This window comes from Hesperophylax consimilis, chromosome 2 (genome assembly GCF_061612785.1).
Source record: "Hesperophylax consimilis isolate HC1 chromosome 2, BYU_Hcon_1.0, whole genome shotgun sequence".
Lineage (NCBI taxonomy): Eukaryota > Metazoa > Arthropoda > Insecta > Trichoptera > Limnephilidae > Hesperophylax > Hesperophylax consimilis.
This window is the reverse complement of record NC_142837.1, coordinates 17,838,772-17,899,719: the sequence shown is the minus strand read 5'-3', so window position 1 is coordinate 17,899,719 and position 60,948 is coordinate 17,838,772. Positions and strand designations below refer to the sequence as shown.

General features: G+C 35.2%; 1 protein-coding gene across 2 annotated transcripts; it reads right to left on the bottom strand.

Moving 5' to 3' along the window:
- Positions 1–649: 649 nt before the first annotated feature.
- Positions 650–41,027, bottom strand: LOC149425764 (myotubularin-related protein 10-B). 2 transcript variants are annotated; one of them, XM_089641649.1, is made up of 15 exons: positions 40,945–41,027; positions 40,573–40,603; positions 40,267–40,321; positions 34,435–34,562; positions 30,851–31,030; positions 29,533–29,753; positions 23,751–23,892; positions 22,469–22,699; positions 18,867–18,996; positions 18,280–18,415; positions 17,745–17,973; positions 14,969–15,086; positions 14,182–14,408; positions 12,465–12,721; positions 650–11,713 (listed from the first exon to the last, which is right to left on the bottom strand). In XM_089641649.1, the coding sequence occupies exons 4-14, from the start codon at positions 34,525–34,527 to the stop codon at positions 12,467–12,469; spliced, it is 1,962 nt and encodes a 653-aa protein (XP_089497775.1). In that variant the 5' UTR covers positions 34,528–34,562; positions 40,267–40,321; positions 40,573–40,603; positions 40,945–41,027; the 3' UTR covers positions 650–11,713; positions 12,465–12,466. The 2 variants fall into 2 exon arrangements, with proteins under 2 accessions (XP_089497775.1, XP_089497771.1); XM_089641645.1 differs by having other exon boundaries at positions 40,573–40,747; positions 40,945–40,984.
- Between the last annotated feature and the right edge of the window lie 19,921 nt (positions 41,028–60,948).

The window sequence follows — 60,948 nt, the reverse complement described above, 5'->3', positions numbered from 1 at the left end:
AATCTTCTCTGTAATACATTGGTAACTGTTTTATGGAGGCCGTAAAAAAAAATTAATATCTGTTATGTTTTCCTATAAATGTACAATTTCACTTTTCAAAACTGTGTTGAATTGGCACTGTTCTAAGTTGTCATGGAACCAATATTTATTTTAAAAGACTGGAAAATTTAGGACTCTTTAGGACTGGAGATTTTTTTATGAAATTACCTTTTTTTCCTATTCTTTATGTAAAGTTTTAAATATTACACTGAAAAAGCTTATAATCTAGTATGGCATAATAAAATAATTCTCATCATACATTCAGAATGGGATATTTTGTTAGTGTGGCATATGTAATAAAATAATTCTCATGATACATTCAGAATGGGATATTTTGTTAGGACGGATTGTTTCGGAGAATTTGAACAATTCATCAAATTTCAACGTTCATTTTAAAGTTCTGTTAAAGATATTTTCAAGTTCTGTTTTTATTTCAGTTTTGTCAAGCAACTAGCCTATAATAATATAATAACAGAACTTCAATAAAACTTTCACAGAGCCCGAAAACGAATGTTGAAATTTGATGAATTGTTCAAATTCTCCGAAACAACCTGTCCTTAGTGTGGCATAATAAAATCAATGCTTTTATTGAATGGTTATTAAGTTCATATTTTATTTTAAAGATTAATGTAATATAAATATTGTAACCTAATATAATATATATTATATTACAACTGGAAATGTACTTTTGAGACTAAAATTATAACATATTTGGTAAAATTTGAAAAGGGTGACACTACACACATAATATTATGTGCATCCATCCATGCATACTAGCATTCAATCATTTCATTAATATAATTTTTTTTCTTTAAGGCGATGCCATACGTAGTAATGCAAAATCATGTGTTTGTGGTTTGAAAATTTGGTCGCCTAGAAATGTTTCAGATGCTTTAATTAAATACTGCGAGTAGAATACATCTTGGCCTTTGAAATATTCAAGTGTTTTTTTGATAAGTCTTTTTATAAGCCCAGAAAAAAATAATGTAAATGCCTATGAAAACTGCTTTAAAGTTCAAAATCTCCTACTTACGAACCCATTTTCGGTTATGATTTTATTGTGTAATGTGGAAAATTAAGTTATTTATTAAATGATATAAAAAAAATTAAATATTTATGCCTGAACATCCACAAAATAAAATAAAAGGCACTTTTTGGCCATGTTTTTTTCTTGCATAAATCAAAACTGGCCGATGGTGTTATGCGGGAATTTAAACCTTATCGCCATCTACGTAAGGGTTGTTATTGATAGAGGCTCAATTTAAAATATTACACGACGTAGTGCATCGCCTTAAGATTAAAATGTGTAGCCTTACAAAACATTTATTTAATTTTATGGTAATTATTAGTGTTTTTAACATAATCAAAGAATTAATTGATTGGAACTACTTTTTTGGGGAATTTTTCCTAAATGCTTTTGTAAGTTCCATCAGTCGATATTTATAGAAAGTCAGGATTATTTGACTAATCTTAATATTTGTTTTTACAGTTGAACTAAGTTCTTTGTTTCCAAGAACAAATGGCGTCAGAAAACAATTGTTAATATTACTCCCCTTCCTCAGGTGTTGTGGCTTTTTAGGATTAAAATTATCTAAAGACAGATTTTTTCATTTAAAAGGTTGGATAATTTGCACCTCGCCCTCTCATGCTGCCTGTGACCATTAAATTAAAGAACTTCATATGTTCACACACACACAAATACTTAATGGTTTATTTATTACATTCCAACAGGGCATATAATTTGAAAACTTACGAAAATCTAAGGCACAAAATCAGTTTATTTTTCAGCAAAGCATCAAATATTTATTAATAACTAGTTGTACCTTGCCATGTGTTGCTGTGGCTCAGTATGACTGTGCAGATAGAGAAACAATAGTGCGTGTTGTTTATACGTCCAACACATGGCACTTTTTTTTTACAAAAAAGCATGTTTGTTTAACAGATGGCGCTGTTTTTAAAAAAAAACATGTTTTTACCTATCACAGGTGACATCTATATAATATAAATATATAAAAACACATGCGTATTCATATGCAACGTTGTGTCAAAATTTTAAAGCAATCGGTAAGAACTTTTGGGGATTTAAGATTTTGAACAAACGAACATTAACATTTTAATTTATATACAGTGTTTTCCAATAAGAGCTGTTATTTTGAATAGCCCGCTATTTCGGTAGATGTTACTTTTGAAGCTGTCATTTTTTGACATTAGACAAGTAGAAACTACGCCATTAATAAAAATGGAACGATACACGCTTCAACAACGCATTGAAATTATTAAAATTCACTTGAGTGAATCAAATGCAAATCATCTTGAGTGATGAGGCCCATTTCCACCTCGGTGGCTTCGTCAACAAGCAAAATTGTCGCATCTGGGGCTCGGAAAACCCAAGAGTTATTGTTGAAAAGCCTCTCTATCCTCAACATGTGACTGTTTGGTGCGATTTATGGTCCGGCGGAGTCATTGGACCTTACTTTTTCGAAAATGAGGCTGGAGCAACAGTTACGGTGAATGAATGGCTATCGAGAGATGATTAATGATTTTTATGGCCGGAATTGGATGGTATTGATCTGGACAACGTTTACTTTCAACAAGACGGCGCTACGTGCCACACAACCAACGAAACCATTGATATTTTACGATTGAATATCAAAATAACACCTCTTATTGGAAAACCCTGTAGATAGATAGATAGAAGAAGATAATAATGATTCAACAAACATTTTAATATTGTTAAATAATTTTTACAGAAACAGATATAGAATACACAAAATAACCCTTCTAAAAATTTAAAATATGTGAAAGAGATGCACACCTGCAACAACAAAAAACAATATTCAGTCAATCTGTCAAATTCTGGAATTAAAGCATAACCTCACTTCTGAATGTTCAATAAAATGTTTCGAGATCGGCTTTATTTGGTGCCGCCGTGGTAATTTAAAAGAAATGAATTGTTCCACTTTATTGAATTTCTATATTTTACTGTCAAACTAAACTTTTATACATCTTAAAGGAGATAATTTTAATGATGTTCAGGGTAGTCTTTCTATGAGCTTTAGGAATAAAAATGATTATATTAGGGAATATGATATAATAATCAATCATAATAATAATAAAAAATAAATATTCATTTTAACTCGCTTTTTTGTTTAGCTGTACTACATACAAACAAGATTTATTGAGATGCAAGCATTTGCAGCTTGGCATAGATAACTTTGCATTCAACCAAAAGTGGTAATAAAAACATTTTTTTAACAATATTTTCAAATGGGTTTCTTCAAGCTGTTTGGTTTTTGATTTTGCAAAGTTAAAGCGACCGTTTCCATAAATAATACCTCAAACATTAGAGTAACATGAGGGCGCGGTGGGTGTGGCTATAGACATTTTGTCATGATTTTATTTACCGCACAAGAGTCCCAACTGATCCCAACTGTATGGAGCCAGTGAGATTATGGCATTCCCAATTGGGGTTGTGTGGGGTTGTATGTTGTGAGGCTGAAGGAAGTGGGGAGAGGAAGTAGAATGTTTGTCGTAATGTTTGAAGTAATGTTGTGGAAACGGTCGCTGGAGACGCGACTTAAGCATGTCAAGCTGTAGATATTTGAAATTTAATTGCATGTTAAGAAGGAATGACAACGGGAACAGAATACTTGAAGTATGTTTAGAGTGGAACCTGTTAATACTTTCTTCGATCATAAAGGTATCCACCAATATATGTGGGAAAGAGGAAATGAGAGGTAAATTACTGATTTTGTAGTAATTGACTTTAGGTTGAGAGCCGTTACCGAGGACACAAGAGTTTTCAGAGGGGCTGAGGTTGAAACTGACCACTTTCTGGTAGTGTCGAGAGTAAACCTCTTTCGTGGTTGGCGCTCTAAAGTGAAAACGGTACTCTACGGACTCCAACAAGAGTCAAAATTGAAAAACTGCAAAACGATAATATGAGAAGTAAGTATGTGAATTGTGCAGAGATGACATTGAATGAGAAGTAAATGGACAGTCTAAGCATAGACAAACATGGAACCACATTATAGTGAGTCTTTGTGAATCTCCTAGAGAGGTTTTTGGAATAAGTATGCAAGGTAGGAAGAAAGGTGATGCATGGTGGGATGATGAGATTAAATCACTGGTCTCAGAGGAGACAAAAGCATAATTATGGTTGATAGCGGCTGGCAGTGCTTCCAGCGAAGAGAAGGATCGAGTGAAAGAAGTGTATAAGAGATGGAAGAAAAGAGCAAGAGTTGAAATGAAAGAACGAAAGAAACGCCTGGAAGAGGAAGAAGGAATCATAATGACAAACCACTCCAAGAAAACATTGAACTGTTTTGGAAGGAAGTCAAAAGGTCCTGGAGTGGTCCAGAAAACGGAAGCATGAAAGTGATAAAATCGAAAGATGGAAAAATGTTGACGAATGAAGAAGAAATAAAAGAGAGATGGATGAAGTATTTTAAGGAAGTCTTCGAAAGCGACCTAAGTGACAGTGATTCCAGCGGCGAATCCGATACGAATGATGATGGGGTGAATGTTACCGAAATTACCATGGATAAGATAACAAGATTGATTATGAAGAGTATGAAGAATGGTAAGGCTGTCGGTTTCAACAATATTGCTGCTGAATATTTTAAAGGAGGTAAACCGTATAATTCTCACATGGTTGTGCAATCTTTATAACCAATGTTTAAAGGAGAGTTACACACCTTTAGATTGGAGAAGGGCAGTGATCATGCCGCTATACAAAGGTAAAGGGTCACATATAGAATGTGGGAATCATAGGGCTATTAGTCTGCTAAACTCAGTTGGCAAGCTGTATTGCAGAATTTTGATTGAAAGGGTAAGAAAGGAAACAAGGCGCTTTTATGAGTGGAATGGACTAGATCTTCTCATTACGTATGCTCACTGAGAAGTTTCTGGCAAAAAACCAGAAACTTTTGTGTGCCTTTGTAGATCTACAAAAAGCATACAACCGAGTCGTCAGGAAAAACTATGGGAGGTGTTGTACAAGTATGGACTGAAAAAGAAACTCACAGGCAATTGCGTCTCTGTATGAGGGAAATGTTGCATGTGTTGCAAGGTGAATTGTGGTTTGATATCACAAAAGGTGTTAAACAAGGCTGCGTAATGTCACCATGGTTATTAAATCTATATATGGATAATTGTATGCAAGAATAGAAGGAGGTGGGATTGGGCGCGAATTTTAGTAATCTGAAGGTATGTTGCCTGTTGTATGCTGATGATGCGGTGCTGATTGCTAACAGTATGGAAGATCTACAGTCTCTCGTATCTACTATGAACGAAGAATGTATGAAGAATGAGTTAATGATAAACGTAAGTAAGTCTAAAGTAATGGTGTTTGAAAGAGAGAGTACGAAAACAGTGTGCAATATAGTTGTGAATGAGAAATACTCTGAGCAGGTGGATGAGTTTGTGTATTTAAGGAGTATGTTTACGAGGGATGGGAAGGCTGACAGAGATATTGAAAATAGGGTTAATGCAGGTAACTCCATTAATGGAGGGCTGAATGCAGTTGGCGCTAACAAAAAAAAAAGCAAAGCTAGCAGTCCACAATGGAGTGCTGAGAAATGTGGAGAGTAATGAGTAATATTATGAAAGGGACGCTTAGATGGTTTGGGCATGCGGAGCGAATGAGCGAAGAAAGCAGTGTAAGGAGAATATATGACGCCAATGTGAATGGTAGCAGAAGTCGGGGACGCCCGAGGAAGATATGGCACGATCAAGTGATTCAGATACTTGAGTCAGGCCATGTCAGGAGTCAGAATAATAGAAGAGTATGTATGAATGTGAATGAGGCAAGGAGTGTGTGTCAAGACCGAGCTGTTTGGTGGTCCGTCCTCTCTGCCTACCCCTGCAGAAGGCATAGTGGTTAGTTAGTTAGTTATGTTTCATAACCATAGATGTAAGAATGGATAGGATTTTGAAAAATAACTTTTGCCCTTTTTAAAGACAATTGTGACTGATATAAAAGTATGAAAAAGTAAACTTATAATTATTATTTTGTTGTTGCATTAAATATATTTTCAAACTAATCTCAATATGACAATACATAAAAGTATTGATTAATTATTTAGAAGTATCACAATCAAGTAAAGAAAATATTTAGAAGGAAATCGACAAACATAATTTACATACAAGTGCAGGAGGAAAACTTAACTAAAAGTGGTTTTTATTTAAATTAGATAAATTTCTTAGCTACATATTAGAATTAGAATTATTAAGGAGACAGCCTTTCTATAATTTAAATTTTACTATTATAACGTCATTTACAAAATTTAAAAGGCTGTACCTTTAAAATATTATCTATAGTATTGAATAGCGCTTATGTGTATCTTGTTTTTGGGTTGTTGAACCCTGTGTGCTTCTTCCTCCTTGATACTACATTCCAGACAGCCTTGCAGAATTCATCACCCATCCCATATTCATCGCCCATCCAAAAAGCTGAATCAAGAATCTCATTCACTGCAAAAATTTCTAGAGCTATTAGAGTTTGGAATATTTAATTTTATATGATCAATATATCAACCAGACCTGTGCAAAGTAGGTTACCTGTAAATCTGTTGCTTTATGGAACGAACTGCTTATTTGTCAGCAGTTAACGAGAAAATTAGGGAATTCCAAATGAAGAAATTCTGCAGCTTCTTTGCTAAAGTTCCTGAGATTCATGCTCCTCGTCTAGGAATATGATGAAATTATATATTTTTAATACCATTATCAAGCCAGCAGTCGCAAGCATTATACTGAACAATGAATCCAAACAGCTATAAGTCTTTGATGATGCTAAGCAGAAAAACAGACGACCAGTACAGCGCGTCGTATACAATGTGCCTAGTTTGGTAGGTCTCTAATATATAAGCCAGGAAAAAAGCAAATACTTTGTTGAACCCGTTGAACACTAGTAAAATAGTATGGTGGATATTCACGAGCGACGCGTATGCTACGCGCACAAAACTCTAGTTGCTTGTAAGTATCTCTGTTTTCAGGGTTCTTTAGTATAGTTACAGACTATCAACTTTACACAGGACTCTTCAATATGTATGTACATATCCATAATCAAATTAAATATAAAAATAACATACATAACACAAAACATATGACAGGGATTATGAAGAATCTATATTCTATCAACAAAAGTATGTATTATCATTCTTACAAGCTACTATGCATATTAATTTTATAATATTTTGGTGTATTTTCTGTGAACACTTCCCACATCTCTCTATAGTTCTAACATTAATTGGAACAAACACTTAATAATGTATTCTTAAATGATAAAAAGATGCACTAACCAAATTATAATAGCTACCAAATAAAATGTACAATGCTCACGAAGAATGAATTCTAAAAATAATTTAAAACAAAAATTTGATAATAATATAATAAGTATGTATGTAGAATAGTTTAATATAGAAGTTTCTGCTGTTATGCGACCAGATTTATAATTCTGAAAAGTGCTCGACATTATCGTCAGTTTTTCTTTCTTAAGGCCAGTTGTTTCACAGAAATTCAAATGTAACATTGTAATCAAATGGTACATCAGCATCATTTTGTTTTTATTTTTATTTGAAAGGGTAAACGCCGATTCTAAACCTGTTTCAGCTTCCTATGATATTGTGTTTTTTTGTACATTAACTCCACACAGGAGGCCTTAGGAGAATATTTTCCCTCAGGGCCTCATATTTGGGGATTCTGTATAGAGGGTCTCTGTGAGGAGAGGAAAGAGTGAATATGGATCTTGAAGAGATCCATGTAGTAGGAGAGAGGAAGCACAGAGGCCGGAAAATCTTCTCTATCTGGCGAGTCTTAGAAACAACTCGTTCTGATGTCACAAATGTTAACAGTGTACAGATGTTGGGCATGCATTTGGTGTATTTCCCAACTATGTCTATATCACCTGTGCCGAAGGGATCAATGACGCTAGTTCCTCAGAGTATCTTCCATTGAAGTAGCGGTAGAGGAATGACAACATTCCCACTCAGATTAGCTTAGCTGACAAGCATAATAAGATGAAAGTTGTGCTTTTCTACTGATCACAATTTGTTCAAAAGCTGAAACGAACCTGGAATCGGTATTTAATGGAGACCAAAAGGTGTCCGTTAAATGTTAATAAAGGGAGTCACACTTCTGTTTGAACTGGTTGGCTTAAACCCAAAATGAAATGTTGTATAAAAGGTAGGATTTTTTTAAACACACCATCATGGCGATAATCTTAAATGTAATTATTGTTAAAATGCAATCAAACATAATACTATAATCTATTACCAACATTGGACAGCTTCTCTTTGTACTAACCGAACTTGGAATTTTGTTTATCAAAATTTCAGCCTTGTAAAAAAAATACTGCACACCAAATCCTTGTATACACTAAAATTACATTGCATTATTTACTGGTTCATAATTATTTGTACTCTTGTATTTCATTTGATTCGAGTGTGATAGGTTCAACTAGGATATAACCTAGGTATTAGTGACATGTGTTTTGATTTATTATGTAGAAAAGTAAGTAGAATACAGACAGTAAGTAAGACAGACAGACAGACAGACATAAGTAGAATACATATGTAAATGATCTTTGTTCAGCTTGCAATATTTAAAAATGAATGGACCATACCACGAAACCTTTCGAAAATGGCTTTACAATTGTAGCAGACATATATATATAGAAATTAACCACAGTAGTATGTATACTAAAGTTATGTTGCAAATATGACAGATGTCCCAAAATGACTAAGTTGAAACTCAAAATAACAAAAGTCTAAATGATGTAAGTCAGAATAACTTAAGTATGTTGAAATGGCATAAGTCAAAATGACATAAGTAGCGAGCTGTGAGAATAAAACTACCAAGGTGTAGTAGTTTGAACTCCCGTTACATTCGTCAGAATTCGACGATCAGTGCCATTTTGAATTATTTGCATTTAAATAGTCTCCTGTAACTGTTGACTCTCGGACCGCCAGCTTTTGATAAAATTTTAATGACAATTATACTAGAAAAGCTAATTAAGGCGAAGCACCATGAAGTAATGCAAAATCATGCATGTTTGGTTTGAAAATTTTGACGGCTTAGAAATATTCTAGGAGCTTTAATTAAATACTGCGAGTAGAATGCACTTCTTAGCCTTTGAAATAATAGAGTTTTTTTTTTTTAAGGCTTTTTATAAACCCAGAAAAAATATGTATCCGGCCTGTACTGCTTTAAATTTCAAAATCTCCTGCTTATGAAACCATTTTCGGTTATAGTTTTACTGTATAATGATGCCGTTAACAGTCCGATTCCAAATGTTATACAACATGGTGCATCGCCTAAACGGCTGATCAAACAGCCCAACTTGCAATAATTGTTTATTGGGTTATATTCAAAATGGCACTCGATTTGTGACAGTGTCAAATGTGACACGAGTTTAAATACCTGAATCCAAGTTTTAATCAATCACTTCCTTACTCTTTTAACCCTAGATAGCTAACGTTTGTCAAAATGACGAGCATCAATCAAATCTACCTGACTCTTCTGAATGCTTTCACCGACAGTATAGCTGTCACTTGTCAACTTAGTAGTTGCTAGACTCGAGCGCATAGCAGTTGTGTTTAGTTGGTAATTCTTCTGTTTTTTAGATACCTACTGACTACTTATCATTTGGTCGAATGTAAGCTGTCCAACTTGCACCAAAAAAATATAAGTAATTCGATTATCATCATTGATTTAGGTTTACATCTTTTCTCTACAAAAAAGGGAATTTTTTCCAATGATAATTTTGTGTTGAATGGTAAAATTTATCTCAGAAAAGTAGTGCCATTTTAGATATGTGATTTAGTACTTAAAACTTGAATAAAGATACGTTTTTGATATAAAATTGTTTAATTTATACATAACCTCATCATGCCATATTTTGCTACATAAAATAAATATAATAAAAAAGGACTAAAAGTCGAATGGTTAGCTTATTGAATTACAATAACCTTAGAAAACGGAAATAATGTTTTTACATTTTTTACATTCTAATGTACAATACAAAATATTTGTTATTTGCACTGTCGCATTTTAAATATTACAAGATGAATGAAATCATGAGAAGCAAGAATATTCAAAATTGTTTGGATATACAAACTTATCTATGCCAGTGGCCAAAAGAGGAACTAACAAATAAACAATTTTTAAATTCGTGATATTTTTTGCACTCAAAATATTTACAGTGATGGTAGCTCCGATTGCACAAATAAGTTTGCAGAGTTTTTGCTATTAGAATAGGTTAAATAGTATTATAATGTGATGTTAAGAGCCTCTTTAAATAAACATACATAATATTACAGTTCATAACCGCTCCCAAGTGTGGAGCCAGTGAGACTATGGCATCCCCAATTGGGGTATATTCGTATATTGTGAGGCTGAAGGTACCTGACTATTCAGATCTAATCACCAAATCTGCCTAAAACAATGTCACATTTCAATTCTGAATGGTGGTCTTACACCAGGGCGATACTGAGAGTATCTTCCACTCTGGAATGTGCCACAAGTATACTATATATTATATAAAATGAACAAATTGTGAAATAACACAAATTCATCAAATAAAATTCACTTGCGCATGCCGGGATTCGAACCCGAGACTTTCGTGTTGCTAGTGTGAAGAATCTTACCCCTCGACCACGAGGCCATCAAATAATAATATGATAATACAGTGAAATAATGTTTTAAAACCACACATCTGTTAACAAGGGAAAATCGTATATTATGTGGGATAAACTGGGCCAATTTTAAAATTTCTTTCTTTAAGGAACCGGTAAAAACTTCTAAAGAATGAAAACTTTTTATGAGGGAACCTCATAAGAGGGTTTCATCGAAAAGAAATTACATTATGTCATACTTACATAAACTTCAATTATTCTGTATCTAGAACAATATTGTTGTAACTAACTGACGAACAATCAATAATTTCTTTAACCTTTTCCAAATAATTATATCTACATACAGAAGCCATCTTGCTGTCACAGTTGGATGCAAAAATATATGACATTCATACATTGCTGTCACAGTTGGATGCAAAAATATATGACATTCATACATTGCTGTCACAGTTGGATGCAAAGATATATGACATTCATACATTGCTGTCACAGTTGGATGCAAAAATATGACATTTATACATTTTTGCATCTGGCAGAACTTTCAGTTTCTTTCCATTAACATTATTTATAAACAGAATGTATAATAATATATTTTAATTTAAACTAATTTACAAACAATATAGGTTTCTCTTACAGAAAAAAGTCACTATGACACAAAAATTGTTACAGCAATAAACTTTTCAAAGCTATTCAACATTTTATAGATTTAAATATCTTTATAGTATAATATTTTGAACTTTAACCATAGTATTATAATTACAGTAGGTAAAATAAAATAATATGTTTCTACAACAAAATTAGTAGGTAGTCATACAAATCATTATTAAAACTTTAAAAACAGCCATTATCTCTGCAACTAATAATTTACGTTTAAAATAACATTGTTTGGTCTAATAGATTAAAAATGAAAGGATACTATAATATATACAAAAAACCTTCATAACGTAAAAATGCTTAATATATTTTGTATGGATTAATTATGAAATAAGAGTCTTTATTTCAAAGAAAGGAGCTGGTTTTGCGTCCAAGATTGTATTTATCTGCAAAATAATAAAAACATTATTTTACATTATTAATTTCCACAAAAATTCTGCATCTCAAAATGAAACAAATAATATTATTGCATATGGCCACCGAAAGAGTGCCATGATTAGCGTTCCTAGTTTTCGAGCAGGTTTTTTTTTTTTATAATAACTCCGCCGAGGATGCCCCGAGGGAAAGAATTTTCTTTTTAAGAAAAGGAAAGAGTGAATCCGGGTCTTGAAGTAGGAGGTCCATCCGGGTCCTGAAGTAGGAGGTCCATGTTATTGGAGGGAGGAAACACAGAGGCTGGAAAATAATTCCACAGCCAAGATGTTGAACAAAAGAACGAGTCGCAGAAGCGACCCGTGCGCATGTGACTCGTTCACATGTGCCAAATATCAACCGTGTATAAATGTTAGGTGCACATTTGGCATGTTTCATTTGGTGCCTAAAGGATCAATGACGCTAGTTCCATAATAACTCAACACACTTTTAAAAAGTGATATAAAGTCATTAGAAACGATGAAAAAAAAAAAATTTAAACCTAACCTAACCTACTTAAGCCAGTTAATAAAGTTTTTGTTACATCACTTTCCATGACTTTTTAAAGATGTGATGAATTATCATTGTGATGATTTATCCGGTCACCCTATTAAACAGAATGAGAGAGGTTTCTGCAGAGTAATGTTTTTTTTCGGGTATTTTGGAGCTCCAGACCAGAGGTGGCTGCCAAATTCAATAGTGGATCCTAATACAAGCATATCGCACCTTTAATCAGGCCCGTTCAGCATGGACTGTGAGTCCAGCTGCTGGTCGCACGGGCAGTCCAGTCCGTCGGTGGACGTCGCACCAGATGGGGGGGACACATGCTCGGTGGAGGGGACTCCGATGAAGGGGAAGAAGGCTCCCACGGCGGAGGGGTGCGGACACCAAAGCTCCTCTACCGCCACAGCCTCTTTGGCCCCGTTGGACTTGCGGAGTGAGTTCATGGAGTAAGTGCATAGTTTGTCCTGCAGGGAGTGTATCTGAAATTAGAAGAATTGAAAGATTTCAATTTTTTTCATTGCGAAGGGCCCATTGCATTTATTTCCAAATGGCTTAGATAATGACATGAAAAAATACTTAATAATAATATAATTTATTCAAGTAAAATTTTACACAGTCTTATTATACACGGTGTCCGGAAACTTGTAGTACAAGCGGAAAACTGGTGAATCTATATTACATTTGGAGTCGATTTTGTAGAATATTTTTTTTTCATTTGAGCTTTCGTTTTCGAGCAAGTCGAGTCAGAAGTTGATTTTTTTTTGGATCAAATTCTTATAAATTATTACTGAAGATCAAAGTATCCAACTAATTAAAACTATTTAAAAGTAAAACAAATAAAGAAACCCGGATTTAAAGCATTATTTTGAAATCACCCTTCATTTAATCCGGTGTAATCATAAAATATTTCTGCTCTGCAGGGTTAAAACATCTGTTCTTCTAATATTCATACCTATCTCTGACATATTCGCAAAATATAGCTTTCTCTAGTATGTTGGGTTCTATTAACATATGAAGGAAAGAGACGCACGATAGTTTTCAAATAGTGTACAGTATTTTAAGCAGATGTCTCTTTTCTGTTAAATCGTAAGTAGGTCAGTGTTGATTTATGGGTCGCCGCAGGTGGCCGTATTTATGGGATTGTTTATAGATTTTTTACACTGCATTTTGCTTTAAGAAGTTTTCTCATTAATTTAAACATAAAAGCGAATTGTGTGTTTTAAAATGCGTTATTATTGTTTTGATATTGATACTTTAAGATTTATCATCAATGCTTTCGACGTGTTTGAAAACAGTTGTACGTTTTTAATGTTTTGATTTTGAGACTTATCATCGATGCCTTCGACGAGGTAAAAATTGACTCCGACATGATTCAAAGAGTGCAATAATCAATCATCAGACGGACCCAACTGTGCTTGGAAGTTAACGGTGAACATTTTAAATAATTCTTGTGACTTGAGTGTTTGTGTTTTGAATTGGAGCTCATTGCTACATATTATGAGTACCTACCTATGCTAATAATAATTACTATCCGTTGCGTCGACGTCGTCACATCCAATAACGAAAAAATTTTAAAATTGGTTTTTGGTTTTTTATTTTTTTTTTGTGAAAATGCTCAAATCAAAAAACTTTATGTTTATTTGGGTTCCCCATGTGGTGTAGATTCTCCAGTTTCCCGCTTGTACTACGAGTTTCCGGACACCGTGTATACCATTTTGATATACCACCGTCAACAAAGCATAATAATAATATCCATTCTTATTATAATCCCAGATTTTGCCCACCCCTGTGTATACCACAAAATTAATATTTTGTTGAATGTGTATACTTGAATTTGTATACAACATAATTGTTTGCAAATTTTAATTTTAAAGGAGATTTGAAACCCTTGAGGCATAAAGAGAAGGAAAGACACTAAACAATAATATGGATGGCTCACCTCCTTGACAATGCGCATATTATGAAGAAGAAACTGCACATCACCCGAGGCAGGCAGGTGCAGGGGAGGCAGCCAGCGCATGTAGCAAGTCCGCCAGAGGTCTAGCGCCGGCACTGTTGTGTTGGGGCACAGACGCGTGGTCGGGGGCGTCAGGCCAAGGCAATCGGGGCCAGTGGGGCGCTGGGGACTCGCCAGCCCGGGAAGGCGGATCGCCGACGCAGGGATTACTGAAATCAAATACTATTTAGTAATCAATTTTGAAAATGTGAAAAAAAAACTACGGCATCCCCCAGAAAATCTGCGCCTACCTTAATAAAAAATATATTAAAAGTAAGACAACGAAATAAATTACAGTGTTTTTGCATGAATTAGAGGAGTTATTTTTAACATCCTAATAAAATGTTCCTACTTTTCAGTTGCAACCTACTCTAGTTCATACATAATACGCATCGCTCAAGGCACTCAGAAAGCAATCCTATATCTAACTATATAACATATAAAATGATAATTTAAAAATATTAGCTCAATAAATTCTTGACCCAATCTAAACACTACACACAGTTTATGTTTGGTTATAAAGCAACGAACGCCACTGGTGGATAGAGCGACGCACATTACGCGATAACCATGCACGTGGGCCACCTTATGTCGGGAGCCAGTAGGACTATGTCAACCCCTATAGCGGTATGTTGCAAGGCTTAAAGGGAGAGAGGGAAAGGAGAGGAGGCAGGTTGGGAAGTACCAGGCTATTCAGATCTGGTCACTAAACACGGCAAAAGTCACTAACCACATTTAGGCGGATGTGTTGCATGTGCAGGGGCGGTGTAAAGGGGGTTATAGAAGTACTGGATCTCTTCTTCCGAAAACTGCTCCTGCCAATCCCATACTGGCCGGAGATTTGCATACTGGAAGCACAAAATTTAACAATTGCAACAAATTATTACTTATGATGTCAATGTTCATCTTTTTCCAATGTTCAATTTAATTTGTTGACTGACTTTAAAATCAGAAATAGGAGCGAATGTGATGGAGTTATATACTTCAACCACAGACCAAGGACCAAACACGAATAGACACGTCTAACACAAAATCTGGATATCATTTCGACGAGCTGGAGGCACGGAGAAGTTTCAAACATGTCTCAAATAAACTATGACATCATTCGTACTTTGACCTCTAAAACCTGACTGCGCAGAAAAGCAAAGTTCGTTGAATTAAGGTAACAGTTTGCAGCGCACCTTATTATTCCAGTTATTGTTATTGTTGTTAAGGCGTTCTCTCTTATTTCACATGTTCGTTTTTACGGTGGTGAGTAAATTATAAAAAAACTGTAACAAAATATTCAGTTTAGGAAAAGAACCGATCCTTTGTTCGCCCGATTTGGGATTCTCAATTAGGTGTATTACGCAGCGAGCAATTTTTAGCGCCATTGTAGCACTAGTTATTTATAATCAGATTTATTTATAGACAAATCATTGAAAGGGACATCATGCTGACTCCACTTCCCTCGCTCCATGTAAGTCGGTTTGTTCCCTCGCCCTTATGGGCAGGTCTGTCTTTTCTTTGGTCTGTGACTTTAATACACAAGTAACGGAATTGAAAATAATAATTTTTTCATATGTTTATGCAAACAAAATGTCTGTTCCGACTTTAGCCAAGAATCAAACCAACGAAAATGCCACCTGTATCTGTATTGAGTAATTGAAATATCCGACAGATGTCTCCCCTAAGGGCAATAATTGTGATTATGTACCAATACATTCAAATGAATTAGTTTATAAATAGGCTTGCAAGCCCATTTTCTTTCTCTTCTCTCTCTAAATAACGGATCAATAACAACAATGAAATAATTACGGAATTCGAGGGTGGTCGTTTTTTGTTACCAGTGATGTGTGTTCTAAAGAATAAAACTTATCAATTATATTTCGTAGTATCATTAATTTAACGAGGCCATTATTGTAACAATGTCTTATTTTATGATATTGGAGATGGTAGTCTTAGATCTTTAACTCTTCAGGTCTCAGGCATATTCTGTCAGAAGATCAGAGTATTTCCGCTTTGCAATAAAATTCAAAGAAATTAAACATTTCTGAACGTATCCAAAAACTAAAATCTGATTAGAAATAAACATAATGAAGAATTTTTTTCATTCCCATCGATATTGCCATATGATCCGGACTCTTTTGGCTCCAGAAATGCAAAATCAGATTGGCTACAACTGCAACACATTTATTCAACAAGATGGAGCCACTTCCCACGTAACAACTCGTTAGCTGCTCTGCACGATTTATTCCCTGAAAGAGTAATTGATCGCAGAGAAGACATCAACGGTCGCCGATGAGTTCAGATTTAACGCTTGCTGACTTTTTCCTATGAAGCTACTTAAAAAAAGTTTTCAGTGAATAATCACAGACGAAATCAATGCAAATGTCAGAGCAATGCGAGTCATTAGAAAAATTTAGTTTCAGGCTAAATTGAGTGTGAAGAAACGAATGGTGCTCATTTACAAATGGTGTTTTTCATAAAAATAAAAAATCTAAAACTGCTCTGTAATACAGGGTTTTCCAATAAGAGGTGTTATTTTGATATTCAATCGTAAAAGATCAATCGTCTTGTTGAAAGTAAACGTTGTCCAGATCAATACCATCCAATTCCGGCCATAAAAAATCATTAATCATCTCTCGATAGCGCAATCTATTCACCTTAACTGTTGCTCCAGCCTCATTTTCAAAATAGTAAGGTCCAATGACTCCGCCGGACCATAAACCGCACCAAACAGTCACACGTTGAGGATAGAGAGGCTTTTCAACAATAACTCTTGGGTTTTCCGAGCCCCGGATGCGACAATTTTGCTTATTGACGAAGCCACCGAGGTGGAAATGGGCCTCATCACTCAAGATGATTTGCATTTGATTCACTCAAGTGAATTTTAATAATTTCAATGCGTTGTTGAAGCGTGTATCGTTCCATTTTTATTAATGGCGTAGTTTCTACTTGTCAAATGTCAAAAAATGACAGCTTCAAAAGTAACATCTACCGAAATAGCGGGCTATTCAAAATAACACCTCTTATTGGAAAACCCTGTATAAGAGTAATTAAAACGAGTTTGAACCCAGCATTGTGGTAATTTTTTAAATATATATATTTTGAATGCAAACATAAAAAAGTTACAAATGGCTCACCTTACATTTTTTCTAACTAAAATTACTGATGAACAAAAAAAAGCACAAATATTTTATTAGAAAAATTAATTAAAAACATTATTTTTACCTCACTTTTTTTCATTTCATGTAAAAATAATTAGTAAAAAATGATCAAAGTTCCATAATTATTTTTTTTCAAATATATTTTGTAATACCTGCATCAACTGTAAAGCGCCCCTGAGGTGATATCTCACAAACCAATAAATAATAATAATAATAATAACTATTCATATGAGCTATTCCCGAAAGCGAACAAATTAGCCTGAGGAGCTAAAGCAATGAGGCCAATTTCCAATACTTCACCCGTCGGTAAGTCACCCTTCTTTCCATCAATCCAGTGCAGTGGTAGTGGTGTCTCACCTTGCACATGGCGATATCCCGGTCCCTCGGGCTGTTGAACAGGAAGGTGTGGAAGAGCTGGTTATGCGCCGAGTCCCACAGTGTGGCCAGGTAGGTGTCAGTGAACTGGAAGGAGGCGGGGAACTGCTGCAGCAGCTGCCAGCAGCAGTCCAGGAACACCAAAAACACGGGAGACAACTCCCGGTCACCTTCCGTAGTGTCAGAATCATCCAGCGCTACATGGCCAAGTCTAAGAAAGAAAAAGAAATAAGAAGACATGAAGCAATAGTTAAAAAAATAACAGCATTCATTAGTTTCGTCCACACGACGCAAGGCAGGCATGCACGGCTTGCATTGCAATCATAGATAAAAGAAACAAAGGGACATATGGCGTGGAAGGGTGTCGACTGTTGCCGGGATATTATGTTGACTTTTAGCAATAATTTCAAGAAGGTAATATTTGTATAAGAATATGTACATAGGCAGAAAAGGGGGAAAGGTGAAATAGGCGCAACGTAAAACCAAAGTTTCAGTGGTGAATAGTTTGCTGGTTTACCTGTCACAAAAGGGGTGCCCCAAAGCGACCCATTCCTTCTGTATGAGTGACTGGAAGCCCTTGATGGTCCTGAAGTGGGTGTCCAACAAGAGTTGGGTCAGCGAGGAAACCACTGCGCAATAATCCATCCCATCACCTGAAATTTAACGCCAGATTAAAGGCTTATATTAAATTGTATGGTACCAAGAATTTGTAACCTATGAAAGATTGTAAATACTCCTGGCATTCGTTTTTCCAATCATCCATTCGACCTAAGATTCCCTTGTCACGACGCTTTCTTCATTCTCTCCGGATCTCCACATTTCAACACAACAGCCTCAGTGATCTCATTTCTACAGCATTCAGTCTATCATCATCCTTCCTCTGCCAGTTCGACGTCTCATGGTATGGCAGTGATGTGTATGTATGCATGAGGGTTGGTATCAGAACTCTGTTGTGGATTGCTGCTGGCACGCTCATTTGGACTTTTTAATAGCGACCACCGTGTTCAGACTCTATTAATGGAGTTAATAATCACTATTTTATTGATTTCGCAGTCAGTGACGAGGAAAACATTAATAATAATAATAATTGAACAGTGATAATACCTTCTTGTAACACAACAGTTATGTTTTCAGAGAGGCTGTCAGCAGCTTGTTGGGCCAGTGTTAGACATTCCGATATGTATCTCATCCATCGTGTGTTGTCGAGGGTTGAGTAGAATTTACCATCCTGCTCCTGAATACAAATTTTATAAAAATTTAAAACATGGGGCATTTTTTTTAAATAATTGCTTTATCTAAATTCACATACTGATAGTATGTGGAACGTGCCGCAAATCCAAATATGTAAAAATCACATGTCACTTTGTTCGTATACGCTAATCTACGAAACCGCCCAACAGATTTCAATGAATTTTTGTGAATGTGTATGATTGGTTCCAGCTTGAAATATAGGATAGTTTTGGACCCAGCAAATTATGTTGTTTTTTTTACTTTATCATGGAAAAATACATATAACCTCAAATTTTAACTTCTCTCACCCCCCCCCTCAATACTTTTTAATGCGATTTTAAGGATTTTTAATATTAAAAAAGGGTTGTAACTAATTTTTAAGTTGTGTAAGCTATATCTATTCATATTGGCAAAAGACAAATTGATAAAAAATATTATTCACCAAATTTTTTTTTTTTTTTTTTTTAAAGAAAGACAAACATTCCCAGGTTACGAATAACCCAACAATGTTTGAAAATCTCCTACTACCACCACAGAAAGCCGAAAATGTTGCTTGTGTTGTGATGGAGGACTTAGCCAGCCGAGGAATCGAACACGCGACGCTCGGGTGAGACCCAAGCGCTATGCCCACTCAACCACTGACCGGTCGTCAATGGCACTACATTCAATTAAAATTCATAACTATAATTTGAAACATTATAACCTCATTTTAATTTTTATCCATTATCAATTAAGATATTAATTTTATTTATTGCACTCGAATTTGAGATGAATAAAAAATGAAATAAAAAATGTATATCGAAAGTGTTTTCTATGGATTATATTCGTACGGCAATCTGTCACACTTTGTAAGACACATACTTCTAGGCAGTTTTAAGAGCATAGAACGGTACTGGTCGCATTTTTACTTATTTTCAATGGTACTGAACAATAATCACAATCTGAAATGATCGATATCAAATGAAATACGAGGCGTATCCAGAAAGTAAGTGTACTGAGGCTCTCACGACCGAATGAATTTTATTTTCGACATGTTGGCTACACTTACGTGTAGCCTGATTCTTCCCCTCCGCAACGAGACCGGTTCAAGGTCAGTACGTTGAAAAGTGTCGACGCGACAACACGTTTCGTGAAAAATGTCAATCCAATCTCCCGCCAAGTGCAAAATACGCGGCGTCATCCGTTATCTCGTTTGGAAGGGAAAACCTCCATTTGAGGTTTATGATGAGGTGAAAACTGCATATGGTGATGATGCTATGAATCGTACGAGTGTGTACAAGTGGTATTGTGAGTTTAAAAATGGTTGTACGTCTGTGCATGATGATCAGAGGAGCGGAAGACCTTCATTTGTGACTGACGAAATTGTGAAAAAAATCGAAAAAACACTCCGTGACGATCGCAGATTGACTGTGGAAGAACTTTCTGTGATGTTTCCGCAAATCTCCAGATCTCTACTACACGAAACCATCACAGAAACCATCGGATATCGGAAACTGTCCGCGAGGTGGGTCCCAAAACAGCTGACAGACCAACACAAGTTGATTCGAGTGGAAGCCGGACAAGAGTTTTTGAGGCGCTGCAAACTCCAAGGAGATGAATTTCTCCGCTCCATCGTTACTGGAGATGAAACTTGGGTTGCACACTACACGCCTAAAACCAAAAGGCAGTCTCAACAGTGGCGTCACACCTCTTCACCCTCCGCCAAAAAGTTCAAAACCACAATTTCAGCCAAGAAAATCATGGCATCCGTGTTTTGGGACTGTCAAGGCATAATTTTGATTGAATATCTGCCTCAAGGGGAGACCATCAACTCTGCAAGATACTGTGAGACCCTAAAAAAATTGCGGAAGGCGATTCAAAACAAGAGGAGAGGCATGCTGACAAAGGGAGTCAGCCTGCTACACAACAATGCCAGACTACAAACGGCCAACGCCACGAAGGAACTGCTTGCCTCGTTTAAATGGGATGTCCTGAACCACCCCGCGCATTCCCCTGACCTAGCACCTTCAGATTATTATCTCTTTACCTCCCTGAAGGTGTACATGGGTGGAAAAAGGTTTTCAACCAACGAGGAGGTAAAGGAGGAGGTGGAGAAGTCGACGAAGGGGTTGGCGGGAAACTACTTCGAGGAAGGCATCAAAAAGTTGATACCCAGCTTCACCACCTGCATTGAGAGGAATGGCGACTATGTCGAAAAATAGCTTACATATGTACTACAGTAACCATGTAATTTTTTTGTTTCAGTAAAAAATTCAGTACACTTACTTTCTGGATACGCCTCGTATCTACAATATCTATGATGGATGTGACTTTTAAATGTATTCTATGTATGTCAAATGCATAAAATATCCAACAACAGATAAAAGGCGGTCTAAATAAAATGAGGTCTATGTAAAATGCGGTCTACATAAAAAGCGGTCTATGGCAGGACAACGTCTGCCCGGACCCACTAGTATACTATATATATTTTTTTAAATTGAAAATTGAACCATCATGCGGAAATAATGCTGTTTTTGTGTAGATTAATTCAAATTACGCGTCATATATCCAATTGCATACAAAATAGTAAAAACCTTTTAAAATCTCAACCACAATGATAAAGTTTTATTTCTGCACGTTTTAACGTGACTGGAATATTTCATTTTCAAATTTTATGGAAATTTTTGTTAGTAAATTGAAAAAATATTGATTGATGGAAAAATGGTAGTATTTCTTTTTTGGCGTGTTTTGTACTCAAAACTTATGAATTAATTGATTAAAATACATAAAATGTGTTGTATATTAATTGAAATAACTTCTCACATACAAATGTATTTGATTTTCAATGTGTAGGTACATACATGCTCACTAGAATTAAATGAAGTGTTTAAGAGCCCATTTCTCAGAACTCACTTTTACACAATACGCTGCTTTTCTGCATAACCCTTTATAGGTCATAAGCTAAAAACGGATAGTTTTGAGACCTGCAACATTAAGGTCTATATTTCTTTATGTTTACAAGTTATAATCGCCCTTATGGATTGTAATCATTCTGAGGTAACGCACAGAGGTCTTGAATTGAACCAACCGCCCCGAAGTTCGCACATGTTCAGTAAATTTACGAAAATCGCGTCTGTGTCAGTTTCTCTATAAAATTATCAAAGCAGTTATTCTCCTGTAATGCAAATAAATAAAAGTACATTTTTCCTTACTTTTTACATGATTTTTTGAAAATCAAAAATTTCAAAAAGACTAAGCAAAAAAAAAAAATTTGGTTTTTTCTGTTGATCAAAATGAATATAGAATACATAAATCAAACCATTAAGTACGTATCGTTAAAAAAAAAAGTTGTCCTATAAAGGATAAGGGCTTAGTTGTGAAAAAACACAATTAAACGGCCTTCTCTTAAAATTCATGAAGAATTTTTTTAGATATTTAGCTTTATTTTATATTTATATATTCCAAACACTTTTCAAAAACTTCAGAATGTCAGGTACCCAAAAAGCATTAAGTGTAGCTGGCGCGCACAGTGCCGACAGCCTCTTAAGCGCGGGGGCCAGCGGTTGCGTGGGCAGACCTAACAAGCGGGGTGCCGCCTTAGTGGGGTGCGCCCGCCTGCAGGCCTCCAGCAAAGTGGACTCAGGGGCGTGCGCTGGAGCCCCACCCGCCGCCGATGAGTACAGCTCTCCGCAGCGAGCCAGGGCTGCGCCTTCGGGGGCACTCCACACCTGGAAATATACGTACATTTAAACCAACCGAATTAGATTTTTGAGAATAATGCATTTATGTTAAGGTAGCAGAACAGATTTAATTATATTTTTATAGAGCTTAAATTTTTTATTGAATCATAGACTTACAATAAATTTTATTGAATCATAAATCATTTGATTGAATTATAAATTTACAATAATGTGAATCTGGTTGTTAGTGTTGATGGTCATTAATTTACATAACAGTGAATGTGAATGAAGTCTGGGACACCCGATAATGCCAAGGTGGGGTCATAGCATCATAATGGAATCGGAATGAACCATCTATGGGTCAGTGTCCGAAAAAATGTGCATATTGTATTACATTAGTGATTTGTGGATGGTTTTAAAACGTGAGTAAACAAAAAAAATCATGGAGAGCATTCATTTCTATTTTCCCCATGGTTATCTCTCTCACGGACAGCATAGACAGTTTTATCTCCTGGCTTGCAGGACCAACTTGCTAATGGTCACGCCAGTAGGGAGAGCTATCTTGTTAACCCTTAAAAGCCGTGTAATATTTTGTAAATATCTCAAAGACAAATATAATATTGAAAATTATATATGAAATAATTGACAGACATCTACAATATCAATATTTTACTTAGAAATTTTCATGGAGTGTATTAAAATGCGTTCAAAACTTCTACAACCTAGTTCTGCACATTGCACATTGCAGCGCACCTGAGCAGCTATTATAGTTGGTCAGATCCTGAGGGTTAAGTAGAATCACTTCAGATATTAATATATTTAACTTCAACGTTAGTATAAAATCTGTTTTTATATATTTACCCCCTTGCTGATGGGTGTGTTTTGTATTTTGCACTGATGATAAACAGCCATTTACAATATATTAATGGTTGTTTGTCAGGTGTGTAGGGTTAGGACAGTTAGGATGTTTATCAGTAGGGTACTTATTTTTGTAGTGTTCTTAAAAATGAATAATGAGAGAAGAGTATGTATGAAGGAATGTGTGCCCTGCGGAGAAACGGTGTGACATTAGACAGATACAGTATTTATAGAGACTCACCCAGACTGGGACCCTCCCCTTCCTGAAATGGCGTGCCGCCTCAGCCAGTTGGCAGTCCAGGACTGATCCTGGCACCACCAGGGAGTCTCCAGCTCCACTAAAGAAACTGTCTTCAGCCTGATTAGCCCGAGATATGCGCCAGCTGAAATTGCAAATTATAACGTTCATCTTTGACCAGATCACCTAAAGGTATGTATACCCACACATATATGTAAAACACACCTGCCTTCCATGTAGATTCAAATTCCTCACATAGACCTTTAGACTATTGGATTGAGATAACCAATCAACACTGAGTACTCTGTCTCTCTTGGTATACATCACAAACTACTACTGTTAGGCCATTCATACATAGTCGCCTTCTGATATGCTACTCTTTAGAGCTGGTTGCCGTACATGGTGCTATCCCAATTATACTGATCTTGATCATGTTTTCACGTGCAGCCGTGAAGTTGTACTATGGAATACTGTGTCAAGTGACAGGAGCTATGAAGACAATAATATTGTTTTTCTTTATCTTTATAAGCATAACGATCTAAAATACGAAATAACTGTTAATTGTAGGGTATTCGTTTCCGGCAAGGATCTACATATTTGTAGTATCACTTGCGGCTCGTGAATTTGAGATAAATGCAAATAAAGATCTCTTAAAAGTATGAGATATAACTTTGTGTCACTAATTAATATGATATTATCATCCTGATTCCACATATTATCCACAACTGAATAAAGACGTATATCTGAATCTGGAACTGGAATTTTAACACATCATTTGGAAGACAATATTGCTTTTAACTTAAGATTGAATCTTTGTGAGAGTCCCCAGCATTGATTAAGACTACACCCAGCACATGAAAATGGTTTCCTCCAATTTTTGCAGCACACAGTCTGCATCTTGGATTGTATAACTGCACTTCGAAAACGGTAATGTTTTTCTTCAAAAGATGAATCCACAAATGGAATTTTATCGTTATGTTCTGAACACAAAACTGGTTTTAACTTAAGAGTTACTCCTCATGCGAGTTCCCAACTTTAATTAAAACTGCACCCAGAACACGAAAACAGTTTCTTCCGATTTTTGCAGCACCCTTTATATTGCATTAGTCAGAAGTTAAGTTGAATATAATTCACCTATTTGGTTCCCTTTGTATAAAGTTCACTCTAACAATATGGAAAGAGTTCGGCACAGATTTCTTAGGTATGTAAATTTTAAACTCAAAATTCAAATTGAATACATTAATTATGTCAGTTTGATAAATTAATTGCATCTAATAACACTGTCTGACAGGAGAATTATGTCAGATGTGTGTGGTTGTGTTACACAGAGTCATTATAACTTAATTGATAGACTTGCCATCATTGCCACTGTTAAATTCCATGTGCCTACTAGGAACACAAGACAAAATGTAACATTCTTCTGCAATACATACACAACCAACTATCAGACACACTCACTAACCAATAGGATGCATGATCTGGGCAACAAGTTTGGGGGTACTATTGTTATATTTATTGACTGTATTTATAGAATTAAGCGTAATCTATACCAGCACTTTGTTGAATCCTACAAATAATAGTAGCGATGGTAACGTAGTTTTAGTGATTCGTCTTATATGCAGTATAGTTCTAGTTTCTATATTATTTTATGTTACTGTTACATGTTTTACTAATATTGTTTCATATTCCGTTTATCAGTTTACTGTTATATCAAGCTTTAAAAAAAAATTATACAATTTTCGATAGCTTACTAGGTATAATCTGTTCTTAAAATCCATGTAAAAGCCCGGCTGGAGGGTAAAGCCAAATAAAAAATAAAAATACAACTAGTATTTTATAACTTCACTTTAAACATGAGAATGGTTTCAGGGGCATCGCCAGCTTCCAAGCAAGGGTGAGACAGCTTAATTTTTTTGTAGAGCTTGTTATGAGTTGCCCATATCCTCCATTAATCAAACATCCCTATGAATACAAATCATAGAGGATACACAATCACATCGATCACGTAACAATATAATGCAATATAGTGTAAAACATGCCTTGGTCACGTGCAATCAGAAGGATCACCTTATATGGTGATCGACGATGAACGACAAGCGCTAACGCAAAAATCATGACCATAAAAGGAATGATTAACTACGGACTGGGCGGAAATAAGAGGGGGAGAGACGAAATAGGAGGGGAAGCGGGAACACACAGCGGGACTTCACTTGAGTATGGAGAACAGGTGTGGGTTATTATTACCCACACATAGCGGCAAGGCCGAATACAGTTTTACTCTAAACTCTGGAGGGTTGAACCACGCGATGAACACGAGAAAATAACCCCAAACATCCCACACCGGTGCACAGCAGTAAGCGCTTTTAAATATATAGTACCTCTAACAAACATAATGAAACAGAGCCAGTAACTTCCAGTGTCAAATTGTTCCATGCAACAGTTGATAATTTAGTAATAATATGCATAACTTTGTTGCCAAATAAATTTTATATCAGTATTTTTTTTTTTTTTTAAAAGAAAGGCAAATATTCCCGGGTTACGAATAACCTGACAATATTTGAAAATCTCCTACTACCACCACAGTAAGCTGAAAATGTTGCTTGTCTTGTGATGGAGGACTTAGCCAGTCGAGGAATTGAACACACTACGCCTGAGTGGGACCCAAGCGCCATGTCAACTCGGCCACCGACCGGTCTTATATTATCGGTATTATATAAAGAGTTTTCATTTTGATGGTTCCCTGAAAGATGGCCTGAACTGACAATCAATGATGAGTAATAAATATGCCTACTAATTTTTTGGAATAACTTTATTGAGTAAAACCTCAAATTGTAATATTTAATTATTGAAGACAATATTAGCGATTTCTAAATTTCAATAATTAAGTATTACAATTTGAGGTTTTACTCAATAAAGTTATTCCAAAAAATAAATATTCATCTTAGACTTGCAGAAAAGTCAATAGATGTCGCACATTGAAAAAAAAATAAGATAGATTTATCTAAAAGACGCTGTCTAGATTGCATTTAGTTCGGATTGAATCTTGCGATCATACATAAAGATAAATGCCAGTAAAAAAAATGTGCGGTGAAAAAATGAAGACAATGTTTGTATCATACGTATCCAGACCTCCAGAATATTTCAAGAGAATTCATATTTACGCAAAAATCACAAGAACACTCGAACCCCGAAACCGCTTGATACCGTGTCGCCGACACATTTGGAAATCTTTACATCAAAATAACTCAATCAAATGATGTATTATATGTGATTAATCAAGATAATTACATAGCAATATAATAGCAGAACCTGAAACACATCTAAAAATAGCCATCCAACACCTCACTCGGAGCCGCCAACCTACGAAGTGACCTCCGCCTAGGAAGCAACTCAGTATTTACGTGGACCCCCCTCTCTACCACCCGGAAGAAATTCCATGATGGCCGCCGAACTTTCGACCAATCACAGCACGGCATATCTCTTTAGGATTCTTATTAAACATTGATAACGAAATTCAATGCAACTAATTGTGATAACATCAAGCTCAATTTACAAGAAAATGATGGAAGATTCAACCCCGGAATAAATATCAACACGAAGAAATAATTATATGCTAATATAATGACATAAAAAATCATACCTAAATATGTTTGTTACTCTTTGGGAAATGTTCAAACCAAAGATATTTAACTTCAAACCCAGTATGAAAATTTGTATAATTTATTAAACAATAAATAAACGAGACTGGGGGAGATGGTTTTGGTAGACTGAACTGACTTGGTTAAAGGTATCATATTAAAATATAACTTTCCTCTCAACAAGATAATTGCAGAGAGGAAAAATACCTAACCACTTTACTCCTCACGAAAGAGGATAGAACGCCTCCGAGAGGGTTCGATTTGAAAACGTTCTATAAATAGAGAACCGAATTCCATACAAAGTCAGTTCAACAACTACCTCTGAAAGGGAATCCTCTCTCCTGAAAAACCATCTCCAAAGTCTCAAGAATTATTTTCAAGTGTTTTTATTCAGTAGTAAATTCAGTTTTTTGCCAGTAATAAATTCTTTTCGTCAGCTCAGATCTGGAAATAAATTCCTCTCTGATGGTGGCTTTAAACTCCACTACAAGCCTCTACAACATCTACCAAGACTGAAAACGCTGAAAAGTGTACCCAGCTACCTTCGTATCTACAATTATTGTACGGACGGTATATTGTCTCGTACAATGTTGGTAGTTCTTATTCGAAGTATGATACAGTTAAATGTGACCGAAGGGGATAGGGTCCCATTAGCTCAGTGGTAGAGCAGTGCCCCGGCAAGGCAAGGGTCCTTGGTTCGAGTCCTAGATGTGACCGTATCCTTTTCTGATTTTTCCGTTTCAGATTTTCGTTTCAGAAATCGCTAATATTGTCTTCAATAATTAAATAAATATGCCTAGCGTGTTATACATTATATATTCTATTTCATAGCAAGCTTAATAAACTAGAAATATTTACATACATGTGTTCCCAGCATTGCTCGGGATTATGTACAGGACCGTTTTATGAAATGAAGGAGCCCAAAATATTCTTTTGTATTTGTAATGGTCAAATAAAAATTAAATGCATGTTTTTTTTTAATTTGTGTAGGTTATCTAAATTCCTAGATATAAAAAAGACTTTGAAAAGAATTGCGAATACTGCACATTAGTCCCAATTCTTCAATAATCTCGGAGGGCTGTGGAACTATGACATCCTCAACAAGGGACGAAAGCGAAGGAAATTAAAAATTAGTTACTCCCACAAATATAGGAAAAGCACCGCAGATGAAATTTTTCCATGGTATTTTTCCCCGGGGGTAGCTATGTGGTGTGGGTGGAGGGAGTGGAGTATGAATTGTTACATTACACGGAAAAAGCGCTGCAGGTGAAAAATTTTCTGGGTCAAAGAGCAAACCAATAAATGCTTTCGGTTTTTATTTGTTATATTTCGGAGAGTCTGTATCCCAACAATATTTAGATGAAAATTTTTCGTATTTTCTTAAACGGAAATATTTTAGTATTTTTTAAAACGGACAACTTTAAAACATATCAGCTTAACTCAGCTAGTAGCCGAGTGGACAAATGCATCGGTTTCCCATCCAGGTGTTGCGACTTCAAATCACATTTTCTACTAACACAAGATGAGAAACCCTCAACGTGTATCATTTTGTAAACTTATCGGAACCCCTCCGATGTTGGCGCCCTATGGAAAATTAAATACATTATTTTCCTACGAGTCTTATGTCCTCAATGTGTACCATTTTCACCTCATCCCTGAAGATGACACAGTAAGCCTTAAGGAATTTACTTTTGGGCCTCAATGTCGGGGCTCTGAGCCGACTGCCGACACTCATGTTTCCTTCTTTAATGCCTGTCAGCTATGTTATACCTTTCTCTGGGTTTTGTAATAATATCTTTATAATGTATCTGGAACACCGTCAAAGAAAAACATTCTAGAGTTCTTTTTTGTAGTTAGGCCGCACCGAAAAAAATACCTCGTGTGCTGCAGGTTCATCACTCCTGTTCTAAGGTGTTGAAATCAAGCATTCCTGTTAAGAACAAGGATGGATATAGTAATGGATAGTATGTATATCCTCTCATATATAAGTAACGCATAAACCTCTTTTGTACTCATGTGATATCCCTACAGATGTGTAGGGATTGCACTTTTTTTTTAAATATTTCACTGTTCAACAGTGTTCTGTTTTGTCATGGAACTGCAATAACACCTTTGACTAAAAAACACTCGAAATAAAAAAAGATTACTTCTGGCAGTTGGTCCTATCCATCTCCCGTTTCCAGTCGGACGCCCTCAGAAACATGTTCATGTCGGCCAGTTGGGACGCAGCGTGGTACGGCTCGCGGTACTCGTATGCAAATAGCAGGTCGTGGCGCCGCGGAAAGGCATGGTGGAGCAGCGAGGCCGCGATATTGCGGCCCTGATTCGCCACCGAGAACTTGAAGCCAAAGGAGAGGACACGCATGTTCTAGAAAACAAAATAAAAAACGATCATAAAATTATGTAACCTTCTGGTAATCAGGAGAAATACTGCAAAATGTCAAATTGGTAAGACATTCGCCCATAGACAATAGAAAAAAAGGGAGATATGGCATAGAAGCATGCCGAGTGTAGTCGAGCTACGACCAAACTGCACAAAGTATCAAAGCGACGGAGACAATGATACTTTATGTGTTTGTTGTATGGGCAGGGGCACTGCTGAGCGTAGATGCAGTAGTATGGGTGAAAGATTTTTGCAATTATGGGAGCTGTTTCGTAAGGCTAGCATTACACTTGTAAGTTTTTTCGTAAATTTACGACTTCTAGCCAATGGGCATCTTGCATTTTGAAAAGCCAATGCGCCCATTGGCTAGAAGTCGTAAATTTACGAAAAAACTTACAAGTGTAATGCTAGCCTAAGAGTTCATGGTCCATCTCCTTGTTTCTTTGATCTATGAATCTGCCAAATTTCGATCTAAAATTTATTTTCTTTTAAGCATGCGCTTTTCTAATGCATAATATACATTAGAAAAGCATGCAGAAAATAAAAGGGGCTACTTTACACATTTTGTAACAGAACATTGTGCGGAGCTCCCAAACCAAAAACCCACTTTCATAAAACTTGTTTCTTACTTTTCAGACAAAATATAATCCTCACAAGCGGGTATTACACCCTGGTACCAAGATCACAGTTGCAGGTATTTGCAAATTTATTTAATAACTTATCTGTTCTGTTAGAAGCATCGCTACTGACGATTTGGTGGATACAAAAAAGTTATGTAATTTGTTTTCGTTAGTTCCTTTTTCGGTAGCCAGCGAAAGATTGAGAAGATTGTAAATTACGACAATCCATCGGAAGAAGTGACCATTAATGAGAATTTAATTTTGTTTATTTTGAATCACTTTCCATTTGGGAGGCGGGTGTGGGTACCGCCACCCCGGGAACCATTTATTGGAAAACCAACACCTCTGCCATAGGTCACCCCAAGTGGTTCGCTACTTTTGGTGACTTAGCAGGGGTTCATGGGGTGAAGATTGTCTATTGAAACGGCATGATGGTTAGTTAGTTAATTATAAACATTTTACCTTGCAGAGCACCTGCAGGCCGGCCACCCTCCTTGGTAGGGGCTGATTGGGACGCAGAGCCCTCTTGCGGCTGCGGGCCCCCTCGTCCCCGCTGCTCAGCTCCACCACAGCCCCCACTAGGCTGAGAGGCACGTCGTGGGGGCCCAACACTCGGCTCTGCTGGCGGCATCCGCCCAACACCTGGAATATTACCATAAAAACATAATAATACTAACAAGCTATAAACTGTGTGGCTGTGTGTTTCAAACGGTTCCATGACCAACAATAAAATTCAATCTTTGTAATTAAGTTTTAAGTTTTGTATATAAATACTGTCATTGTTTTACATGTTTGCTTATGTGAATGTGCAAATGTGATTGCTGCAGACACATTAGTCTAGGGATATTTATAATTGTATTTTCTTTATTTTGTAATCCATTATTAATGTTTTTATAAATATCCTGTTTGTGTCTCGAATAAATAAATAACAGAACAGTGAAAAATTGAGGAAAAATAATAACAAACAATACACCTAACCTAACCTAATCTTTTATCATGAATCTGTTCTGTTTTATATGGTAACGATTTTAAACTTAATCACATTTGATGACTATCAAATTCACGACCAGAAGAGTGATTCTGTATCTTTTGATACAGTGATGAGTGATTCCGTATACAACACGTTTTGACAGTTTTCTTAAACGTGATTTTCCGTATTACGCAAACGAGCTAACTCCGTTTGTGTTAAGGCATTAACTCTCATACTCGTTAAGCTAACGTCAGAGATGACGGCACATTTGCCACGTAAGAGTCGTTAGTCGCGGTAAAATTTGCAAATCGTATGTCAATGTGTTCAAACATCAAAATAATACCACAAAAGGATAGTAATTTGTGAACGCCTACTAGGCTTACATTATTAAACAGTTATATGTTGATAATACGGCAACCCTTTATATATTTCGCCTGATATGTTGCGTATTTCCTAAACTTAACTTTGATTTAGAAAAAAATTGAACTTAAATGCATTTTTTACCATTTCCCCCGAGATAAGTAGTTGTTTCTAATTAATTTGCTTGTAATTAAGTTGAAACCAAGTTTTTTCACACAGCAAAATATCTCGTAAATTCTCATTTAAATGATACTTATTACCATAGTCAAAAAATCTCACAGTTATGTTTTAACGATACTGTACAACACAAAACATACATTAAATGAATTAATAATCACATATACTTTAGTATTTTTAAGTAATGAATTGTAATGAAGCAAAATCAAACGTCAAAACACAACATACACGTCCAAAGAAAATCACAGAAATTTGACAGTCGAACACATGTCAGAAGCCTTCCGGATTTCGACAGCTAACCTGACGTAACACATTAATTTTGCCCTTTCGTTTTAAGTCCCCCTAATGTTTACTCAACACAAAACTTAACGCAAAAGATACAGAATCACCCTTCAGAGCCAATTTGAATTTGACAGTATATATATTATATATATTTTTTTTTATTAAAGCGAGACCGTATTCGCATAGTTCCCGTGAACACTCGGGCCATGGGCCCATTGTACTATGTCCCATTTTACCACATTGCTTTGAGTTTGTTTGGAGAGTCCTGTAGCGGTAAAGGTTTTCCCATAAGAAGTTACTCTTTTTTTGGGTTCCCTGAGGGCCCCCAGAGCAAAGAGTCCACGGAGGTAGCCTCAGCCCTCCTTTTCACTCTGCCTTAGTTCCCTGAAGGCCTTAGGAGGGAAGAGTCCACAGAGGTGGCCTCAGCTCTCCTCTCCACTCCCCCTTGTTTCCCTCAAGGCCCCACGAGGAAAAAGTTCACAGAGGTAGCCTCAGCTCTCCTCTCCATTTTCCCTAGGTTCCCTGATAGCCCCACGACGGATGGGTCTACTCGCCATTGGTTTCCTGAAGGTCCCACGAAGGAAGAGTCCACGGAGGTTGCTTCAGTCCTCCTCTCCACTCCCCCTTAGTTCCCCGAAGGCCCCAAGAGGGACAAGTCCCTTTGGTTCCCTGAACGCCCCATGAGGGAAGAGGGCCTCAGCTCTCCTCTTCACTCCCCCTTGTTTCCCTGAAGGCCCCACGATGGAAGAGTCCACTCCAAGTCATTCAGCCTGAGCATGGTAGCTCACACCATAGCTTGAGATGGCTATTGCAGGTCATGTTTCCACTCTCCGAGCGATGGATTTGCCACACTCCTTACACTACTAGCCGGTTTGTATAGCAACCTATGACTGTTAGGCCATTCGTATACAGAAATACTTACATGCTACGTGATTGTGATGCAACCACAAATCACCTACTCTTTAAAGCTGGTTTCTGTACACGGCACTACCTGAATTGAACTTTTTCTTTTTTTTTTTCGTAGAGTTAATACAATGTCAATTGACTCTAGCGACACAGAAAATAATTTTTTTCTCTATCTTTATTATAAACATAAACAACTATCTAAAAGAATATTTCGGGTTCACAACGAAATAAATATTAATAAGGAATTTGAGCAAAAAATATATTTATACTTTTAAAAAATATGTTCATGTCGACCAAAAAACACCAATTCTGAATATACATATATAATTCTACATTTTTACTCTCAGAAATAATAAATCATTCTTGGAAAGTGATTTAAAAGCTATACTCTACAAATGCTCTCTTGATTGGTCAAACGGAATCTAACGTCCAATGTACTTCATGACACGTAATAATTAAACATCTATTTCTGTTACATGGCGTACTTTGTGAATAAGCGGGAAAGGTTGCCATACCGTTTTTGTATGATATGAGGTTCTGAGATGATTTTTTGTAGTTGTGTTTTTAGTTTTATCGATGGTTAAAGTTTTTTTACAGGTTTTTTTTTTCGATGTCTGTCTCACTAGGATAAACCTGTGTCGAGACAGACGTGATCTTTGTATGTGTCCATTAATGCACACACTTATTGTAAAATATGTTAATATATATCGCATCTACCTTTTTTTGCGTAAAAAGTTCCTGGAACATTGTTAAATTGCATCACACACAACCGTGTCATTAACTAGGAATCTTAAAAGAAACTTAAAAATTATACAAGTACAGAAAGATTTGATTTTATTAGGTGGGAGGAGTGATTTGGGGGGTTGGGGAAGGGGGCGAGAAAAGTGGGAGAAGTCAACAAAACGGAAACATATTTTCACACCTCCACAACAAATTTAACATTCAAATCATGTTCGGACACCATTTCTGTCAAACGAGTAGTAGACAGTAGTAGCATGCAACTAGCGTAGCGTGCTACTAGCACAGTCAGTAGCATGTAACTGAAGTCAAACCCGTTTTCGACGCGTCGCATTGTGTAAGAGTACTAGCCAAATAGTATGGTTGATACTCACGAGCACGAGTTTGTATCTCCATGTACGAATGGCCTTATGCTTGTTAACTGATCAGAAAATGATCAAACGCTAAAATGGGCCAAGAATCGGCATTTAAAGAGTTATCTTCAAACCAATGTAAAAACCAATATTTTTTAACTGCAGGCATATTAAAATGATCACAAAGTAAGACACCAAAAAAATGAAGAGTTACACGGTAAAAATTAAGAGATTACATGCACAAAATAACGAAGAGTTACCTGATCATCAGATGTGACAAATGATAACTTGTAGTTGGTAACAAACAAGGAGCCGAATCTTCCTTTCTGTTGCTCGCTGACAGGTGCGAACATCAGCACATTATGCGCTGCTCCAATTACCAACTCTCCTAGAAGAAAAACAAAAAACATATAATGTAACATAATGTAACTATGTATAACTATAACATATAATAACTGTAACATAATAAGTATTATCTTACAGTTCAATGTTTAACTAGAATGTCAAAAGTTGAAAATCTAGTGCTTTGAATAACGTTTGCCTTTGAAAGTATAATCAATACGGATGCCACAACAAACTTAAGTCTCAGACTTAAACCAGAAAACACCTTTTCCTGGTTTAAAGTCTGCTAAACTGTCGCAGTAGAGTTATTTAGAGCTCTTTGTTGTTCTACATTATGTTATACATGTTCTACTGTGAACAGTGGTCACCGCATCTAAAGAAATATGTTTAATTTTATCTTTTTTAATAAAACAAAAACCAAAATTTCTGAAATCATAAGGGCCCGTTCCCACTTCCGTTTTCAAATCGGAGGCGGGTCCCGTTTTAAAAACGGATGGCCAATGGCCCTGTTCACACTTCCGTTTTAAAAACGGATCCGTTTTAAAAACGGACCATACTCTACGAAAAAAAATAATTGTCGATTCAACAAAAACACGTTATTTGCTCATTCTTCAGTAATGGTGCACAATGGACGACGATGAAGCTCTTGTTGTCATGTTGTACTTATTAAAAAGAAGGAAAAAAGTGAAAAGAAAATTTTGAGTACACCCAATCATAGCCGAATGATTTTCTGTAGGAATTTTCCAAGTGTTAATTGGTGAGTTGAGAAGTGATGAACTAAAGTTCTTTAATTATTTTAGAATAATAATGATTGGATTATTTATATAGCGCCGTTTTCACCATGAAAAATCACCTCAAGGGCGCTTAATGGCTTAAGAGAATGTCTATCACTTCCTTTAATCATCTACTGGAATGAGTTTCAGAGAGCTTAACATATCAAAATACAAAATTGAGAAAGTGCATTTGTCCTGAAGAAAGGCTATCGATATTTTAAAGTAAGAAAACAATAAACAATCAAATATTTTTTATTATTAATTTTTATTAATACGCTCTCCAATGCATCTTATTAAAGCTTTAAAATTTAAAAAAAGTAAACATAAAAAAATAAAAATAAAAATTTTGATGTATAAAAGTTGTGTACACCAAGTGTTTTGTTTTTATTTATTTAAAGATAAAAAATTACCATACTCTTTCTTCGACCAGTGGTATTAAATTTTCGGGATTTATTTCCTTATCCATTATTGTAGTTTTGATTTATTTACTTAACAAAATAACCAAATACAAGCACGCAGCGTGCCTGCTTCCTTGCGACAGGGAGCGGGCGGGGAGGGGTCGGGGTGTGGCGGGGACTCTGCCGGAACGACTGGACGACAAGTGTGAACAGCTCCATACAACACTATGAGCGAGCGTGTTCCGACACGATTTGAAAACGGACGCGCTGCGTAGGCGAGCCATCCGACAAAAAATGTCGGATCCGTTTTCAAATCGTGTCGGACAAGTGTGAACAGCTCCATACATCCACTACAGCCACTAGGGCATCCGTTTTTAAAACGGGACCCGCCTCCGATTTGAAAACGGAAGTGGGAACGGGCCCTAAGATTTGTAAATAAAAACCTACAAATACCTCAATACTTAATGAGGAACTGCATTCCATTTTTTAATTTTTTTTTATGAATAATGACCTTAAATACCTAAATATTTTTCTTTGCGAAAATTCCCACACCCGAGATAAATCAGGCAAACTTTCCCTGCAGAAAAAACCACTCACGAATGTACTATGGTCAAAATATATTCCTACTGTTTTTTTTAATATTGTTATGCTTTTATTTTATTTCTTTTCATTTATAAGGCTTCATTAATTAATTACAATGAAAAAAATGAATATCTTTATATGAATTTATTTTATTTCATGGCCCACACTATGATGCACCATAATATCAACTTTCAGTCCCATTTTGCACCATAGTATCAAATTTCAGCTCCATTTTGGTCCCGTGGCTTTTATTTCTTGGCCCACACTATACACCATTTTCAGTCCCATTTTGGTCTCGTAATGGCTTTTATTTCTTGGCCCACACTATACACCATAATATCAACTTTCAGTCCCATTATGGTCCCGTAGTGGCTTTTATTTCTTGGGTCACACTATGCACCATATCAACTTTCAGTCCTATTTTGGTCCTGTAATGGCTTTTATGAAGGATAATGGTTCAGTAAATAAAATTCATTCATAAAAAAATGTGTTTTTTTTAATTTGTGTATTTTTACTAAAGTGGTTTTGTCTCCCGAAAACGCATTGAATCTATGGACCCATGAGACCCGTGATGTCACCGATGACCAGTCTCAAAAAGCCTAAGTTTTCTTTTCAACTGGCACTTTTATTTGTACAGGAGTTTTACGATTTTTTTTCTTGAGATCACCTGCTTTTGGCGAAATAGGTAGACTTGACCTGAAATTTGGCATTTTTGAGGCCAGTTTTAGACGTATGGACACTTTTCTAGAAAAAAAAACGCAAATTGATTTCGAAAGATCGTTATTTTATCTAGTAAAGTAAGATGTTAAATTTTGATAAATAATATTATTTTCATATCATAATAAAGTGTTACCGTTGGACGATGCGCAGCATTTTCAAAGGTGAATTTGATAAGTCAAATAAAATTACTACTACTACTACTACTGCTACTGCTACTGCTACTGCTACTGCTACTGCTACTGCTACTGCTACTGCTACTGCTACTGCTACTGCTACTGCTACTGCTACTGCTACTACTACTACTGCGGTAATACTTTAAAGACAAGTAATAAAGCCCAGCTACACTACTCGCGAAGTTGATCGAAGTTTACCGAATACGAGAGTGTGGGCACGAACTTCACTTCGCTTCGGGCAACTTCGCTTCGCTTCGCCCGACTTCCGATTGTTGTCGGTAAATGCGCCCGAGTCAAAGGACTGGATTACTCGCGAAGTTGCACGAGTGTGGGCACGCACTTCGAACTTCGGCTAACTTCGTCGAGGACTTCGTCGAAGCGAGTAGTGTAGCTGACGCTTTAGAAATAAAACTTACCGGTAATACTTTTCGGACAAACGAATAAATATGTAAAACAAAAGATTTTTACTCAACTTTGGAAAATCTATGTAATTATTTGAAACTTTTTTTAAATGTATATACCTACATATTTTATATCTACCATGTCAACGTACTGCATTTATATTTATTTATGTTTACGCACTCCGATGTATAATTTACAAATATGTATGTAACTACTTAATATGAAGAAAGCTATAACCGAGAATTCAACAACAATCATTGTTATTTCATCGGAACCATGCTGTAGTTTTCGTCAGCCGCGCGGCTGTACGGGTCGCAGTGGAATGAATTCGGTATTTCTGTCTCGTTCTAAAAAAACGTCCGATAGCGAGACCGCCTTTTAACGAAATTTGAATTCTCGTCCGCTGGTTAAGACGCCTTAACATCAAAGAACGATGCTTTTAATAAGAAGGTTACTAATGTCACTAATATAATATAGAATCAAAATGCAAGAATGAATCCATGACCGCAATTGATAAACAATTTACCGGTGTTTATAACCCAACGTGGGTGTGGACCAGAGTTGCCAATGCATATGTTCTAAAATACCCACGAGAGATGAAGAGATTTTCAAATTCCCCACAAGTTCCTTTACCTCCAAAATGTAACAAAATTCTATTGAAACAGACTCTTTTGAAAATTTACTGCAAACGAAAACGAAATATAGTGCATTCTCACAATCATTGTAAATATTATTTTTTTATAATGGATAATCGAGAAATGCCCAGAATCCCCATATTTTCCCCAAAAAGGTTCTCCCCTCTAAAAACCCAATCCTCTTAGAAATTCCCTGCAATTTTAATAAGTTAGGGCAATTCTCCACGAATTGGCAACCTTGTAACTTTTAAAGATCATAGATAAATTATTCAAGTAGACTGGTTGTGATGAATCAGCATTTCAGTCGTACCAACCAAACAGTGTGTTTTAAGGGGATGGTTTTTTATATGTTTTAAAATTATAAATTCTATATATAATAAAACTTCATACTCAGAATCAGCGTTGGTTGATCTTTATCAGAGGTCCCCTTTTTTGTCTCGTAGTACCGATTTTAAATATTTTGGGTAGACACTAGTGATGGATTTATGAACAAAGAAAACAAGTCATACAAGTTTGGCCAAACGTTGCATTGAGCGTATGAGCGCAACGTGTTGCTACTGGTATCAAATGTGCATGTTCCACTCTCGTGGACCCCCATTTGTATCTCATACACCCCCATTATTTTTCATTGACATGGACCTGCTGCAGGTGGAAATCGACCACCATATAGACCATTTGGGAATTACTGATCTGATGAGTATATTTTTTTAATAATTTATTTTTCACTGTAGTTCCTTATTATACACATCTATATAAATAAAAATGTGGGAGGAATGCAGATCACGCCAAACTCTGGGAATTGAATAAAAATGCACTTTCTAGATGAGAAAAGTGTGTAGAAATTCATTAAAAAAAGAATTAAGGCGCGGAAGAATAAATTGAGGGAGATACAGCCGATCAAAGTTTAATAAATTGCACTTGGAATTACAATGGAAAAAAGGTATTAGTATTAAATCACAAACCGTCTATACAAACCTAGCGTAGCCCACAAACTACTTGAAAACTGGGATAAAACTCTTAAGGGGACGCGAGTGGGCGTTATTAAAGGGTCATTTTTTTGTTATAGAAAATCACAGTTAGGTTAGGTTATATATATACATAAATTAAGTATTTACAAGATTTTAAATAATAAACTACCAATCTGGCAAATGATATTTAATTTTCAGAATTTTCCATGCATTGATATTATTATATGGCAACACTTTTTATTTTTTGGATGGCACTGCTGAAATTTCAAAAGTATTAAAAGTTTCTAATTTGATTTTCGTGACAAAATATGGCGGCGGACTGTCATAATGTGGTAATAATATCAGATCGCGAAGTGCAATTTATTAAACTTTGATCGGCTGTATCTCCCTCAATTTATTCTTCCGCGCCTTAATTCTTTTTTTAATGAATTTCTACACACTTTTCTCATCTAGAAAGTGCATTTTTATTCAATTCCCAGAGTTTGGCGTGATCTGCATTTCACCCAAAAATGTATATATTGGTTTGTTCAAAATCTTAAATATCCGAAAATTCTTCAATGATTGTTTCTGAAAGAAATTCTGACATAACGTTGCATTACGCGTGTATTTTTATGTACCTATATTACATAGATATTACCTGTGACAGGTAAAACCATTTTTTTGAAAAACAGCGCACGTTATCTGTTGAACGTAAAAGCAACACGCACTATTGTTTCTCTATGTGCACAGACAGACTGAGCAACAGCAACGCGTGGCAGGGTACAGCTGGTTGTAAATATTTCACAAAACTTTTTATTTCTAATAAGGAATCATACAATTTGTCCAAAGAAATATCACAATCTGAATGACAATTCTTTTTTCAAACTTTCTTCAGGTTGGTAGGTACCATAATATTTAAAAAATGCAAATAACCACTATTTCACATTTGAAAAAATAATAACCACCGGGAGCAGAACTCACAGAAATCTATCTTGCTTCATTCTCATCCATACACTCCTTTCTTACTCCAAGCAAATTCTCCTTCCATTTGTGGGTTAATATTTCTACAAAAAGTTATTGTTCCGATGGTAGATATTATTATCAAATGAAAATTTCATACCTGCAAGTAACTTTGGCTTCAACTCCTCAATAGGAACATCTTTGCCATCATTAATCTGTAAAAATATAACGGAAAAATTATATATAATTATTTTAATAATAATCTTAGTTGTTATGTAGTTTCATTGACAGCTATTATCATAAAATTGACATAGAAAATATGTATTTCACGTGAAGAAGATTATATTTATTGATTTAGACTTATAGAACATATATAATAATAATAATAATATTGGACAATTTTTATAGCGCCGCTTTTGTGAGTTATCACCTCAGGGGCGCTAATTTATCCTAATTAGATAATTACCTTGAAAGGCGAATCTTCTAGGCCTAGATAGCTTTTAAAATTGTGAACTAACTTTCTATCATTCATGTTTACATTAACACGGTTCACAGATTAGGAACAATATATCAATTTGCACAATTATTATGGCCCATCGCTGATTCACAAAGAAAACCAGATGTTCAATGTTTACCACACACTGAGAAGTTAAAATTAGAGCAGAATAAAATAGGATTAAATGATTTTTTGACAATTAGGCTCTCCGTATTTTGATGTCACACCCGTATTTGACAACTAAACATTATCCTATTAACTGAAGTGTCAGCGGTGACATTTACAAAATAATAACAAACAGATACTTTAATGACTAATTTGACATCAAAACAAGAAATAAACCTATATCCCAAAAGAAATATTGTAATTGTGCAAATGTGACATTTCGTCGATTTAGGTTAAATTAGATGTTCATAAAAGCTATTTTATGAGATCTGATTTCTACCGTGTTCCATAATGCTCCATATGATGGTGTTCATATATAGCCCGCCAGTGCCGGAGACGTTGTTTTTATTTATTCTAATAAAAAAATAAGCCCATCGTCCCACAGGTCGGCAAGCAATCGACAAAATCGCTATTAAAATCGTCATAAACCGAAAGCTGCGAGACCCTGAACAGAAAAGTTACACACTGAACTGCGCTGCAGACCGTTAGGGAACTTTTCTGGAGCTGATCGAACTAACAGGCATAACTCCATTATATATAAATGTCCGTCACTGTCAGAAGTTTGAGATTTTTAAAAATTGGTCTACATGAATCCCGGTGATCAGAGTTTATAATTTTTCGTAGGCTGATAAAAGCATCTTTGGCGTTTACTGAGTTTCCCCAAAAAACTATTCCGTATTTTATCATTGAGTATACGTATCTATAGTATGCAGTGATTACTGACTCGATGTTTAAGATATTTTTAAGGGTGCCTAAAACAAAAGAAAAGCTACTGATTTTTTATATAAAAAAAATATATTTTTTTTTTATTGACTGAGCGCAGTCGTTTAGTTGAACGTTCCGTTCCCGTTTGAAGATGATGGCCATTATGGCTAGCTAAAGATTATTTTTTCAATTTTGTGGTATTTACCTGCTTGAAGAAAGTTGGAAAAAAGAATTCTCATTGAGTACGTTTCTTTGGACAAACCAATGAATAAAATACCTAAGAGAGGGACTAAGCACGAGGTTTGTAGAAAATGTATTTAACAAGGTTGGCTCGTACAGGTATTTTTCGGAGGAAAAACGCATCGGGAGTTCGCAAACTCGTGACGTAGATCGAAGACCAGAAGGAGTCCGAGAGGAACGATCTCCTTCACTTTTCACTAGGTATATAATTTTATGTTTTGGTAAATGTATGCATCTCGCACTTACGTTTGTACATACGAGTCAAATTATAGTCGATAAAATGTTATTTTTTAACAGTAAAAATGTGGTAATCAGTAGTGAATGAAGAAGACTAACGCATTAAAATGATAATGACTGCACTAAAATGATATACGAGGTCGAACTAAATCCGATATAATGTATTCTTTTAACAGTAAGGAAATGGTGTACAGTAGTGATAGTAAGTCGGGGACGCCCGAGGAAAACATAGCGCGATCAAGTGAAACGAGTACTTAATATTAATAATTCTTTACCATATGTATTTCCACCTTAAATACACCAAGTTTTCAAGTTCACAAACTCAAAACATTACTCTAAACCTAAACCACTCATAACCTGGGCAACGCCGGGTACACGTCAGCTATTAAATAAAAATTTTGGTATTATATCTATCCACGCACTTATGTTGGTTTGCACACACCACTACATACTTTGAATGCATCACCATTACACACTTTTGACCACTGTTGAATTTGGAAGCCACCTCTGGTCTGGAGTCCCAAAATATTTAAAAAACAAAAATAAAACTTTTGACTTTAGTTGACATTAGTGGTTTGGTTGACCTTTTGGTTGACTTTTCTTGATTATTTATCTCAGAGAACGGGTCGATTTTACGACTCGAAAAACTTTCGTGTATCCTACCTCCTGCAACATATGTATCTATAAGATCCATTTTCACAACCTCATCTTCTCAAAAAGACCCCCAAACAGCATCCCCAAAGATGAGACAGGCCTAGAGGAATTTATTTTTCTCGGGGCCTCTGGTGTGGAGTTGATGTTAAAAAAATACTAGTTAGAATTCCATGCTGAAATTTGCACTTTTTCGGTATAATTATGTTGTATTATAAATGAATTTTATTATTCTATTTAGCCGTAATGTTGTGGCTTTTCGGTATGGGGAGGGGAAGGAGTTGGGAAAGGGAAGGTGGGGAAATACCTGACTATTTACATTGTCACCAAACACGGCCAAAGCCATTTCAAGCAACGCTTCGATTGCGAATGGTGATGAGAGTATCTACCACCATGTGCGACATAGTTGTATAGCGCCCTTGGTGGCAGCAGGACGCGTCCTAACGCGTCCTGCAACCGCTTTGTGTTTTTTTTAGTATTTTCAAAAGAAATGAGGCAACATCCCTTTGAAATTATTTTTAAAATCAATCAATCAACATTTTAACTTAAATAAAAATAAACTTAATAACCAGTTATTAGAACTTTATAATATGTGATTTGAGTGCAGTGTTTTAAAAGTGAATATTCGGAATCGAACGTCGATCGGCAAATGCACCCCAGATGTTTTCAACAGAATTCGCGGAAACTCTAAAAGCCCTGGTAAGTTTTTTGCTAAGCCCAGGGTAATTTATTTTCCTGACCGTCGCTTTAATGAATGCACCACTTCAACAATCACCAGGAACAGGATTACATGGAGATGAATGATGGACTTGCCGAACGTCACAGCAGTGCTGCCAGGGTCTGGTATCTGTGAGAGGATAGTGTGTCAGCGCTTTATTAAAGCAGACACATACCTGGACGGATGACGAACCTCGTGCTGGCACTGTTGGTGGACGCGGTGGACTCTTTCGCTGCAGCAGCTGGTACAGTTTCTTCACCACCTAGGATTCTTGCTGCAGAGTCTCCATCTTCTATCTTCGTGTCACCTGTTCCTATAATTCATTTTACTTTATTTTGTAATATTTAGATTTTTTGTAATACCTGCATCAACTGAAAAGCTCCCTTGAGGTGATATCTCACAAAACCGGCGCTATACAAATTATCCAATAAATAATCGTTTAAATACAATTATTCTCAACACTTTCCCAGTCATGATAGTTTGCTTAAATGAGCTGAGAACTTTCAATTTGAAAATTTGAACGTCTTCAAAGGCAATGTACACAAGGGTCTAATAAATAACCTCGATTCTGCGTCATCAATGCTTAAGTTAAATTGCAAATATTCCTGGGATTTTTCCTTTATATTCCGAACATTGGTTTTTATATAATATTTAGTATAATATAACAATATTCTATTACCAAAGCATTATAAATAGATAAATCATTGCTAATGTATTCTGAGTTTCTTGACGCCACTTGTATTGCAGTAAATTGAAACCTCCCAGGGGAAATGAGATTCTATCTACGACAAGATTTTCTAGCCAATCACCGCTCTACCCCCTTGATGAGCTAACCTTGTTAAATATTTTTTCTACGAACCTTGGGCTAGGCATACCAATAAAAAATTTCGTCCAAGCAGTAGCCTAAAAATGCTAAAAATGGTTGCCAAGATGGCGGCAACATCAGACCGGTCCATGGTTATTATTACTTTTTTTTTACATCTGCGGGAAACAAAAATCATTTTTAACTTATAATAACGTATTCTATTTAAAATAAAACACATTTTTGTTTGAACAATACTGCATTTAAGTATATTAATTTTTCTGACATGCCTGGGACTCTTTAGTAATCATCAAGGAAATAATAATCAATTTTCCAAACGTGTTACATTATTTTTCATTATTTGTATTTTATATATATTTTTTTACTTCATAACCTAATTATAATAACATAGTTATACCGACATAAAATGTTGTGGGCACTGCATCATCCATAAATTCAATGTTCTGCTGACGAAACGTTCTTTAAAGTGTTTTGAACACAGAAAAGTTCGTGGTTGACAGCGCCCTTTTTACTGCTACGTGCACCGCTTGGAAACTATACATGATGCATGATCCATCTGTGAAAATGAACGGTACTAAACAAAAAAAATCGTAACGCAACTTAACTGTTTTAACTTTCAGCAACAGTTGGAATAGTGATTTCCTAATATTCCATTCTTAAAAACCGGTAGGTATATGATTAATCTTAAGTCATATCTCTATGAATATAAATATCAAGGTGTTATGATAAATATAATCATTGATATAATTAAACATAAATTGTTAAACCTAAATCTATCGACGGATGCCGATAAATTGATGAAGTTTAAAATTTTGCCGGTTTTATTATCTTATATCAACTAACAACAAGCATGTATCGTACGCTAAAACGATCAATTAAATTGAAAAAATGTTTGACGGAATGCTTTCCTAAACTTTTACTTAGGTACCTGTGAAATGATATTCCTGTAGTTGTTTTTTAATTGAAACGTTTTTATGCTCGTTAGCTGAACACGTACGCGGTATCTTGAATTTTTGTTTAAACAACTTTTTGTTTACAATAATTTTATTTACACTCTACCGGTTTCGGAAGAACCCTTCCTTCATCAGGAGAATATCAAAAACTGTTTTTTTTTTTAGTTTTTAGTTTTTAATAATCTCCCGAAGTAAGGGTTCTGACGAAACCGGTAGAGTGTAAATAACAAATGTATGTATTTTTACTGTAAATTATGACGAGCTACAATGTTTATGCTTTTTACAGATACATAAACTTTTATTGGTTTCATTAGGGCATTTTTAGTGGATCAAATGGATGGTTCAATGTTTTATGTATAACAATATCTGTATTCGTGTATTTGCGAAAAATGTTAAATTCAAATTTATTATTGGCAATAGAAATCCACAGAAAAGGTACAATTTTTTTCCGATTTCCAAGTTGAATTTATTTTTTTTGTGGAGTTCATTAATGAAATTTAGGAAAAAGAAAAAAAAGTTTCGATTAGTATCAATCCATATTAATTAATATTTTTTTCCAAAATTAAATATTTTTAATAATACCGCATCACTAAATGTTCACTTATTTAAAAAAAATAACAGAATAATTAAACAAATTGCAATCAACAATACTTCAAATTTAGTAGTGATAATCATCCCAAATACTATTCAACCAGCTTTCTAGACTGATGACTTTAAAAAATGATAATGATATTTCAAACAAATCCGGGGTCTATAAATTAATTTGTAACGATTTTTATATGGCAAGACTTCTAAACATTTTAATGCTAGAGAAAGAGCACTTAACGTATTTGAATAATAATAATTATTCTGAATGTATGCCAACCATATCTTGGAATCAAATAATTATTTTGATATACGAGTATAATCAATGATTATGATTAATGATTAGTTACGGTTCAAATATTGTCACAATATACTGTCAAATTACTTTTTATTTATTGTTTAGGAACATTTACAGACTATCGACGTGAAAAGTCATTAGATAAGCGCTGCCAAAAGCGTTGATGTCAACAGTCCACAAATGTTCACATCATGCACAGTTTAAGTATCATTATAATATGTAGAACGTATTAACAAAAAGCGTAGATGTCAACAGTCCACAAATGTTCACATCATGCACAGTTTAAGTATCATTATATGTACAACGTATTAACAAAAAATAAAAACAGCAAAACGTGAACAAACGCAAGAGATATCAAAAACAAAACATACAGTTTAAATATATATAATAAAACATTCACAATCTGTTGCTAATTTGCTAGTTATTGAAGTATGCAATATTGTTCTTACATAATTCTAGACCCATCTGGTAACATATCTAATAAATATTTTTTCTTTCTTTTTGAAATATTAGTATGTGGTATAACTTTGTGTTTGTTATTACTCTTGTATTTGCTTCAGTGCCCGTTCCCACTTCCGTTTTAAAATGGATGCCCTAGCGGCTGTAGTGGATGTATGGAGGTGTTCACACTTGTGCGACACGATTTTAAAACGGATCCGGCATTTTTTGTCGGATGGATCGCCAGCTCAGGGCGTCCCGTTCACACTTGCCGCCTAGTCGTTCCGGCAGAGTTTCCTCCACACCCCAACCCATCCCCGCCCGCTCACAGTCGCAAGGAAGCAGGCACGCTGCGTAGTTGTATTTGGTTATTTTGATAAGTAAATAAATTAAAACGAAATAAGTGCCGAACATTTAATCCCACTGGTCGAAGAAAGAGTTGTGCTGTGGGATAAAACAACAGAAGGGTATAAAAATAATTCATTAAAATTATCGGCTTGGCGAGAAGTTTGCTGTTTATTCATGCCGGATTTTGAGATTATAGAAGAAAAATAAAGAACATATTTTGGTAAATTATCAACTCGTTTCAAAATATATTTTTTACTTTTTAAAGTTTAAATGAGTTGCACGATGCATGGAAGAGCGTATTAGTTTAATAAACACATAATAAAAATGTTTGAGTTGTTATTGTTTTCTTACTTTAAAAATATCGATAGCCTTTCTTCAGAACAAATGCACTCTCTCAATTTTGTATTTTGATATGTTAAGCTCTCTGAAACTTGTTCCAGTAGATGGTTAAAGGAAGTGATAGACATTCTAAAATAATTAAAGAACTTTATTTCATAACTTCTCAACTCACCAATTAACAATTGGAAAGTTCCTGCAAAAAATCTTTCAGCTATGATTGGGTGAACCCAAAATTTTCTTTTCACTTTTTTTCCTTCTTTTTAATAAGTACCATATGACAACAAGAGCTTCATTGTCTTTCATTGCGCACGATCGTCTTCTGAGCAAATAAATTTTTTTGGCTGAATCGACAGTTATTTTTTTTCGTAGAGTAGTATCCGATTTTAAAACGGAAGTGTGAACAGGGCCATAGGGCATCCGATTTTAAAACGGGACCCGCCTCCGATTTGAAAACGGAAGTGGGAACGGGCCCTCAAATGTAAATTCTTAATCTCAATACAGGCTTAGTCCTAGTGAGGTTGATTTTTATGTAAAAAAATTATGTATAGTGAAATGCAATACATAAATAAAGAAATATAATTTTACATACAAATACAATGGGTTTACAATTCGATAACTTTGAGATTTTAGTATATACAATATCAGATTTTAGTATATTGTCATATAACAGATTTTAGGCGCAAAGATCCTACAGTTGCCAGCCTGAGAGCGGGAATTATCAGATTAGTTGCTGGGCCAAACGTAGTAATAACGCGCAAAAGATCCGCTACAGTTCCCCCCACCCCCGGCGACCAAGCGCCTCGTTCCTCCTTCTTACGCGCCGACCTCTGACCTAGCTGGACGTGTGCTCGTCTCAGCGCCCGCGTTCCCAAATTCGCACCGCTCGGTCGAAAAGCAATATGTACGAGAATGGCGCGCTTTGAACATCGGCAGGCTGGCACCGTTTGTTTGAAACACGGCGCTCAGCCCTACAATCAACAGGATACCCCGACAACACCACGCTGTGAGTCTCTTACGTTTCCTATTACCCTTGAATGTGTCCGCTAATAACCTAAATTCGTCCACGCTGCCTGTCGGTCTAGAGAGAGAGAGCTGTTAATTATTCCCCAGAGAGAGATTAGGGAACCCTTTGATGATAATTCCAGTTAGGATGTAACAACCTGTATTCTATTGTTATTCACCCATGTAATGTCCATTTTGCCGCTCAAATACAATGTTAATTCATAAAAAACCTAACCTCTTTCATTTGGGAATAGCAGTCGTATGGGAGTGTTTTGTGTAGACGGTGGGATATGGATTCTTGAGCCTCGCGCTGACCCCGAACCCTGACTATGAGAGAGACGTCTCATGCCCCGCTCTGAGCTGGCCGAGGGAAAGTCAGGGCCCCCCAGGTCCGACGCGCGACAATATAATTTATTTTCACATTAATACCCATATTATAATGATTTATTTTTGTAATTTGGACATATTGGTTACTCATTGATCATTTTGTGTAAATTTATAAAAGTTTTTAATTTGTACATAAATGTTATAATTACCAATTTTATAATAATTTGACTAATTTTATTTTATTGTTTTTTTATGATACCTAAAATTAGTCACTGCTCATTGTAATGTTTTTTTGTCTATGGGTACCTACTTGTGTCTCTATGCTGTCTTTTTTGTTTCTCAGTGCTTTCACATAAAACGGGGTTGAGAACCTGCGGCCCGCGACGCTTTTTTGTGGCCTGATCACAAAAAAAGTGTATTAAAAATTACTGCACAACAGCTTTCTTTCACGGTGTTTCAGTGTTTAAGAAATTATTACAAAACCCAGAGAAAGGTATAATATAGCTGACAGATATTAATGTACTTATGTTACTAGAAAGTAGTTTAGAAATAAATAAATAGTTAGACAAACTGCTAAAAAGCAGTTTATCGGGACTTTTTTTACCTTATATTTGTAAAGTGTATAATGTATGATAAAAAAATAAAACCATCCCTTTTAAAATTAGATTTTAATTTATTATTATTTTACTAATAACAAATTAAATGAAGAATAAGAAGATTTGAGTGTAATGCTTACTAAACTCTTGCGAAAATATGTTTTATAAAAAGACGTTTGTAACTGGCGCCTAAACTACGAATCTGTAATTTTTATAATAAATATTTAGTACCATGTAAAGTTACCCTAATGTTCATAACCATATTTAACGAAACTTTTTCTATTAAACCTAATTTCTAGTTTCTTCTGACTACTTCCTATAAGGTATATAAATAAATTAAGTGCCCCCCCCTTGATTGGAAGCTGGCGACACCCTTGAAGCCATTATTGTGTTTAAAGCGCAGTAATGAAATACAAGATGAAGACTATGTGATGCAAAAATCATGTTCAGAATATAACGATAAAATTCCATTTGTGAATTCATCTGTTGACGCATTTTTAAGGTAAAAATTATCCCCCCCTTACCCCCGCTCACACCACTGCCAGAAAAATCACGATACTACAAACATCTGAATGGCCCCCGACGGCGATAAGGTTTCTGACCCCTGATAGACCATCGGACTATCCTGCCGAAGAAACCATTAGTTTTGAAACATGTTGATTAAAAACTGGCGTATTTCGTTTCGTTAAATTAAAATGAAGCTACAAAGTCAATATGCGATTGTTGAAGAATTCATAATATTTTTCCCGGGAGTTTCTTATTGACTGAGAAAATAAAAATTACTCTAAAAGTTGCTATGTTAATAACAAAATGAGATTGATAATGACATAAAAATATTATGTTCTACTAATAATATCATTATGCTATTGAAAACATAAAAAATATGATATAAATAGCGTCTAAAATATTGGCTATAGGACTTACGTCTTTAAAATCACTAAAACTCGTCGTTGATTCTTTGGTAAGATGACAGAACTCCCTTAGCACAGAAATTGTTTTTATCATTGCGACCTTGTTACGAATTCATACTGCGATTTGTTTCATTCGTTTTTGTTTTTAATATTTAGGCAAGTAACTACCTTCCTTTAATTTTAATATCTACACAAAAAATATTAGTGAGTAAAATATTTCATGACAGGTCAGTTGCCGAGTTGGCATCGCGTTTGGGCCCATCCAGGCGTCGCACGGTGGGCTGAAAATCGGCTCTCATAGACATAGAAACTTGAATCTTCAAGGGTATTTTTTTTGGCTAGAAATGGATTCTGCTGATCATTACTATGCTATAAAATGTCGTACGAAGCAATTGCGTGTACAAGTGAAGGAGTTATAATTTTTTTAAGAAAAATTTGTATGGCGCTGACATTAAAAATGAGGCTATCTCTGGAATCATAAAGTTGACCATTATATCCTTACACACAAATATACTACTATTTATTTGTATTTTTTTGACATACTTCGTATTGTGGCGAAACTTGTGATTTTTTTTTTTTAAATCCTCAAAGTTGAAAAAAAAACTTTTTTATGTTGAAGATTCATTTTAATGCTTAAATGCTTTACATATGAGTATGCTTTGTCTAGTTTACAATATTTTATTTACACTGCAAGCCCAAAAGCATTTAAGCATTAAAATGAATCATCAACATTAAAAAGGGTTTTTTCAACTTTGAGGATTTTAAAAAAAAAAATCGCACCTTGCGTCACAATATGAAGTATGTCAAAAAAATACAAATAAATAGTAATATTATCTGTATGTAAGGATAGAACGGCCAACCTTATGATTCCAGAGATAGCCTCATTTTTAATGTCAGCGCCATACAAATTTTTCTTAAAAAAATTATAACTCCTTCATTTGTACACGCAATTGCTTCGTACGACATTTTATAGCATAGTAATGATCAGCAGAATCCATTTCTAGCCAAAAAAAATACCCTTGAAAATTCAAGTCTCTATGTCTATGAAAGCCGATTTTCAGCCCACTGTGCGTCGCTCCTCTATCGCAGCGTTCCGCAAAGCGTGTGCCGCGGCACACTGGTGTACCGTGGTCATCAGTTGGTGTGCCGCGGAAAAAAATCAAGCTATTGTGAAGATAATAAGAAATCAAATGGGAGCAGATGAGAGATAATATCAGTCACTCCTGTTTCATACAGAAGTACGATGGCTTTCTCGCGGAAAAGTGCTATTTCGGATTTACGAGCTAAAAAATGAGTCCCAGACGTTTTTAAAGGCCCAAAGTTCAGATTTTGCTTCTGTGTTTAAAAAAAAGAATGGGGAGGAAAACTTGCATATCTGGCGGACATATTCGCTCATTTAAATGAGCTCAACAGAAAAATGCAAAGTAGGAATTCTTATATTTTAACGACTTGGGTCAAAATTGAAAGCTTTCGCGCTAAGTTGGTATTATGGATCAACCACGCTGTCAATGGTAATAATGAACTGTTTCCAAATATCATAGCTGCCGATTCAGAAACAAAGTGCAGGCTTTGATAGTGAAACACTTGGAGCTATTAGCAGAAAAAATGAATTGTTATTTTCCCTTGTGATACCTACAACCTATGGACTGGGTACGAAATCTACTCTCGAATATTATTTCCCTTGGACACTTACCGATAAACGAGCAGGGAGAATTCATATAGTCAAAAACTGATCGAACTGCATAAAAAAATGAGTATCCACTGCTTTCAAAGCGTGCTGTTAAAAATATATTAAAATTTGACACAACCTACTTACAACATAAGTACATTAATATCTGTCAGCTATATTATACCTTTCTCTGGGTTTTGTAATAATTTCTTAAACACTGAAACACCGTGAAAGAAAGCTGTTGTGGAGTAATTTTTAATACACTTTTTTTGTGATCAGGCCACAAAAAAGCGTCGCGGGCCGCAGGTTCTCAACCCCGTTTTATGTGAAAGCACTGAGAAACAAAAAAGACAGCATAGAGACACAAGTAGGTACCCATAGACAAAAAAACATTACAATGAGCAGTGACTAATTTTAGGTATCATAAAAAAACAATAAAATAAAATTAGTCAAATTATTATAAAATTGGTAATTATAACATTTATGTACAAATTAAAAACTTTTATAAATTTACACAAAATGATCAATGAGTAACCAATATGTCCAAATTACAAAAATAAATCATTATAATATGGGTATTAATGTGAAAATAAATTATATACTAAAATCTGATATTGTATATACTAAAATCTCAAAGTTATCGAATTGTAAACCCATTGTATTTGTATGTAAAATTATATTTCTTTATTTATGTATTGCATTTCACTATACATAATTTTGTAGTTTAATTCGAATTGTACAACTTTTGTTGCAATATTCGGAAGAATTTTTTTTGTTTATTCCACGTCTAACCATTATTTAAGCTTGTCGACTCTTATGTAGAATCACCCTTAAGGTGAAACCAGTCTCTTGTGCTGAATGCAACATAAAATTAGAGTTGCGGACTCATCTGCTGACGCAATTCAAGGGAAACCATTCTCGCGTTCTGAGTGAAGTCATAAATTTGTAGTTGCAGTTCATAATATATCGAGGATTTCGAACCGAAGGTGGGTGGGCCCTCGCTCGAAAATCTAATTACGGCCCGCGGTTGATAAGTGAGTAAAATATTCTGAAATATATTATTTTGAAAGTTCGTAAATGAATAAATTTTCGTCAAGGGCTCGGTTTATTTTTTTTGTTTTATTTGAACTAAAACTAATATTATGCTCACTAGACAATTTATTTATTTATAACTCTTGGTTGTGGCTCAGTCTTTCTGTGCGGATAGATAAATTTCAAAACAATCGGTGAAGAATTATCGGAGATTTAAGCTTTTGAACAAACGAACATTTATATTTTTGGGGATCAATGGTGAGAAGCACGAAATGAATGGCGTATCGTGAAGTTCACTGTGTTTATTGGTGAGTCAGTTTGAGCCGTGATGAAGAGATGACGTAGGACAAATGTTGAATACTCCGGTTGCTGCGGTGATGTGCTGGTCAGGCGCGGGTCAGTGAGTCGACGCCGGGCGCTGGTGACCGGGACTCGATGGCGGTCAGGCACTGGCGATCTGGGGAATCAATACTCCAGTGCTGACGAGAAGGCCGAAGGTGCGGCTGACCTTTTAGGCGGTTGAGCGGGAGCTGCGTAGATCAGTGAGGATGCTGCGTGTCCTCGTGGTGGTCATGATGCGTGGATGAAGCGCTGGTCAGAGACGCTGGAACCAGGGCGCTGTAATCCGTGGTAGCGCTAGCCAGGGACGTGGCCGAGACGCTAATATGATGTTATCCCGATGGAGTCCATGATTGTACGGGCGAAGCCGGGTAAATTGTCCTTCGCGCAAAGGTGCGCGAATAATCGCTCGTGAGATTTATCCACTGACGGCAGATTGATGACTGATTGACTGTCTCGCTGCGTCGGGCTTATTTATACTGTTCGGCCGGTGGCAACAGTAGGTAGATGAATGGCAACTAAATCGAAGCCACTCGCTCGGTCTGGGCCTTTCGCGAAGTTTCGGCGGCGCGGCAATTATGCCTAGGCGGTAGACTCGAACCTTCTGGCGAGTTCTCGTAATGTGCCAGACGGACTGCGACGTATTGTCACCGGTAGATACTTGAAGCAGGTAGGTTGCTTTGTTTTGATTTCGGCTGCAAGTACGTACCTAAATAGCGTCGAGCTGTCTATTATTAAATTAATTAATCTGGATTCTTCTTGATGCTACATATTTTACTTTATATATTGATAGATGTTGATTTATAATTCAATTTGGGAGGTTTGTGGTTTGTTGGATAACTAACACCTCAGCCATAGGTCACCCCGCAACCTTCGCAACCTTTGCTAATTTAGCAGGGGTGTCCGGGTTTATCGGATGGGGTGTGTTCAGGGTGCGCCTGTCCACCAGCTGCGTGGTGTGCCAGATCAGGAGAGGCTGGTTTGGTAACACATTTGACCTCTCCAACTTATCTCACGACCCATCGTCTTGCGCCGCAGTGGGAGGGATATATTCATTCGTCCGTCACTCCTGGACAAAGTGATCCCTAGATTCCTTCCCCCCATGATACTATTTTCCTTCCTAGAACTTCCTTTCCTTAAAAATTTCCTCCACACAGCATCCCCAAAGATGACATAGGCTCTGAGAGAAATTATTTTCCTCAGAGCCTCCCATGTGGGGTTAATGTAAAAAATAAAAATCATAATAATTATGTTATTTGAAATATTTGTAGCATATATTATGCTGTTGTATCAACACTACCTTTGAAAATTTAACAAATCTGCCCAAGAACATCGGTATAACTTTAAATAAATACGTATGTCTTGACTAGATGAAATGGCAACCTTTCAATATCAATTTATGTTTTTTGTACATGGTTTTCCAATAAGAGGTGTTATTTTGATATTAAATCGTAAAAGATCAATGGTTTCGTTGCTTGCGTGGCACGTAGCGCCGTCTTGTTGAAATCAAACGTTGTCCAGATCAATACCATCCAATTCCGGCCATAAAAAATCATTAATCATCTCTCAATAGCGCAATCCATTCACCGTAACTGTCGCTCCAGCCTCATTTTCGAAAAAGTAAGGTCCATTGACTCCGCTGGACCATAAACCGCACCAAACAGTCACACGTTGAGGATAGAGTGGTTTTTCAACAATACTTCTTGGGTTTTCCGAGCCCCAGATGCGACAATTTTCCTTGTTGACGAAGCCACCGAGGTGGAAATGGGCCTCATCACTCAATGCATTTGATTCACTCAAGTGAATTTTAATAATTTCAATGAGTTGTTGAAGCGTGTATCGTTCCATTTTTATTAATGACCTAGTTTCTACTTGTCAAATGTGAAAAAATGACAGCTTCAAAAGTAACATCTACCGAAATAGCGGGCTATTCAAAATAACACCTCTTATTGGAAAACCCTGTAGAAAAGAGTCGATACGTCTAGAATTCGATTTAAAGAGTGAGCCAAGTTAAGCGAGCCAATTGTTCGGCAATAGGCAATGATATGCAATTTATCTCTCACTCCTTCAATAATTAAAAAAATTATTTAATTTGTGTCATTTACGTTTATTTAATTTTAATAAATTTATTACATTTAAATTTCGTTTTACAGCATCATAACACAATTTCAAAAAGTGAATTGCTAATATGTTGTACTTACTACGTGATTAAGTACCTACTTCTATTTACTTATTTGTTTTTTGTCACAGGGATCGAATATTGACCTCCTATATTATTATTTGTAGTTACACGAGTCCGTAACAAAACCAATAAGTATCTTATTTTTCTAAACTCTTAAGTTTTTTCTTTAGGATAATAAAGAGGATTTTGTAGATTTTTTTACCTAAATCTATCAACAAAGAAAATTAATCACCTAAACATTACTAAACATTTCCTTTTTTCATTCATACGCAGAGGAAGTTGGGGCAACATATTTTTCTAATAAAATTAACACGTTTCAATTTTTATTGCAGTTAAAATTAGATTATTAACAATTAAGGCGACGGAACGTTTGCAATCGGGTCACTAACAATACACACCTCTTATGTAGTTGGCGATAAGGTTTAAATTCCCGCAAGGCAAAGCTTAATGCCAAATCACTTTTTTGATTAATCATTATAACGAATCGGTGTACATTATGAATACCAAAAATATGCTTTAGATAAATTTAAGGTTTTCCTATCATTTCGCTTGAGTAGAATACAAATAAAAATAAATTACTCAATAAAAAATATAAATGTAAACTACCAAAAAAACCTTTGTTTCAATAGAAATGCATGAACGCATAAAGAAAACATCTTTAAAAAAATACAGTATTATAGCTAAAATTATCTGTGACAGTTTCACTTGATTAAATTTTTTGCTTTGTTATAAAATTATTTACAAATTAAATAAAAACCAGTTTTGTGCTTGAATTCGAACTTTTGTAGACTCTATTTGTCAAGGGATTTTATTGCCTATTACCTACAACATAAGATATACAAAGAATATACACATTTTGGCTTGTAGCTTCCTCTTAATACCAGCCGCCTATTTTGATTTATACAAAAAAATATATCGCCAAAAAGGGTACTTTATTTTATTTTGAGAAGTTCAGCAACAAAACTTAAAATGTTTTACGTTAATTTTCTAAATAACTTAATTTGCCACATTATGCATAAAACCATAACCGAAAATGGATTCCTGAGTAGGATATTTTGAACTATGAAGCAAGTTAAAAAGATGATCGTTATAAAAATGATTGACAGTTTGATTTATCAAACTGACAGTTTGATAATGCCTTCAGAGGGCGAAACAGCTGCCACGCGTAATAATAATTACACAGCAGAACTTGTTTAAAGATAAACTGTTTTTATAAATCTATTAATAATTTTATTGAATATATAAAAAATAAAAATTGATTTCTACAAATTAAACTTGATAACAATAAATATCTTTATTTTGGATAAGAGATAATCGAGAGGGTTCCGATAACGCTTCCAGGCTATAAAGAACTTTAATTTTTCATTTGTTATTTTTTTAAGGCTGCCGTGTATCGAAATGGATATTTCCCAGATTTCAGAAACTTTTTTAGGAATAAACGCATCGACAATCAGTTCAATTGTTCAATCATACGCTTTATTTACGTGCGGTGTATTATAACGGTTGACCAATGAGCAGTCGATTTCTTTCGGTCTCGCGTTAATCTCTGCATAATCTGCTTTGTGGAATAATTTTAGTGTTTAAGGAGCTAAGAGGGTTGCATTAGTGGATGGAAATTCTAGTTCCACAATCAATGATTTATGATGAGTATCCTCTTTAACTAATGGCAAATGACGCGTTAGCTGGAGTGTTACCAAAAAGGGGGTACAAATTTCATCCATATTTGTTAGGTAACTGGTAAGATTAGCAGTTAAGTAACGCCAGGGAACATTGGTCTCTGTTGGTTGGCATGTTATATTCACTAATGATTAAAAACTTGTCATTGGAAACATGGATTGTTAAGTCAGAAATAGTGTTGGTGTGACTAGTAAATAATGCTAATCTTTCTGATGATGTCAATTTTGGTCAATACAGTTATGATGTTAATTTGGTTATTACAGTGGACATGATCAATGTATTCCAAATACTAACACAACACGATGCATTTTTTCGTAGTAATGCGGGTTTTTGAACAATGATAAGTTGTTTATCAGATGCGGTCACAAATTTATATGTACACTTTGGTAGAATATAATAACAGCAGTGATGAGATGCTGACATTTTACCTAGGTTTTTCAATATTAAAAGCGGTTTAAGTTAAGAATAAAAAAAACGTCTCAGCTCTCAACGTCTCCATACAAAATACAGTGGCTGTTGTAATACAACGTAGACTTTTGAGACTGGTGATGTCACACAGTCAAGAGATTTGGAGCGATTTAGAAATATTTGCGAGAAAATATTTTAAGTAATAAAATTAACTGTAATAATAAAAAAAAACTATACTGGTATTTTAGTTAGAATGTCATTTTTTTATTAACTTCCGATTTTATGTCCGGGTTAAATATTCCCCATACGAAAAACTAAACCCTTCGACACAATTTTCCACAAATAATCATCTAGTCAATCAAAATTATGCACGTGCATTATATAAGCAAAATAAATACAAAACAATACAAGAACAACAAGTCAACTCACCAGAGATCAAATGGGAAAATAATTCACCGACTCCAGATATTTTCATATCAGAGGGTTCGGCTCGGTAGAACTGATCCCTCAACATAAATATTAAAAAAATCTTTCGTTATCCTACATGTATTCAAAATGACCGACTTTTGCATCTTTTCTTTTAAACTTCCGATTTAGTTGTCCGGGTTAAGTCTTCCCCAAAGGAAAAACTTAACCCTTCCACTCACTTTTCCACAAATGATCAGCTAGTCAATCAACACTATGTAAGTGCATTATATAAGTAAAATAAATACAAAACAATACAAGAACAACAACACGTCAAATCACCAGATATCAAATGGGAAAAAAAAATTCACCGTCTCCAGATATTTTCATATCAGAGGGTTCGGCTCGGTAGAACTTCTAACAGGGCCTATAAATCCTACTGATCCCTCAACATAAATATTTAAAAAATCTTTTGTTATCCTACATGTATTCAAAATGACCGACTTTTGCATCTTTATATATAAATTTTTTGATAGATCTAATACGCCTAAATTTTTAATTAGAGAGCTAGGTATAATGCCAGTAGCCGAAATAACGAATGGTAATATTTTTATAGTCTGAGAATGCCAAATTCTTTTTATTTCATTTCCTAAATCTGTGTATTTTCTTATTTTTTCACTATTTTGAATATTACAGCAATTTGGAATAGCAACATCAATGATATAAGTTATTTTTTTAATTTTGTCATGTAAAACTATATCGGGTCTATTATGACTAATCGCTCGGTCTGTTAGTATAGTTTTATCATAATATATTTTATAAAATTCGTTTTCTAAAAATGAATTTGGTTCGTATTCATAATATGGTACTACATTACGGCAGTCAATCAAGTTATGTTTAATTACCAAATTTTGGTCAATTATTTTTAAAACTTGATTGTGCCTAAATGTATACTCGGACGGTGCTAATATAGGACATCCCGATATAATATGTTCTATAGTTTCCGGAAAAGCCAAACATTTTCTACACAAATCATCAATTTGATTTGTATCTTTGATTATATGCTTTCTATAATTTTTAGTATTAATGACTCTATCCTGAATTGCAAGCATAAATCCTTCTATTTCTGCGCTCAACTCTCCAATACTCAACCATTTGTTTGACTTAATTTTGTCAACATACGTTTGGTTGAGATAATTGAAGTGTTTTGCGTGTAAAATTTTATTTGACCAGGAATCTAATAATTCCTGGTTGGGATTTATAAAAATGTTGGCATTCTCATCGTATAAATTTAAAGGTGTAATATTTCTATCTGCCTTGCAAATTATTTTGTGCATTTCTGAGCTATGAGCTTTCCTATGGAAAAAAGTTCTTAGCATTTCTACCTGATTATGTTTCAAAGAAGTTATTTTGACTATACCTCTACCTCCTAAATTTCTAGGTAAATTAACTCGTTCTATAGCTGAATTTGGATGGTGGCAATTAAACTTTGTTAGCGTAGTTCTAATTAATCTTTCTAAGTTATCTAAATCTGTATTAGACCATTTAATTATGCCAAATGAGTACGTTAATAGAGGTATTGCCCAAGTATTTATTGCTTTTACTAAATTTTTAGCAGATAGATTGCATTTTAAAATTTTCCTTATTCTAGTTTGAAATTTAATCCTAATATCATTTTTAATACTACTATGGTCTAATCTATTTGATTGTGGGTATCCTAAATACTTATAAACCTCATCCCTTTTCATACTAGTAATTTGGAAATTTCTAAATATACTCTCGTCCCCATCTACAATTTTGCCTTTCTCTATATGGATCGTTCTACATTTATCTAAACCAAATGTCATTTTGATATCATCTGAAAAGTTTTTAACTACCTCGATCATTTTCTCTAAATTTTGTTCAGAATTCGAAAATAATTTTATATCATCCATAAATAATAAATGCGAAATTGTACTACTCTCCCTTGTATTACCCTTAACTTTTATTCCAAACTTGCTTTTAATTAACATTTTAGATAGAGGATTCAATGCTAAGCAAAACCAAAGAGGACTCAATGAGTCTCCTTGAAAAATCCCTCTTTTAATTGAAATGCCCGGTATTACTATTTTCTTACCTTTTAAATTGATAAGTAAATTGGTATTCCAAAAGGACATAATATTTTCCAAAAAAGCTAATAATAATGGGGTTAATTTTATATATTTTTAATACTTTGATCAGCCACGAGTGCGGGACACTATCGAAAGCCTTTTGGTAGTCTATATAGCAAGTATGTAAATTACGTTTTCGAGTTTGAATCTGTTTTAGAATTACAGAATCGATAACTAATTGTTCTTTACATCCCATATGTTTTCTGCGACAACCTTTTTGTTGTTCAGATAAAATATTTTTTTCATCTAAATGAGTATATATTAAATCTGTTAAACAAGAGGTTAAAATTTTGTATATTGTCGGTAAACATGTAATGGGTCTGTACTGAGAAGGATTATTAATATTTTCGCTTTTGGGTAACATATAAGTAATACCCTTAGTTAGAAAATTTGGAAAATTTTGAGGTTGACTGACAAATTTTGAAAGATTTTTTGCCAAAAGAGGATGTAAAGTAGTCAGACGTTTGTACCAAAAATTATGTATCCAATCGCAACCCGTGGCTTTCCAATTATGAGTATTTTTAATAATTTTGGTTAACAATTCAACCGATATATTAGAAAAACTCATTTGTTCAATACCTGAAAAATTGAGTTCTTCATTTTCTATCCATGGAGTTGACTCGTTATGTTTTATATCTTTACTCCAAATTTTAGTCCAAAAATCGCGCATATCTGATTCAGATGGTAACGGAATATTATTATTCGAAATAATATTTTGTTTATCGTCAAGTTTGGAATAAAACATTTTTTCATTTTTCAGAAATAATCTGTTATTATTTTTTTTTTTTATACGTATAATTATATATTTTTAATCTACTAGCTTTTACGCCTAATTTTTGTTTTAATAAATCCAATAAATCATTGATTATATTTTCATTATTATGACTATCAATGTTATAACCAAATTTTCTACCAATTTCATCTACATGTCTCAAAATTTTCCTACTTCTATTTCCATTTTTATATTCTATTACTCTAGCTATGTTACTTCTTAAAAATACTACATCATTTTCTAATCTGATCTGCCATTCTGGTTTACTATAACTATATGATCTATCGTCAGAGGATGATAATTTAATTCCTAACTTATTACAAACAGTAATCGCACTAGCGTATACTATTGTATGAAGATCTAAAAAACTAATTTC

What these genes read in the sequence shown, in the direction of transcription:
- LOC149425764 (XM_089641645.1), bottom strand. Translation starts at nt 40,638, where the DNA reads ATGAATGATAGAAAGTTAGTTCACAATTTTAAAAGCTATCTAGGCCTA. An exon ending in GAAGCCAAAGTTACTTGCAG is followed by an intron (nt 34,563 to 40,266) that starts GTATGAAATTTT and finishes TTTTTCTTCTAG; the next exon opens with GAGAGTTGGTAATTGGAGCA. An exon ending in AACTGTTGTGTTACAAGAAG is followed by an intron (nt 18,416 to 18,866) that starts GTATTATCACTG and finishes GTTAAATTTCAG; the next exon opens with GTGATGGGATGGATTATTGC.